Source organism: Malus domestica, chromosome 15, assembly GCF_042453785.1.
Source record: "Malus domestica chromosome 15, GDT2T_hap1".
NCBI classification, from domain to species: Eukaryota; Viridiplantae; Streptophyta; class Magnoliopsida; order Rosales; family Rosaceae; genus Malus; species Malus domestica.
In genome coordinates, this window is record NC_091675.1 from 732,432 (window position 1) to 799,083 (window position 66,652).

General features: G+C 38.2%; 12 protein-coding genes and 1 non-coding gene across 15 annotated transcripts; 7 read left to right on the top strand and 6 right to left on the bottom strand.

Moving 5' to 3' along the window:
- Positions 1 to 2,600: 2,600 nt before the first annotated feature.
- LOC103450389 (uncharacterized) lies at positions 2,601 to 8,311 on the top strand. The gene is made up of 12 exons (XM_008389725.4): positions 2,601 to 4,095; positions 4,316 to 4,494; positions 4,578 to 4,635; positions 5,148 to 5,429; positions 5,527 to 5,821; positions 5,943 to 6,009; positions 6,091 to 6,151; positions 6,291 to 6,366; positions 6,458 to 6,545; positions 6,675 to 7,025; positions 7,103 to 7,315; positions 7,557 to 8,311. The coding sequence occupies exons 1-12, from the start codon at positions 3,990 to 3,992 to the stop codon at positions 8,013 to 8,015; spliced, it is 2,235 nt and encodes a 744-aa protein (XP_008387947.2). The 5' UTR covers positions 2,601 to 3,989; the 3' UTR covers positions 8,016 to 8,311.
- A 635-nt stretch (positions 8,312 to 8,946) lies between these two features.
- Positions 8,947 to 10,872, bottom strand: LOC103450388 (AP-2 complex subunit sigma). Its single transcript, XM_008389724.2, has 6 exons — positions 10,642 to 10,872; positions 10,470 to 10,568; positions 10,320 to 10,370; positions 10,057 to 10,230; positions 9,665 to 9,724; positions 8,947 to 9,243 (listed from the first exon to the last, which is right to left on the bottom strand). Exons 1-6 carry the CDS (start codon positions 10,855 to 10,857, stop codon positions 9,202 to 9,204), a joined length of 642 nt encoding a protein of 213 aa, XP_008387946.2. The 5' UTR covers positions 10,858 to 10,872; the 3' UTR covers positions 8,947 to 9,201.
- Positions 10,873 to 11,316: 444 nt separating this feature from the next.
- LOC103450387 (hexokinase-2, chloroplastic) lies at positions 11,317 to 14,048 on the bottom strand. Its single transcript, XM_008389723.4, has 9 exons — positions 13,686 to 14,048; positions 13,387 to 13,537; positions 13,119 to 13,301; positions 12,795 to 12,869; positions 12,558 to 12,713; positions 12,375 to 12,470; positions 12,157 to 12,287; positions 11,972 to 12,053; positions 11,317 to 11,868 (listed from the first exon to the last, which is right to left on the bottom strand). The coding sequence occupies exons 1-9, from the start codon at positions 13,958 to 13,960 to the stop codon at positions 11,539 to 11,541; spliced, it is 1,479 nt and encodes a 492-aa protein (XP_008387945.1). The 5' UTR covers positions 13,961 to 14,048; the 3' UTR covers positions 11,317 to 11,538.
- A 1,036-nt stretch (positions 14,049 to 15,084) lies between these two features.
- On the top strand, positions 15,085 to 17,210 carry LOC103450385 (WEB family protein At1g75720). 2 transcript variants are annotated; one of them, XM_008389721.4, is made up of 2 exons: positions 15,085 to 15,495; positions 16,489 to 17,210. In XM_008389721.4, exons 1-2 carry the CDS (start codon positions 15,331 to 15,333, stop codon positions 16,990 to 16,992), a joined length of 669 nt encoding a protein of 222 aa, XP_008387943.1. In that variant the 5' UTR covers positions 15,085 to 15,330; the 3' UTR covers positions 16,993 to 17,210. The 2 variants fall into 2 exon arrangements, with proteins under 2 accessions (XP_008387943.1, XP_008387944.1); XM_008389722.4 differs by having other exon boundaries at positions 15,185 to 15,495; positions 16,495 to 17,210.
- Positions 17,211 to 17,908: 698 nt separating this feature from the next.
- LOC103450384 (uncharacterized) lies at positions 17,909 to 18,413 on the bottom strand. The gene has a single exon (XM_008389720.4). It carries the CDS (start codon positions 18,400 to 18,402, stop codon positions 18,007 to 18,009), a length of 396 nt encoding a protein of 131 aa, XP_008387942.4. The 5' UTR covers positions 18,403 to 18,413; the 3' UTR covers positions 17,909 to 18,006.
- Positions 18,414 to 22,136: 3,723 nt separating this feature from the next.
- LOC103450383 (uncharacterized) lies at positions 22,137 to 24,998 on the bottom strand. The gene is made up of 3 exons (XM_008389719.4): positions 24,197 to 24,998; positions 24,006 to 24,106; positions 22,137 to 22,941 (listed from the first exon to the last, which is right to left on the bottom strand). Exons 1-3 carry the CDS (start codon positions 24,718 to 24,720, stop codon positions 22,274 to 22,276), a joined length of 1,293 nt encoding a protein of 430 aa, XP_008387941.1. The 5' UTR covers positions 24,721 to 24,998; the 3' UTR covers positions 22,137 to 22,273.
- Positions 24,999 to 29,282: 4,284 nt separating this feature from the next.
- Positions 29,283 to 32,782, top strand: LOC103450382 (uncharacterized). 2 transcript variants are annotated; one of them, XR_531548.4, is made up of 14 exons: positions 29,283 to 29,553; positions 29,643 to 29,770; positions 29,892 to 30,012; positions 30,094 to 30,175; positions 30,256 to 30,326; positions 30,499 to 30,540; positions 30,638 to 30,762; positions 30,970 to 31,063; positions 31,157 to 31,259; positions 31,344 to 31,522; positions 31,599 to 31,704; positions 31,814 to 31,900; positions 32,259 to 32,419; positions 32,489 to 32,782. XR_531548.4 is itself a non-coding variant. In XM_029094949.2 (14 exons), the coding sequence occupies exons 1-13, from the start codon at positions 29,423 to 29,425 to the stop codon at positions 32,343 to 32,345; spliced, it is 1,356 nt and encodes a 451-aa protein (XP_028950782.1). In that variant the 5' UTR covers positions 29,283 to 29,422; the 3' UTR covers positions 32,346 to 32,389; positions 32,489 to 32,782. The 2 variants fall into 2 exon arrangements, 1 of the variants encoding a protein (XP_028950782.1); XM_029094949.2 differs by having other exon boundaries at positions 32,259 to 32,389.
- A 3,595-nt stretch (positions 32,783 to 36,377) lies between these two features.
- LOC103450381 (putative HVA22-like protein g) lies at positions 36,378 to 39,794 on the top strand. Its single transcript, XM_008389717.4, has 7 exons — positions 36,378 to 36,985; positions 37,762 to 37,804; positions 37,903 to 38,001; positions 38,089 to 38,145; positions 38,234 to 38,297; positions 38,413 to 38,622; positions 39,085 to 39,794. The coding sequence occupies exons 2-7, from the start codon at positions 37,773 to 37,775 to the stop codon at positions 39,508 to 39,510; spliced, it is 888 nt and encodes a 295-aa protein (XP_008387939.1). The 5' UTR covers positions 36,378 to 36,985; positions 37,762 to 37,772; the 3' UTR covers positions 39,511 to 39,794.
- Positions 39,795 to 40,950: 1,156 nt separating this feature from the next.
- LOC103450380 (protein SPA, chloroplastic) lies at positions 40,951 to 42,712 on the top strand. The gene is made up of 5 exons (XM_008389716.4): positions 40,951 to 41,351; positions 41,447 to 41,530; positions 41,862 to 41,913; positions 42,171 to 42,327; positions 42,414 to 42,712. The coding sequence occupies exons 1-5, from the start codon at positions 41,184 to 41,186 to the stop codon at positions 42,433 to 42,435; spliced, it is 483 nt and encodes a 160-aa protein (XP_008387938.1). The 5' UTR covers positions 40,951 to 41,183; the 3' UTR covers positions 42,436 to 42,712.
- A 46-nt stretch (positions 42,713 to 42,758) lies between these two features.
- LOC103450379 (probable diphthine methyl ester synthase) lies at positions 42,759 to 45,321 on the top strand. Its single transcript, XM_008389714.4, has 6 exons — positions 42,759 to 43,627; positions 43,714 to 43,838; positions 44,085 to 44,314; positions 44,397 to 44,436; positions 44,570 to 44,661; positions 44,774 to 45,321. Exons 1-6 carry the CDS (start codon positions 43,478 to 43,480, stop codon positions 44,980 to 44,982), a joined length of 846 nt encoding a protein of 281 aa, XP_008387936.1. The 5' UTR covers positions 42,759 to 43,477; the 3' UTR covers positions 44,983 to 45,321.
- Positions 45,322 to 45,824: 503 nt separating this feature from the next.
- On the top strand, positions 45,825 to 49,119 carry LOC103450378 (endoglucanase 2). The gene is made up of 6 exons (XM_008389713.4): positions 45,825 to 46,239; positions 46,494 to 46,777; positions 46,874 to 47,311; positions 47,540 to 47,681; positions 48,222 to 48,388; positions 48,502 to 49,119. Exons 1-6 carry the CDS (start codon positions 46,023 to 46,025, stop codon positions 48,832 to 48,834), a joined length of 1,581 nt encoding a protein of 526 aa, XP_008387935.1. The 5' UTR covers positions 45,825 to 46,022; the 3' UTR covers positions 48,835 to 49,119.
- A 2,970-nt stretch (positions 49,120 to 52,089) lies between these two features.
- LOC103413856 (cytokinin riboside 5'-monophosphate phosphoribohydrolase LOG3-like) lies at positions 52,090 to 54,639 on the bottom strand. Its single transcript, XM_017326390.3, has 7 exons — positions 54,310 to 54,639; positions 53,614 to 53,711; positions 53,485 to 53,515; positions 53,293 to 53,392; positions 53,032 to 53,102; positions 52,777 to 52,920; positions 52,090 to 52,512 (listed from the first exon to the last, which is right to left on the bottom strand). Exons 1-7 carry the CDS (start codon positions 54,430 to 54,432, stop codon positions 52,429 to 52,431), a joined length of 651 nt encoding a protein of 216 aa, XP_017181879.2. The 5' UTR covers positions 54,433 to 54,639; the 3' UTR covers positions 52,090 to 52,428.
- A 2,450-nt stretch (positions 54,640 to 57,089) lies between these two features.
- TRNAV-CAC (transfer RNA valine (anticodon CAC)) lies at positions 57,090 to 57,161 on the bottom strand. Its single transcript has one exon. It is a non-coding gene; the product is annotated as a tRNA-Val (tRNA).
- Between the last annotated feature and the right edge of the window lie 9,491 nt (positions 57,162 to 66,652).

The following is a 66,652-nucleotide window of genomic DNA, read 5'->3' on the forward strand; positions in this document are numbered from 1 at the left end:
ATAGTGCTTTGTTACTTAATTAGGATTTTACCAAATTATGTCCTGGTTTAAGTTAACTAGGCAGTCTACCAACTCATAAACTGTCTCCTTTTATCGGTTTTTTTCTATACTTACGTTTATTCATGCATGTGTACTTGAACAATTTATCTACACGTACATTGAACTTATTAAATGCAACAGTTGAATTTTTCATATTTATAGGTTTATAGGTCTGAAAATTGAACACATATGGTCAATTTCGCTTGCAGTAGATGCCAAAAACATTAAATATATCCATTCACTAATTAAAGTTAATTTAATATAATTTAGAAGTGATAACTCAAATTTATAAAAATAAAATTGTAATTTTCACCAAAAGTATGTAACTTTCTAAACTTTATTTACACGGTGCAGCACTTTCTGTCATCGATGTATCACTGAATTAAATGACCTCCATGTCCCAAGAACCTCATGAAACTTTTCTATAAAAACCACAACAGTTTTTCACTTTCCAAACCACACCAGTTCTCAGTTCTAATCATATACAAATACCCCATGGCAAAAATGATGTTGAAGATTCTAATCACTCACGTGCTTGTTTTTCTTCTCGGTCTCCAGCTTGCCGCTAATTCCAATGAAAGGGTATGTAATTAAACTACTTAATCCTTTTTTTTTTGGGTAGTATTATGTTCAAAGCTTTTGACTAACTCAGGGTGACGCAATTCAGATGACCACAACCTTTGCTGCAAACCCTCCTCCCCAGCCAAAAATAGGTATTTAATTATTAATTAATTGCTATATATATTACAATAACCAAACCACTTAATTATATGCTTATATAATTAAACAATATGGTGATATTTCCAGACTGTGACAGAGCTTGTGTTGTGAGGTGCTCAAAATTGTCAAGGCCTAATCTGTGCCACAGGGCATGCGGGACGTGTTGTAGGAGATGCTTCTGTGTTCCATCTGGTACTTTCGGCAACTATGACGTATGCCCTTGTTACAGAGACATGACTACCCGTGGAGGCATACACAAATGCCCTTAAACGTCAATGTATCAAGTTTATATTTATCGATCATTTGGACTATACATCATATATCTATTATGTTAGATGAACCCAATAAATCATAATTATCTACAGCTTCATCTATTTTATTCTCTCTTCCTTATGTTGTGTTTGGTGATACAAAGTTTGGAAATCGCTTTAATTTCTTTTTAAATTTAAGCTTACAGAAATTATAAACTGATCATGCAACTTTAAATCACAAAAAGGTTTTTATTAAGATGTTTTCTGAAATTGAAAATTGATTAATATAATTATATAAATGAGTGTCGCAGATCAATGTAGTTCTTTTGTTATAACTATGTCAAAAATTTAATGTATTTGCTGATGTGACAGATATTTAGGTCTTACAAGTTTAATAAAATATTACCACGTAGATATTATTATTTATTTATTTTCATAAAGTAGCTCATTGAAAATACTAAAGTCCATTAACTGGTACACTACAGATTCGTCGGCGTTTTATTGTTAGGAGCATAAGCCCAATTAGTTGAAACTATTGGATCTGATGTTTATAGAGATTTGAAGGCCCAATGGGCCAGAACATGTACACATTTCTCTCCAATTTTGGGGACCAATTAATCAGGTCCAAACAACACGTGCAAATGTTTATTCGACTTTGGTAAATTTGGACGCCCAATATATGGGAAATAACAAACACCATATTTTAAGCATGAATGGTAAGATCCAACATGTCTCTGGGTTTTGACGCTGTTCACGTTACCCGATATCGAATAAACACCACTTTTCGCGGTTTCTTAACAATCTGGAATCCTATGGAATCCTGGATTGCATTGCACCAATTACATTTGCCTCAAATTATTTCAACTAGAGACGTTAAAGTGACGGTAACTTAAAACAGTTAAACAATGTCAGGTGAAAAATCGATAATCTTATTTGTCCGGAGTCTCTTTATTATGTGAAATTTTTTAGCTAAGGGCCTTCTTTAGTAATTTCCCGGTAAAGAACGAGTCACGTAACAAACGTGACTCTCTCCCTCCGCCGCTTCAAGTTCCAGAGAAAGAAAACTACCGTATAAGCATAACCCCAAACCCCCCACTTCCCAACAAATAAAAAATCGCCGGGAACCAACCAATTAATCGCCTCCCTCCCCTTCCTCGCGACTCCCGAAACAACTTCTCTCTTCTCTCTTCTCTCTCTCTCTCTCTCTCTCTCTCTCTCTCTACAATTGGACATATTGTTATCTTTCCCTGCAGCTGCATGCACATCCGCAGATTTTAGTGTCACTCAGTCAGACGCTCACAGAGAGATGCACACGTTTTGTACTAAAATTCCCACCCTTCGCCCACGCGCCCATAAGGAGCGTGCACACAAGTCGCCCTGCATTCTGCAATCTAGAATCTACTATTCCACTCTTCCTTCCTGACTTCCGTCCTCCTCATTGCGTTGCGTTTTACACGCACACTATACGCGTACGTATTTGTAGAGCGTACCGTAGAGAATACGTATACGTACGTTGGGTGAGAAAAAAGAAATGGTGGGTGTGGGAAGAGGGAGATACAGAATAAAACCAATGGATGTGCTGCAAACAAAGAAAGAGAAGCACAATCGTTTCGTACGGAGAACTTTCTGATGCTGCCACGAGGAAGAGTAACACCCGTCGGATTGAGGAAATTTGGGTTCCGCACTGACTGCAGGAGAAGGCGAGCGCGGCGGAGGTGAAGTGGTAGGGCAGGTGGTGGAGGTGGGAGGTTTGTCTGATGTAGGATGCCACGCGGGATATAAAGTTGTCCTATCCATCAGATGGTGTTGGATCTATCGGCTGCGAGGGGACCACAGACTGATTGAGAGAGTGTTTTAGCCGTGGATGATGGAATGACGTGAGGTGGGAGGGAGAAGAAGGAAAAAAGCTTCGGTCATTCCGTCTTTTCGGAAGCATTTTTGTGCTTTCTGGCTTTTGCGTTTGGCTTTCTGCTTTTCTTCTCTCTGCTTTCTCTCTGGTTTTCCAAAATTCAAGCTTCAATTTCTAAAGCTGGCTGGGCTCCTTCGGTGTCAACTTTTCCCATAAGTGCTTTTGGGAAGCTGATGAATTCAATGAATGGGTTCGGATCATAAATAAAGAGAGAAATTGTTGGATTTAATTTGGTGGGTTGGGTGGAAGAAAATTGGGTTTCCAATTGAATCGACAGCATTAATTGTTTTCCCATTTAATTTTCAATAAATTAATGCGATCTAACTCTCCTCTCTCCCCAATCCACATTATTTTCACGGGTCTCTCAGTCGTAGAGAAGACCCTTTTTCTTCCTTTTCTCTTCACCCTTACGTCTCTCTCTCTCACGAAGAAGAACCTGATTCTCTGGGCACGAGTGCGAGAGCGGAAGTGCTTTAAATTTCAGTGGCTTTTTTACAAATCGCTTTGCCCTTGATCACTTTTGCTTTTTGTCTTATCTTCTTCTCCTCCTCCTCCTCCTCTCTGAATCTCCTCTGTTTCTGCTTATTTTCTTAGCTCTTTTCACTCCCTCAGAAAAAACGGAGAGAGAGATATCTGCCAAGCGATCGAAGCAACTAATAAATCGACGATTTTCACTTTCTTTGAAAAAAAATATATATATTAAAAAAAAAAAAACCCAAACCCCACTCGGTTCTCTTTCCGGCGACCTTTTCGTTTCGCTAAATAGCTATCAATACTCACAAAAATAAATAAATACACAGCTTTCTCTATCCTCTCTCTCTCTCTCTCTCTCTCTCTACACGTTGTTCTCGCTCACTTTCTTCTTCAACACCTTTGCCTCCTCCTCATTACCCCAATCCAGCATCTGGGTTCCGTTGTCTTTTCGTTTTCCTCACCTGAGTTTCTTCCATTTCATCGTATATGCGATCCAAGTTTGAAGATTTCAGAGAGCTGAGCTCAAAATTTGCAGAGAGACGAAGGATCTGTTTCTCGAGCTCGATCAGACGGTCCAGAATCCTTCAGAATTCCAGATGTTAGTACCACCTGCCTCCAAGCATCGAGACGTGAGACGTGGAGGAGGAGCCACTCGCTTCAAGCAATCTTCTGGACCCAACAGCGACACCAAGCTCTTCCCTTGTAAAATTTTAAAATCCCAAAAAATATTTCACCGTTTTCGAATTTTGGTATTTTCTCAGCTGAGAAAATTCCAAAAACGCTTCATGGGTACTTGTCGTTATCTGTGTAGCTTTTTGACAAAAGCCTTGCAGATAATGCGTGCCTCCTTCCTTTATATTTATCACCACTATTTTTCTCTGAGTAGTTGGTTCGTTTATTTTGTTCTTCTGAAATTTTGAAGGTTTGGATGGTGGTGGGGACTTTGTGCTCTCTGGAAAATCAACGAAGAAAGAGAGGCTCAGAAAATTAAGTGCTCTTGGTACTGCAAAAACGACGAGCTTTCGAGACTGCGAAATGGGTTGCAACGTGTCTGACAGAGACGATGAGCTCCCCAGTAAGAGATTTAAGCTTCCCAGAAAGGTTTGCGTACTTCTGTCGATTACCCAAATCTTTGATTCGTGTTTTATCCTTCTGTTTTTAATTCTTCTTATTTTTTTCCCCAGTTTTTTTATGATTGCAATGGCGTTGATCATGCCTCTGTTCCACGGAAGCTGCGATCAGGTATGTGGGTTTGAATTAACAGTGGGAAATTTTGCTCGTTTATCTTTGTTTTTAATTTCAATGCTAAATTTTCCTTTGAGGTAATTATATTTTTATTTAATTATTTGGGATTTGATTTGTTTGGTGGGTCTTCTGGGGAGTTTTTCGAGTTTGTTTTTCTTTGGTTTAGATTTAATTCTGGATTAGAAGTGCAGCAAAACTGAAGCTTTTGGCTTTTTTCTTGCTTTTTCGGGAAGCAAGGTTTCGTCAGTTTTCTTCCCAACTTTAATTCAATTTAATATGATGCTTCCACTTTTATTAAATTATTTATTATATTTGGGTCTGAGATTTAGCCCTCCTTTTGTTTCTGTAGTTTTACTTTTCCAAAAGAGATACTTTAATGGCTTTCAATGATTCGGGTCCCCTTCGGATTATAGGGAATTAAAAATAAAAAAAATGAAACAGTTCCTGTCATATTCTGTTGATGAAGTATGGATGTCTTCTGGTTTTTGAAATTGTTTATACACTTGCAGCAATGAAGAAGCGCAACCGTGAATCTGCATCTCCGTCCCCGTCTTTACCAGATGCAAAGAAGGTGAACCATACAATGAGTGGGATCGAATTACTTATGAAGAAAGACGGCGGCTCAGAAATCACAAAAGATGAGGAAGAAGTTGTGGAGACCTTGTATGCTTTGGCTGGACTGTTCCCCAGGAACGACGTAAATGATAATAGTAAAGTAGACATTGAATCATTAGATGCAAATCCTTCAGGTTTGCCAGGGTCAAAGGAGAGTTTGACATCTGCATTTGAAGGTTTGATTCGTTATTCGCTTCTTACAAATCTTCTTTTTCTTAAATATATGCTATCGTGCCCGACTGTTAATTTATGTGGTAGTATTGGTTTCTGCAGATGGAAAAGAAAAATGGGGTTCATATTGCCCCTTGAGAGCTACCGAGGCCGCCAGTCCATCAAATGTAGAAAGATTAGGAAAAGAAACTGATCAAGTTGATTGTTTGAACGAACCCATTACTCAACATGAGCCTGAATTGCTTAACAGCAGGAATTCATGTATAAGTTCAGATAATTCCGTTCCTCAAAATCTGAATGTTTCGTCATTGTCAGTGAATGTTGAGGGGTGCAATGAAAAACCTGCCACAGGCAATGCTGACAACTTTTGCAAATATGATGTAAGCCTGGATAGTCGGTGGGTACTTCTTCTACTTAATTCTGGCTTCCGTCCCTTTCTATTCTATTTCATTGTGTGTATGTGTGTCCGTGTATCTGTTTTGTTTTTAAACATCATCATCTTTCTAATCTCCCGGCAGGTTAAAGCAGCCTGTGCAAGAGTTGTCCTCAGTTCCTGAGAGAAAACCAGTAACTGCACTGGAGTTGGTAAGCATTAACTCATCAAATCCAAGTCAAATATCCATTTGGTGAGATCGGTCTGATTTTAAGATTTGGATTACTCTTCAGGGCACAACTATTACAGGTCAAGTTGAACTGCACAATACGGATCAGGAAGCCAAGAAAAGTGGTAGTTCTTGTTTACTGAAAAGTCTTCTTCACTATTGGCTGTAATTTCACTTTCACTTGTGAAAAGCGTGTTTTAATATAGCATTGCATATCAATTTCTTAAAGATTGCATAATCTTTGTTTTTTTTTCTTTTTCTAAGGTCCAGTATTGTGGCCTGGCTTGTCTTCAAGTGTCTCTCTTGGTGCTAGCAATGATAGTCCATCATCATTGTCACAGTAATTATCTTCATTCCTTGTTAAATTTTCTAGATAAGTTTTATTTCTCTGTATTTTTCACGTTCCTCATGCTTTTTAGCTATTATTCAAGGTCTCCTGCTGCTAAAATTCCGCACTGGCTAGATGCTGCCTTGTCTACCTCGAGAGCTTCTGTCCAAAATAGTTCGTCTTTTGGAAAGGTGAAGGGAGGGCTTTCAGTTTTCAAATCAGCTATTTTATCATCTCAATATGCGCCACTCTTTTCTTCTCAAATTTCTATACCATGTGAAGCTTCTGATTTAGGGTATGGTGGACTGTCAACTATACAGGTTACTAATGTTCTCCATGGTAGAAGGTCGTGTAAGAAATGCGCAGCTCATGTTTACATAAGTCACTTGATTCAGGCTTTACAAAACTCCGAGTGTAAGAATAAGTTACAGCTACAGCCTAATCAAATGACACCACATGAAGGATTAAAACAAGTGGCTCTTCTGGGAGTTAATGTCTATGCTAATGCAAACAATGGTTCAAATGGGATTGTTGCTACTAGTAGCATCGGTATTTCTAGTTCTGAAAAAAATTCAGCCGAAGCTAAGAACGGTACACTGCAGCAGATGAAGCTCCATCAAGATCAGCCACAGTTCGCTATGGGATCTCGAGCATACGCTTCACCAAAGCAGGTAAAGCTTAGTGATGTAATTGCTATTGGTTCATTGCAGAGTTTTGATGATATTCTCACTGGCCTCGTTTCTTGCAGAGTTTTGATTTCCTGTCACTGTCAGCTGGAGGTGGTGGCTCAGAAACTAATAATAGTTTTAGCAGAGCTGGAAGGGGGATGGAGCCATCATCACAATCCCAAGCCCCGTATATTCATCCTCTCATGCAACGTCACACACTCATTCCTTTCTCTTTGCCCCAGTCTCAGTACAGCTCTTCTGCTCACCCTAACAATCCTTCAGTGTCTCAGCAGGTTTTTCTGATCTCCTTTAATTTTTTTCATTTTATTCCATTTCTTCTGTGAAGCTTAGATTCATTTAATAGAACCAGGATTTGGTCTAATATACGTAACGGAAAGTTGAGAGGGACCTGATCAACTTTGACTCTAACTAGTAAACAAGCAGACCTTTTACTATTATAGACCTGTAGTAATAATGCTGAATATAAACACTGAATGCAAAGTACTAAAATTAGGAAATAATACTTAACTGTAGGCCCAGATGCAGCTACCTCCATATCATGGCAACCCATTTGGTCCTCAAGCAAGTCCCACAGCATCGACGAAGCAGCATCCTCAACAGCAACATCTACAGCTCCAACAGCATCAGCAGAGGCTTTGGGCCGCTCACTTAGCTGCTCAGTACAGGCCGGTGGGAACTTCGGCACCCGCAGTTCATTTTCCCAGTTGGCAAAATGGAAGGCAGGATTCGATGTTGATTCCATGCAGCCAAGGCCTTATGTCTCCATCCCCGTCAACGCTTGAACTTGTTGGTCCCAAATACGCACCACTGTCTCAACAACAGCAGCAGCTAATGGCTGTAAATTCATCTTTTCCTCCCGGCAGGGTAAAACGACAAGAACACCATCTACCTTCTGTGTATGAGGAGTCTGGAGGTGGATTTTGTTCTGGAAGTGCATTGCCACTGCAGTTGCTCTGCAGCGAGCACCTCTAATAATTTCTATTGGGAAGTAGCCGGTTCGTAAATTATTTCATTCTTTCTTCTGTTCAGAAGCGGGGGACTTGCTGCTTAACTTTATCGCGACTCAATAAGAGATGAACATAATGTATAAATGATCACCCGGCATTTCGGCCATGTCTTGATTAGCTGAGGGATTCGGTTGGTAGGAAAAATGCCCTAGACTATTAGGCTGCAAAGGTTTTGTAGTAATCTTTTCACGAACATATTTGAGGCATATTGTTCATCTTTTACAAAGAAGATAATAGTACATTAGTAATGTTTCTGCTCTACAGAGTACTCACTCTGTATGCCCTTGTGAAACTCACTCTCAAATTTGGCTCGCGCTCAGAAAATGGCTTCTGCTGTACTAAATCGTAACAGAGCCAACAATTTGAATGATTTGAAGGTACGCCCACTAGGCAAGTTTGGGCTCTTTGCGTAGAGCACTGATTTGCAGGGCACTCGGTTTTGGTATTTTTAGTGTTATTTGGTATCTTTGCGTGGAGCACTTGGTTTGTACAATGTCGTCTTGCATGACAAGGACTTGATTTGATTTCAGTGCTATCCAAAGCATATTTCATTGCCGATCTGCAGTATCGCATTGTCAATCACACAACATGAGGATATCTCAAATCAGTAACGCATTGTCGAACATGCTTTCTCCATTTTTGCTAGCAAAGCCTTAAAAATTTCAAATGGATTTCACCCGAATACGTCCAGCTTATACTTCCACGGGCTTAAGCATCGCTTTGTTACATTACCATTGGTCCGCGCAACAGGATAGGAGCTCTCACTTTAGCAAGCAAAGCCTACATAACATGACCCCTGTTCCAAGCAATGTCAAAGAACAATATGGTTTGTCTGCTAACTTGCATATACCCATTGCTCCATGTAAACTACAAAAGTGCTTATCTGGAAACAGAAGTATTGAAAAACAGACACGGTGGTCGTGTATATGCCTTCAATTATATGAACATGTATTTCAAACACAAATGCCAAAATGGGGGGAAAGCCGGGTACAACGGATATATGAAAAAGGGAAACCTTCTAGTTCAATTAAGGTTTATTACACGAGAGGAATTCACACAGGGAATGGCGATACAAAAATTGACTGAAACGATCCGCAGAAACAAAGAACCAATACTGCAATCCTAAAAACTTGTCATCCACATGATAATTTTCACTCTAGTTTTTCGAGTTCCCCCATTCTCTCTATTATTGCCTGCAAGCACAACACAAAATTCATGAAACCAGATAGCTTCGATGTCTTATATTTGCAATGCAGATAACATTTACCAAATTCAGACCACCAATGATTACATAACATCAGAATAAGCACGAAGAGGTACAAAAGCAAGGTAATTTGGTTTCTTGGTGTCCTATACAAAACAACACAAGAGCAAGTGGGGAAAGAACAAGAAGATCCATGAGGGGCAATGAAAGGCACACACTTTCTTTCAAATATCCAGATACATGATGATTAAAGATAAATCAGATCAAAGGGTCCCCGGACCAAAATGGCTAACAAAAAACCAAGGTTTCTGTTGCCTGTCCCCATTCTAACAGCATACAAACACAAAACGCAGCAGAAACAGGACAAAATTACACAAGAAAATAATTCATAGACATTCTCACGGTCTTACCTTCTTGCTTGTTTCTTGGAGCTCTCCAGCAAGAATGAACTCATCCAGTATCAGATAGACCTTTGATAAACGAAAATGAAAAACATTAAACAGTAAGTTAACAAACAACCACACCCGTACATAGTCACAAGCGGAGAAGAAACCAATACGACTGCAACACAAGGTGTTAACAACTCTAGGTACTGGCGTCTACCATGCATCCTGGATTGGTTAAAACCTAAATGTTGAAGGAGAAAACAATGGCTAGTACCATGGCTTATTCATTCTTCATATAGATAGACTACTCTTACCGCTATCCAAGGTAAGTTTCGAATACAATTAGCGTGACTCATTCACTAAACACAAAAGCAAATAATCACATCAAGCAAAAGCGAGAACACGCAACAACGGACCTTATGAAAGTTAAAGACCAAATCGAGCTCACAAACATTGCTGAAAAAATGATCCAAAATTTCGACGAACAGATGAATGCATTCCAAGTATGCCAGCTCATTGTCAGTTATATCAACACACAGTGAGAAAAACAATCCTGCATATCTCCTGTATATAACCTTGTGTGTACGGAACTGCAAATTAATTCAGAAAATTAAATCTTTGGTTTAACCAAATTATTTAAGAAAAAATTCCAAAAACAAAAGCAAATTAAATTACAAACCTCGACGAAATTTGTGAACTTGGGATCTCTGTTGACCACCAAACGATGAACCTATTATTAACATCGAATTAAAAAACCCTAGAAATATCAAAACTTGTCGCACAAATTACAATTAAAAATTAAAACTTAATTGAAATATGAGGATCATACCTCGTATTCGACCTTGTGCTTCTCGGAATCCTCGAGAGGAACGTAGTACTTGGCTAACCGGGTCTTTCCCTGCCGGTTCTGTAACAGTATGAATCGGATCTGCCATACGAATTGGATCGGGTCAGATTTTGAAATCGAATCAAATAACACTGAAATGGTTAGAGAGGAGTACCATTGTCGAAGCAAAACTGGAGAAATTAACAACAGCGGAACACCGAAACTTCGGGACGAAAGCTACCAACTTCCCTTTTCTTTTATGGTTTCGTTGTGCGATGTCGTCTCGGAGTTCCAGTGGGTCGCGGGGCGGTAAGAGAAAGAGGAAGATAAAAAACGGTGTGCTTAACTTGGGTAGAGGAGACTTGTCTCCGTTGATGGTCTTGGTCAACATAAGTATCCAACGGTTAATTTGTATTCTTGTGTAATATTGAAATACCGTCACGTCACGTAATTTAACTAATTTACTCATAGAATTCTTGAGTTTTGTTATCGTTTCATTTTAGAATTAGACAATAATTGATTAACAACTCATAAAATGAATGACAAAAAATCATATAGAATTCTTGAGTTTTGTTGTCGGTCCATTTTAAAATCAAACAATAATTGATTAACAAGTCATTAAATGAATGACAAAATAGAGATTTTGAGCCAACCGTTAATTCGACGCTCGATAAATATTCTATATCTGGAGGCTCAAAACAGTTACTTTAGACAAAAATTCTTGCTAGTTATTCCAAAATGACAAATTTCGTTGCAAATGCTATTACTGAAATTTGATTGTGTGAGTCTAAATTATGAAAGGAATTAGGATTACCTTGTAATCCTTCTGTTTTATTTTGTCATGCAAAAGTTAACGACAAAATTGAACCATACATATCATGGTACATTATGATCCAGAAATTGTACAAGCTACTGCTCAAATTACAACTTTGAGGTGAATCCTAAATTCTCAATCTCTCATTCACTCCCTATCTTATTCTCCAAAACAATAACAAGTGCAACCAAATTACTCAAATTACTTACAACCCCTTCTCATCGGGGGCTAATTACCTTCTACTATTACAAGTCTCAATCATATGTACTGGGAATTTGCAGCAGCCAAGAGAGCGGCCCCTATACCAGACCCGTCTTTCGAATGCTCGATCACCACGTTCTTCGAAATCTCTGTCCCTAGAAGCTCTGCCACCGCCTCTTGTAAATACCTCCGGTATTGTGGATAGTTTTCGTACAGCCCTCCATCCATGGCCACAACAGTCCTCTTGCCAAAAATGAGATCTTTTGAATCCTCCTCCATCTTTTGCAGTATCCCTACTATTCCTGCACCTGCTAAGCGTCCGCCTCGCTTCACTATGGTGTCACATACATCCACCACAATCTTTCTTGCACTTAAACTGGACTCAACCTAACGAATTAGAGTAAGAAGGATTTATTAATGAGGGAAAGATATCGAAAAATGAAACTAGCTTTGGATCATACTGTCATACAATACAACATTAGAAGTTTACCCCTGCTACATTGTATAGGATTGACCCAACAGCTTGAAGGTCATCAGATGCATCTTGCTGCATAGCGCAAAGATATGGAGTCCTATAAAACTCAGTTCATAACTTACTTCAGCATACGAAGAAATAAGGAACTCGATGTCAAGCTTATTTGGGGAAGCTTATTTGGGGAAGCTTATATATGTTACCTGAGTAGAAAAGGTGTTGATAGTTTTTCTAGGACAGATTCACCAAACAAAGCATCTGCTTCAGCCATCTTTACTAGTACTCTTCTTACAATTTCCCCGAGGTACATTCCCGAGATTGTTTTCTCAAAGATCTTCATATGAAATATGAACAACAAGTATAAGGTTACTATCAAGAATAAGAAAACTAAAAATACAACCAATAGAAGTGTAAAGCTTACCTGCTCACCGGGATTGATGCTAGCAGCATCCATATCTCTATCGAATTCCGTCAAAGGAAGACCATTTGAGAATGCTCCCCACTCAGTGTTGATAATCTGATCCAAATTTTGGGAAGATTGAGAAATAAATTTAAGCTAAGACCATAAAGAAAGGACAGGAGACAACTTTGGAGTCTTACACACCGTTCTGCCGGAAGAAGAAACCTGGCCCTGTAGTTTGGGAATAGCATCTACACGTTCAACATAGCAAGCGTTGGTACCAGTACCCAAAATGACAGCAACCATGACATCATCGTCCCAATATCTTGCTCCAGCTAAAGTTCCTACCGTATCGTTAACCTAATACGCATTGAACTCTATCAGATTGGCAGTTGTTCATCAAACGTTTTGCACGAGGATGCTAGCATAAAATGAGCATACCAGAGCAGACACGCGCATATCGAGTCCCTTCCTTTCCATAGCCTCATTCAGACAAGCAACCACATCTCTTCCTGCCTGTAAATATTTTCACAAGTTTTTAACTATGATCACAGGAAGTTAACAAGTTTCTAATGAGATTCACTAAATCTCTTGATTATTAAGTACTTTATTCAGACCTAAATCTCTTGTATAAATAGGCGACTAAAGTACGCTACAAAATTCACTGAATGAGAATACAATGTTCATGTTTTTACGCGATTATCCAACGAAGAGCTCTAGGAAAACGAAGCAATGAAACAAAAAAGTAGAAATGGAAGTACTAACCGTTCCAGATACGGAAAAACCTTTTGTCCACTTAATTAGTATGCCGGAATCAATGGAGGTCTGCTTCACAGGGAACGAAAATGTGAATCCAATTTCTCTTTTCGTACCAGTTGGAAGGTGGAATTTATTACCCTCCTTTTGTGCAAACTTTGCCAAACCAGAAGCAATAAAATCAAACAGTTCCTGCAGTGTGAACAACCAAGATTGCTTTAACTAATGTACGTAACAAAATGTGACAAACTAACATTTAATTCTCGAGTAAAATTACCTCTGAGGTGCCACACATGAGCTCCGGGGGGATGGAAACTTGGTCGAATTCGGTTGCAATCACGCGCTCATCTTTGCCGCCTAATTGTACTCTCAGCACCCTGAAGTTTGTGCCTCCAAGATCCAGTGCATAAAACAACCCCTCCTCATTCCTTAAAAAACATCAGAAAATTAACATAAGATTTCTATGTATTGCGACACTACACTAGTGGTCCCTGAGAAAGGACACCGGCACACCGCTTGTCTTCTTCTGCAAATAACACTTTGACACATATACCGTAACAATTTCTTAAAAAGTACCCGCTTGGGAGGGAATCAACGTAGCTGAGTATCATCTTGAGGTCGCTGCCGCCGTCCCGGGCGAGCCCGGCACGCATGTCGGAGGCCATGGAGTCTGCCACGTGGCGCAGGAGGGGCAGGGGAGTGGCACTGTCGTTGTGTAGCTTGGTCAACAGCGGAGATAGGGAAACGGCAGCGGATCGGACGGCCATCCTGCAGCGAGGCATGGCCACCGTAGGTGATCGGCGCCGGAGGTAGAAAGATCGAACGGCTGGGGACGTGGTAGCAGCTGACATTGTGTAGTACGGTGAGATCTATGAAAAGGAAAGATGTGAGAATATAGCGTTGTACTGGTGTTGTATAAATTGGTCTTTATATCTGTGGATGACAACTGGCAAATGGTCCTCAGCATTTAACTAACCTAACAGCAACTGGTCTAAGTCGTTAAAAGCGATAATACGACTCTAAACTAGATTACAAATTTAACGTGATATACTATTTAAATTTTAAGCTACGTTGAATAAGGTCTGAACTTAAAACGTAATGTGTTGAAGAGAACAAATTTAATCACCCAAACAATCCACCATCTTTTAAACTCAAATTAGACCAGTTGATCAAATGACGTGATGGTTGATACCCCTTTAAACTTGAAATTAATATAATCCTCCTCTCATTAATTAAAATAATTTAGAAATAATTTAGATGGACGGATAAAACAATGTGGATTTGTGGATGCACGCAAACAACGGTCTGTAGTTTGGTGGCGTTAGGTCGAAATCTAATTGCTTGCAACATGTATTTTCACATTATTTTTTAGTATATCATGTCCTAATATGCTTTAGCGTGACTTGGACCGCCAGCATTTATTTTTTATATGCTCTCCCGTTCCATTAAATATTAATTTTTGTAAAACACAAGGCAAAGGAAGAGGAAGCTGGCCGAGATTAAGATATTATTAATTTGTTGTTATTGATTGATGATTCTTATCGTAATCCTTTTAATGATTCACCTTTTGAAATTATGAAATTTGTATTAACCTTCAGTATTTATACTTTTGAACATGATTGTGACAAATAACTGTTCATGTGTGCCCTCTCATCTCTTCGTTGGTTGCTACAAGGGAGAAGGGATGCGATATCATGTGTTTTTTTAATTTTTACGTGATGTGGCGTCATTAGTTTGGAATATCACGGTAAAGTACTGAGATATGTAAAGCCTATTATTGCTCGTGGATTGTGGATCTTGTGGGAAAGGCCAATACTATTAGGGTTGGGTCGGACTGGGCTGGGCCACGTTCACGAGAGTGAAAAGGGTAACTTAGGAATTGGCGGAGTTAGTCTGTTGGTGTGTGTGTTGGGGGTATTTGGCGAGGAGTCCCTCTCTCTTGCTAAAAGTCCACGAAGCCACCCATCCATCCACCGCCTTTCGCATTCACAGATACTAACAGAAATCTAGTGAAGTGGACGCGAAGAAACGAATTCAACCTCCCCCCTCCTATATCCCTCTCTCTCTCTCCCTCAATCACTTGTAAGTTGTCAGTCTAACCAGCCATCCCATCTCTCTCTCTTTATCTCTCTAACTAGGAGTTGTCCAAATAAAAAGCACATTCTTGTTGCCATCTTTCATTCATCCAATCCTACCGAGTGCAACGTTTTCCAAAGTGAACATGGAGAAAGAAGTAGGAGGAGGAGGAGGAGGAGGAATGCAAGTGACGAGGACAAGGAGGGCGGAGATCGATACAAGGCAACCGTTCCGCTCCGTCAAAGAGGCAGTTGCGTTGTTCGGAGAAAAAGTTCTTGCCGGAGAGCTCTATGCCTCCCAGCTCAAACAGGTGCATCCTTCATCCATCCGTTATATAACTTATGTTCCCCTTAATTTTCGTACCACTTTGATAATTGCATTAGGGTTGTTAGTTAGGTTAAATGTTACTACTTGTACAGTTGTACTAGCTAGCTGAGCTATCATGTAAGTCCTATTGCTGAGATTTTTCGTAACTTGTATACATTTTAATCAATAAAATTATATTTCTTAAGTATCTTGTATCGTGTCAACATGTCGTATTGTAATTTGTATCTAATTTTGTGCATCTAATTTTTCAACGTAGTAGTCTTTTTCTCTACAAAATGTAACATCTTTGTTGGTCCTGCTAGAAACTAGTCAATCATACATAGTACAACTTGTCCTTAATTATCAGAGAATATATAAAGTTAAATAAACAAATAATTCTAGCACCATCGATCCTATAAAATGTATAGTTTGATATATTCTATATTTTAAGTGAACACTGAAGCATCACTAGGGGCTAATTCCTTATTGATCATCTTTATTAAGGAATCTAATCTTCTTTGGCTTTCATATCAAGAGATGCCAATTATATGCTATGCACTTGCACTATCCCTTTTTTTATTTTAAATAAAAATTAACTAATGTTTATTTAGACTTTAGGAGGGCTCACAAGCAAGCAAAGCAAGCATCCATGGCCCCTTTACTATTTGTTGCATTATCAAACTGTCAGTCCGAATTTCTTACATTAGAGACATTCTTGAGTACAAACTTTCGTGTTATGTCACTCATACACACAAAACACATATACCGAGAATTTTTGCATATTTGATTTCACATGAGTCCATTTTGATGAACCTAAATGCAAGATGATCACCTTATGTGTACTTAACATACAAATGACATGACGTCAAAGTCTTTACCCTAAAAATTTCTCCCCAAGCTGTTTTACATTGTTCGATTTATAAAAAATTCTCAACTAAGGGAACCATTTGATTTCTATGCTAATGGAATGGGTTCTTTTTGTACGTGATCCATATAGATGCAGAACGAAGCAAATGAAAATGGGCATGGCCCCGCATTATCCAGAATTGGAACTGTGAGAGCAGAACTAGAGGACACAAAACAAAGCCTCCAAAAAGCCAGACAAGAAAGTGAGCTCATGGAAAACTGCCTCTCTTCTCTAAAACAGGAGCTCGAACGCACAAAGCGAGAGCTCCAGCAACTGAAGGAACGGGAGTACGAAAAACACTTCATCGAAACGGAGATTGAAGACGTTAGGATTGTCGACGAAGACTCGACCAAGTTTACAACCAAAACACAAGCATCTGGTGAGGAAGATGAAAGTTTTGAGTTCCAAAAGAAAAGATATGTGACATTTGGAAATCCACCTTCTCGGTCTCAAGTGATGATTGCACAAGGTGGTGTTGATCAAACATTGGAAAGACACCATTCTCTCACGAAAAAGAAAAAGAAGCCCATGATTCCTCTGATCGCAGGGATCTTTTCTAAGAAGAAAGGAAGCTCACAGGTTGCTTATGCTTGATGCAACATACATGCCCACACATACTTCTTGGCTCCAAGAGGATTGTATTTCAACCCTTTTTTGTACAAGTGTATTTTGTATGTTTCAGTTCTTTTAACCTATTATGTAAATTTGGCTTGAGATAAGATGAAATTGTAATGTTGTACGTGGATTGATTATACCACGTGACTGTGTTTCAGTACCGCACAATAATTTCTCAATAAAAATCACTTAATAAATCAGCGTCCTTCAATGGAGTACCTAATGAATTAGTGTGCTTGATACCCTTAAGGTGTTATTCCTTTTCTTTATCATTCTTCAACTGAGGACCATTTTTCATTTTATATTTTATATTAATTTAGGGTAATTTATCCTTTAGGCAATTGAATAGGTGCCCTAATGAAATGGGCTTAAAGCAATAATGGGTCATATAGATATAGGGCTGGAGCTGCTGGACCAACCTAGTTATAGATGGACAGCCCGGAACAATATATTGCTTCGAGTCTTCGACATCGGACGAAGAAAGGAAAATTTGTTCAGATAGAGTTGTCTAATTAGAGTAGTTCAGATAGAGTCATCATAGAGTTCTCTTCTCAAATTGGCTAGAAACAGCAGTCATTTTGCTTTTTAGGAAAATTTGTTCGAAATTAAACCCAGCTACAGGGAAAATAATACGATGAGAAATAATTTAAACAAAACCAATGCATGCATTAAGAAAATATGAATATGTTTAGTAAAGGTTGTTTTAAGTTTCATGAATGTATTGGGGGATATATAGCGCAAGCAAACTGAAACAGTACGTTGTAGGTTCAAATTCCACAATCTAAGAGACACGAATAGCAAACAAATCAAATACTTTAACATGCAACTGGATAAGAACATTTACCCTTACACCAAAGTTTCATTACTTGCTATTTCGATGGGCTTGGGACGAAAACAAAGATCACAAATTAATTATACGAAAAAATGAGGCAAATATTAAACACCAGTAGAAACAATGTGATATTGTGATCGATGCAGGCGAAATGATATCTATCAGACCATAACGTTGAATTCTCCATCATCCAAACTGCCCTCTTGGCCAGAAGAAGACTTATTAAAGAACTCGATGCAGTCGGCGATGGCCTCGTTATAATGCAAGTGCGACGAGTAGTACGAACTGCATGAAGTCTTCGGAGGCTCAAATCTGTCACAGCTGCTGTTCCTTTGCCTGGGAGTGCTCGTAGCTCCCGACGGAGATGTGCCGCGGGCCGATCGAGACGGGACAGTAAAAATAAGTTTCATTATTATCTTCCTGAAGCGATTGAAGATTTTCATCGCAGACAAGTTCAGCTTGGGAGGTTGATGATGGGGGTCTAAGTTTTGGCTACGGAGGGTTTCTTGACCTACTTGTACAATGAAGCTGTGGTTTCTTTGAATATTATGCAGCATTGTATTCTCTGTGTTTTTATCCTCCGGGAAATGAAATGCTATCATGGGAGGGTGTCTGTCTTATAAATTTTAAAAAGGGGGGAGAGAGATGAGGGTGTGAATTTCCATGGGGGTTGGTGTTATTCTATATATTTGTGAAATTTAAACTCTCTTAAGTCTCAAAGATGATGATGATGAGCATGAGCATGCACATTCGGAGTATGCAATGGCGTTCTCATGTGCTCAAATCATTTGCATGGGCTTCACTTGTCCTCGTGAGATGAGATAGCCTTGATTTATTAATCAAAACAAAGGCCCTTAATTATATATGATTAACCTTCAACTTAACTAAAACGCTGTTCAAGCTAAGTGTCCACTTCTTGCTCATTCTTTCAAAGTGAATAATTGGTTTAATACATATATAGTTTTAGGAGGTGTGCATCCGTTTGAAACTCGTTGGTCCTTCTTCCTAAAACACTTTTATGACCTGAAAATCACTTTTGAGATTTTACGCTAAAGTAGTAAAGTTGTAAAATTGAAGTATTCTTAGACTTAGTACTAAGTAGATGCTTGATTGCATTTATCCAAAGCCTAAGTAATCTTCAAATTAATGAGAAACAGCTAAATGATTATTTGACTCACGTTCATTAGTGAGAGCGAGAGATGCCAAAAATTTACCATTCATTTTCTAGCTATATATATTTGGTACCTGCTTGCCTGAGGAAAGCTAACCCTAATCATTGCCTTTCGATTAGTCAATTCAACACAAATAAAATCAAAAGATGCGAATCAGTTTCTAGCTCAAGTTCATATCCAGGTGGTCCAGACTCCAGACCCTATCAGTTTCTAGCATCGCAAATATATTCGATAGTGGAAATTAACACCAAATGGTCCTGCAGAAATGAAAGAAACGAAGATAATCAATAATTGTTTATGGTTAAACAAAAAATGGATTATATTATTAGGAAAAATGACAAGCTTGTGAAGAGAGATGATTCAGAGAATGTTATGAAAAGTGAGGGCCAGGGTCTGTTCTAATGATTTTTATACAGCATGATTGTGTCTAATTGGTACTTCTTCCTTAAGGTAAAGAAAATGTTTTAATCATGAACTAAGCACCTGTCCAAAGAACTTAATAACCAGACTAAGTGAAGTCATTCCAAATTAAGCAAAAATTTAGTTCCAAATACAACATCATAATTGTGTCTAATTGGTACTTTCTTCTGCTTTTTTTTTTTGACAAAAATATGTTTGTTTGGGCTCTAGGAGTCCGTTAGCAACTGAAACCCATAATATATAGGTGTTTATGGGCTCGGGATGAAACGTATTTTTAGCCTGATAGCTGGGCATGAGAAAATTTTTTAAAATACACATTGGATGTCTAGTGCACTTGACAGGTTTCGGCCTCAGGCAATGCGAGGAGATTTAACCTCAATGAAAATCCGAGTTGTAAGCACCTGATATATGTTTTTTTTTTTTTTTTTTTTGTAAGAAACACTTCATGTGCTTTTATGATCAATAACTATTTTCTTCAAAAACATTTTCTGTAATTTTAAAAGTGCTTTCACACGATCCATATATTCCTGAAATATGAGAATCAAACTATGTATAATCACAGTGGAAGGCCTTATGAGTATTTTGGTTACAAATACTAATCAAACATCTACTGCCTTGCTATAGGAGGGAGTTTAGACCATCTCCAACTGAAGGGTCCAGAGGGCCAGAGGGCCAAAAATAGTCTGAAAATCGTCTCCAACCAAGGGCTAAGTCAAATGGCTCGTGGGCCCTACAAGACAAAAAAATGGTCAGGGGCCAACCAGCTAGCCATCTTCAGCCAGTTAGCTAACCCCCTTTTTTTTGGACTTTTTTTTTTTTTAATTTCTAATTGTTTCCTACACCATTTCTCACATATTTTTCACCATTTCATACTATCTTACCTTATATTATTTTAATTCTTCGCATTCCATACTATAACCCTTTGACCCTCGGTTGCACTGGCGGAGCTACACCCACGGCTACAGTGGGCTGTAGCCTAGGGAGGATTTTAACAAACTGCTGGTATAATAGTTTATATATGAGTTTGTTGTTGCTTATTGTATGTATAATAGCCCACCTAAATCCTGCCAAAATTATTAGTTAATGTATCTCTTAATTTATAAATAATACTTTTATTACCTTATATATTATTTTATTATTTTTAGGCTAAAAGTAAAAATGGTAAATTAATACATAATTAGGTTTCTCCTATTCCCCATGTTTTTTACCCTATTCGTTCAAAACAAAAAAATTAAACCCTCTACCCTAAGAAAAGAAAAACTATGAATCACCATCAAATTATTTTCTAATGAAATTCAACACTAGGTATGCTCTTCATTTCTTCATTTAACTCATTTCTTGATTCAATTGTTAGGTTAATTTTTTTTAGTCCTTGAATTTGTCTATTAGGGTTAAAGATTATGGGAATAGTCCATGTTTCATGGTTCTTGTATTTGTAACTAATAAAAAGGGCTCAACAACAATATCGATTCTAATAATAACAAAAGATTTCAATTTTATTCCATATATCTATGGCACGACTTGAATTGGTATCCCCTAACCTTTTTTTCTTTTGGGTACTTGTTATCAACAAAAGTGATAATATTTGTTCTCTTTCTATTGCTTTTTTGTATGCATGTTTTATTTGTGTAAAAATTAGTTGGAAAGTAATTAATAAACTTGTTTGGATTAGTACTTCATGTTCTTACTTTTATGTAGGCAAAAAAAAAAATTCATAAGATTACATGCTAATAATTTTAGTTAGCCCACCCAAGAAAAATTTTCTGGCTCCGCTATTGCTCGGTTGGAGATGATATTTTGTCATAGGGCTATGTTTGGCCTATGACCCTCTGGCCCATCGGTTGGAGATGGTAAGAAATATGAATCTGCACTGTTCATTAAAATATTAATTTCTTAGAAGGCTAAAGAGCTAAAATGAGCCCTCTGACTCTCATTCAGTTGGAGATGGTCTTACAGTTTCAATATGGAAACCTAATATTAACATGTTTTTACGTGCAAGATTTGTCAGTAATCTCAACGGGGATTATATTAAACATGATTTTTGGGAGCCCCTAGCTACTTGTTTCCAATTATATATACTATTCGCCATAACTATCTTATCTTATTTTAACATGAGCGATCACTGCGTTGATGTCATAAATTAATCGGCTTTTGCACAGTTCAATATAAACACTCCAAACAATGAGAGTTAATAGTGGTTGTGCACACCTCACGCATGACGCGTGTGTATGCAATTATCATCTGTCAACTATATGCTTCATTCATGAAACGAGTTTATCATTACTGCATGACGTTTCTCCACATTATATTATTGTACAATGTTTCTCCACATAACATTGTATAATTCGATTGAAATGGTATGATAACAATGAATTTGTTTCTAGCTACATAAGTTTCTAGATACGCTAGTTTTGAATTGTCTAGCTTGCCTATTTGATAAAACAGTTTAACAAATACACTTGCAGTTGAGCAGTTGAACTAAAGCTGCTAAACCCATTAAGCAAATCTATAATCTAAAGAAAAACAAAAATATAAGTTGGTCTCACCTCACTAGCACCACCATGTGAAGAAAAGAAAAAAAGAAAGAAAGAAGTAGAAGTTAGCAAGGTTGACCTAATTAGGCGATACAGCATGCTCGAAAAGAACTTTCTTTAACGGACAGGAAACCATTTTAAAAGTATTTTAAGTCAAATCACTCATTATATTGGAAAGCGTTCAAATTTATCATCATATATGATTGACTTAGTAACATCCAAACACAGGTAAGTTTCTTTACATATACTCACAATGTAATGAAGATAACCAAGTCATGAGGGAACTTAAACGAAGACCTTAATCACGACTCCATAGCCTTGTAAATGACTACGAAACATGGGCGGATGGCCCTCGGATTATAAACAACAAGTTCCTCGAGATTGGAATACATTCCGGCGAATCCGGCTACAGAATCGTAGGAGCCAGCAGCTGCCGACAGTTGGGACAAGCCATCCTCCTCCGGCGGCTCACCGTCTGCAATGCGCCGCACCCTGCCAGCAATGACACGGCACACCAGCATTGCCCTGCGGCCGTCCGTACAATTCAACGAATCATGGGCCCTACCGCTGCTGGCAGTGGTCCGCACTCCCTTGCTCCCACCTTGATCACCTCCCGCCCCGGCTTTGCCTTGAAAACCGTGACGGATGACCGTGCACACTCCGCAGCCCGGTACGGAGCCACAAAGGCTGGACGAGCCACGTGCGCCGAGCGTGCAAGAGATGCTGGCGCAGTGGAACCGCAGCAGCTCGTTCCCGTCTGCCGCGCACCTGGGGTCCTTTCGCGTGCTGCTCAGCGCACGGTTCTTCACTGCGTCCCTGCAGTCTTCGAACCGTTGGATCGTGCGCTGCGTGTTTTGAACCTTTAGTATCCGTTCGATCTTGCAGAACGGGATGTCTTTCTTGAGCCAGCTGGATTTGAAGATTATTTCCACGATGTTTCGGCCGGAATCTTCTACCCCCAGCTCCGATACTATACCGTTAACAAATTAAAAAATTATTATTTTTGCATCCCATTTTTATATTAAGCAATCCTTTTCAAATATAGTAAAACGGTTAACTGCATTTTACAGTCATAACGTTTTAATGTTTGCATTTTACCCTACATGATATTTCAATTGTTCCAATTTAACTTCTTGGTCAATTTCTTTGTCTAATTAGACATTAAATGATGATGTGCATATACTCACATTTTTAGCATACGTTGATCGTCAATTTCATAAAAAAATTAAAAAGTAAAAGTACTAAACATTAAAATTGAGTGCTTAAAATATGAACCAAATATATGTCACATTTAATTAAACAGTAAAATTAACGGAGGTTAAATTGTTTTTAACACGTTGAAAAATCTATCTTGTCAGTGGGATCGTGAACTCTTGATGATTGAGTTTTGACATGGCAAGTGGGTTATATAATGTTAAGAAAAGCTACATGGAACGAACGAGTTACTATTCACATGACGTTTAATCTAATAATAATACAACGTTATATACTGTTTAGAACATTGTCTTGTTGAGAGAGAAACTACAGTAACGGGGAAACAAATAAGATCGTGTCCCTATTATTTAAGACAGGCCACCTTACGAATCAGGATCATTTAATTGGTAGTGCATGGACAGCTGTAGCTTTGTACTCTTGGAAGTTGACTGCCTTTATAATTAGTTATATGCTAGATGCAAGAGTTACTGTGCACAATTTTTTACTCATGCACGAAGAAAAATATTATCTTTTGATTTTTTTTTTCTCAACTTTTATCAACAAGATTATATTCTAAATCAATATTAAAAAAGGGGGCTACCAATAAAATATGAAAAACTATATATAGAGACAAAGTTGCGTGCACTTTATCACATATATAAGGTAATATAAACTCACTATTTCTACATAAGAAAATAGTTAACATATGATGGATAATTGAAAGGATAAATCATGGAGAAAAATAATTTTGCCTATAAAATAAATAAAGCATGAAATAATTAAAGGAAATTAACTCAGCATGAAAATGATTAATTTCGTGAAAAATAGATTATGTAGTACCAGCATGGCGAATTGCTTGGTGATGCTCCAAACTCTCAATCTTTGGGAAGATCTCTCCACACTGAGAGCAAGCACAAATAGTAGACCTAGGAACTGGGCACCTGTAAAAATATAAAATTATATCATTTTTTTTCCTTCTCTAAGTGGTATTTTAGACTATATTTATAAACAAAAAATGTATTTATATCTACCTGCTAGGGTCAACGATCATGTGGCACTCGTAACACCCAGAGAGCTTCCGGAATTGCATTCCTCTGGACGATGATGGCGTATGATAAGCAGCAGAGGAACCAGAACCGTTGGATCTAGCTGACCGAGTCGCAGGTTTCCTAGACAGCAACCCGGTTTCCTGACCCAGCGTGCTACTCTCGGGCGACGAGTTGTCACCTCTGTGAACGACCCTAGTGTTGCCATGAACGACATCTCTGAAGCTGCATATGGAGCTGCAGGACAACCCCAGCTTCGAGTAGCCTCCACTTTGGCCGGCTGCAGCGCCACCGACAATATTATTTTTTGATGGGTCGTGTACTCTCGACCCTTCGATCTGTTTGCAGGTCAGGAGGTTCTTGATGTGGTCCCATGAGGAGGAGGACGGTGGTGGTGGTTTTTGTTGCTTTTTGTTGTTGGAAGACGGCTGCTTTTGCCTGGGGTTTGGTGGTGGCGTTGCCTTCTTCTTGGGCTCTGTGGCCTCTGGTGCAAAAGTGAAGAGAGCCATAGAAAAAAGGCAGATCGCTGAGAAATTAAAGAAGTGATATTGATATTTTCATATTTATGTTTTTTTGGTATGAGAGAGAAGAAAGAGAGAGTGGGTAAAGGAGATTTGTGTAGTGGAAGATGGTTCCTAGATTGGTAATTAACTAAAGGCAAAAGCGCACATGAGGGAAACTTCTATATATGGTAATATTAGTGAGATTAAATTTGTAAATTAAATAACATGAAAGTCGATAATTGGATTATTGACTTAAGTGTTGATAAATGTGCTCATTCCTATTGATGATGCAATATTTAGTTTGCAAATTTTGTTTACAAATTTAATCTTCATAACATTACTATGTGTAATAACATTGTCACATAGTTTTATTAGTTTTTGTGCTATATAATGTGAGTAGATGATAGAATAAACATATCTTATTTTTAAGATATATATTAATTAAAAAGATATACATGTATATTATAATTTAAGTAAAATAATAACATCGTATAATAATTTGAATGAAATAATAACACCACGTAACGATTCATATAAAAGAACTCATGATTTAGCAAAATTTATCATAACGTTTGCATCCGGTTCTGAATTACCTTCTATGCTTAAGTACAAATAAAGAAGTAGAACCTTTGATGAGAAGAAGGTTGACCTTGTCATCGAGTCGGTTCAATCAACGGTTGATTGAGGGCTACTTGAGTGCGATGGGCCAGAAGATGCAAGGGAAGGATAAAATAACATGTTAATGTGCGATGTAGTTAGACGGCTTGTCGCGGATGTGCTTTGTATGCTGTCTTATTGGAGCCTTTCTCTTGTGCTTTATTGGTCCTTTTGTTATTCTCTTCAACTCACGTTCTTTAAATTGTTTTTGCACTCAAAGTTGAAAGTTTTGTTTGGATCGGCCAGTTTTGGGAATGAAAAAGTTGAAACTATCAAACGAGGAGAGAAACTTGTACATGGAGCTTATCTCATTTATAAGAGATGAATATAGGATACAGAAGATAAATTAAGAGATGAATATAGGATACAGAAGATAAATATAGTTCTGATTATATGAAAAAATCTCTTGGACCGACGATACTTTTTGTTTATTTAAGCATGCACTCATGGACCTCATTGTAACTGAGCAAAATAGAGGTATGTAGTTTGTTACCAAACTTTAATTTATTGTGGCCAAAGTTTTTCTTCTCACTCGACGAGGAATCAACAACAGAAAACGGTGAATGAAAAAAATTGACAAAATTTTTCTGATACAAGATTTGTGAAGCATGAAACATGTACAATTCATTTGTACAATATCAACAAGTCTTACGAATGAAGATGAATTCATTTACAAGTGAGGATGTGTATCTATGTATGACTATTTTACTAATAATTTTTCCTTCATTAAGTCACTATGGCCATCTCCAGCCATAAACCATATTTAGCTCTAAATGAAACAAAATTAGTCTCCAACCAAAGGTCTAAAGGGAATCAGGCTAAAAGAATCAAGTTAAATTTAGTCCTAGGGCAGGAAACATGTAGCCCAAGGCAAACTAAGTTTGGCCTAAAAAAGCAATAAAAGACGAAGGGGAATAAAATATGGATCACGAGTTTCTACATTTAAGTTTTGTGCATTATAATAGTCTAAAGATCTAAAGTATGACACGTAGTCTACAATTAAGTTTACTTTTTCTTAAAAGAAAATAATTTTCAAACCATGTTAACTAGTTTTGCCATTAGGTATTTCCATGCAGCGAAATGCAAGCATATACGTAAAGCCTAAATGTAGAGACTCATGATCCATAAAATATAGTGCTGCATGTAGTTGGAAATAGGAAAATTTTAGATCTAAAGTAATCCTTAAAATATTAATTTTTAAAGAATTAAAATATAGCCAAGAGCTATGTTTAGCTTTCCATGACTGAATATGACCTAACAATATTTTAGAGCCAGTTTCAAATACGTGCATTTTCATTTTATGGATGAGGGAGTGTGGAGACACTGTCCCTAAAGCTGCGGACATTTCCGTTAATTTGTGTGCATATCATGATAAAATAGGGGTTTAGAATCGAAAAGGAAGAAAAAGGTGAAGTGCAGAGAGCCAAAGAGACATCCTCCACCATATAAAACACGGAGAAAGAGCAGGAAACAACTACTACTTGGACTGTACCAGATTCACTCAGATTCTGTATATAATTCTATTCCTCCTTCCGATGTCTCCCACTCTCACATATGATTCATCAATTTCAGGGACCCCCTCCCTGCAATTAACAAGCCATCTATTTCAGCACACTCATCTGCAGAACCTGCCACATCCAAATAAACCTTCAAACTCTGTGCTTTCACATGCTGTCAGATCGAAGGAGGAAGAACCACCCACTACATTGACTGATTCACTCCATACCAATACACGATCAATATGTCGCATGTAGCTCGTCCTCTACGTTACTTTTTTTTAGATTCCTAGCCAGGGACGGATACACTTAAATGCTCAATTATGTGTGAAAATCGTATACATTTCGTATGTCATCCGTCAAACACGACGGCATTTAAACAAGGCGACACATGAAGAGGAGAAACCAAGCAGATCGCAAAAGAGAAACCCTAAACAAGTAACCGGAGAACTTATTAAATTTGTACATTGTTTAGGAAAGACGGAAGGACAACCATATGCATAGAGCAGAATCAGAGTCCAGTTAAGTTAGCTGCCCTAGCTCCCCACGCGTGTGGTAATTAATACATGGATTATGCGTCTCTGTATTTGCTTGTTGAGTTGTTATGCATTATTCGCATTTCGCTATATCTTAACCATTATAATAATCCAACAACTTAAATCATATAATGGTCAAGATAGAACGAAATGCGGGTGAAAGCACAACAAGTAAATGTAGAGGCTCGAGATTCGTACATATATTATAATAATTAATTAGAAAAATAAAGCATAAAAAGGGGGTATTATTTTGGGAGCAGTTAGAGATGAGATTGGTTTTGGCCAACCACTGCCTTAAGATAAGCAGTGTTTAAAAGTGGTGTCCATATGTCGGTCAGCCAACTCGGAACCAAACCTTTTTTGCATTTCATCCGTACTCGACAAACATTAAGCAATTTTCACCCATATACATATAATGAAGAGGATTAATTAAGAATATAATTAATCAGATTCAAAGTACTAAAGCTGGAGTTAGCTAGCTAGCTATTACGTACGTTGTTATTAATTTTGAACCTAAATAATTACGATTCTTCATTTTATTATCAAATATGTTTGCTTAATATTTATATTATCTTTACAAACCGCATGCATTGTCAACGTCGCTCCTCATTGATAATGTTAAATATAAACAGAAGTTCATCACAGTTTAATTGCCAGCAATATCTCCACGAGTGAAGGCATGCATGTGCCTCGTATTTTCTAATTGTGCCTTATATATAGATATATAGTTCTCCATTCTATATATATATATATATAGGAAACGTTTAAGGGAATGGATCCTTTTTTTTATATATAAAAATTAGGATTAGTTGTGGGGTCTACACCACATCGAACTTAACGATTCGAACTGTCTATTTTTCAAGTTGCACCTCATAGATCATCCTTGCAAAATATTAGCCAAATAAGAAATGTCTAAGACATCTAATTGAGTTCAAATAAATTAACGAATGCTTTGTTATATAAGAAACAATGAAATTTTATTTTGATATTTAAATAGGCAAATGATTTCGGATTGAATTGAATTTTTGTAAGAATGATCTATGAATCGAGACTTACAAAATAAACGATTTGGATCATTAAAATTCGATATGAAATGGACCCCACACCTAATCTCCATTTTTAAAAAAATAATGAAGATCATTTTGCATAAAAGGCCTGTATATATATTTGACCAATGCTACATGTCAACTACTTCGATATGGCTGTCTTGTAAAGCCATGTGGCTCTCTCATATTTTTCACTAGTATATTACTTCTATTAGTTGTCTACCTATAAGTAAAATCTTAAATGTAATTGGGGATGTATGATCACATGAAAAATGGAGAAATGTATCTCCAATCGTATGGCAAAATTTCGGAGCATGATTCTCTTTCTTTCAAACCTCCTTCCCCTTATCTTCCCTTATATTTGAATAGTTACGATTACGTCAAATCTTGTATTGACTTCTTTATAGAGAAAGGAAGACAAAAAGAAAAGTGTAAGACTCTTTATGACTCTCTGTCACCTCACAGTTCAACGTTAATTCTAGTGCCACTATTACAAAATATTGTAACAAAAATATAAGGTGGCAGAGAATCCATAAAGAGTTCTATTTTTTAAAAAGTCCCCTTAACATTTCTCATTCATAACATCCCTTAATTTTAAGTAGACAAGTACAAGTTCATCGAGAATGTAAATTCACCTATAATTTACCCCATTTTTCATACTTTATTTTGCAACAAATGGGTTAAGATGAGAGTTCGATCAATATCGGGCTTGACTCTAGACCCAGTAAAACTATTCCTCTCCGTTCCAGATTTATAGGGCCCAAACTACCCGACGCTACACCCGCGAATCGTTCGAATCTCTTATTCTCGCGGGCCTCGCGTAAGTTTAAAAAACAGGAAACGTCGTCGTGAATCGTGATCGCCGAACCCTGAACGAAAACCCTAGATAAGCGAAACGTCGGGGACTGTTGGGGTTTTAGCTTGTAGTTGTACTTGCTGCTTCAGTTCAAAATTCAGTAAAAGATAAAAAAGAATGGAGATTTCTGAAAGTGAGCCCCAAATCGAATTATCTGAAAACCCTAGAGCCACCTGGGATGGTTGCTCCGTCTTGCTCGACATCAACGACGGCGACCGTCTGGTTTTCGCCCGCCTCTCCGCCGGAGCGTAAGTAGTCTTTTGCTATCAGTTCAGTTCTGTTTTTGTTTTTCGAGTTGTTGAGAATTCTTACAGCTGAATGCGGAATGGGTGCGCAGGAAAGTGAAAATTGGGAATACAAATTGCTCTCTGCAGCCCTTGATTGGCTGTCCCTTTGGCTCTTTCTTTCGGGTCGAAAACGGAGCTGAAGGCCCGTATTTGGCCCGCTACACTCCGTCCACGGAAGGTTTGATTTTTAATTTTAATTTGTTTAAATTATTTATTTGATTGTGTTATTGTAAAACTTGGGATAAATGACTTTGTATTTTGCTTGATATTTGGCTCTTTTCTTGAATTTATATGTATAGGTAATAATGTTCTGGAAAAAGGTGAAATTCAATCAGTAGATGAGTTTAGAGATAATCGAGCATTAGTCGATAACAATAAAGCGCAGAGCCTAACCGGTGAAGAAATTAACGCAATGCGACAGTGAGAGCAAACTTTAATTTGTATTTTGGCTTCTTTTGTACATTTTGGTGGACTTATACAAGGATAAATGGATAAATGCAGACAGGGTGCAACGGGCGATGAAATAGTTGAAGCTCTCATTGCAAACAGTGCGACGTTTGAGAAGAAAACTGTTTTCTCACAGGTAATTGAGATCATTTGAGTACCACATTGTATTCATGTGAGGTAAGCTGATCTGATTTCTTGTCTGTCTGTTGTCTGCAGGAGAAGTATAGGCTTAGGAAGCAAAAGAAGTATGCTCCCATTGTACTTATGAGGCGCCCATACACTAGAAGGTTACCTCTTATTTCTGAAGCACGAGCTTTATTTTGAAGTCATATTGCCATTCTATCAGCAATAACTATCTCTGCACTTGGCATTTTTTTTGGCTGCCGTTCTGAATCTGCATCTATATTTGGAATTTCAGATTCTTTTTACTGACTTGTCATTGTTTGCTGTTTCTCTCAGTATATGTGAGGCGTACTTGAAGAAATATCCGAATAAAATTGGGTAAGGGGCCACTTATGAGTTTCCTCTGCTTTTGGTAAACTACTTTCCCATATTATTTGCTGAGAATTTACGTATCATATGATTGCCTTTGGTTCAGATTCTTGCGGATGGATACATTGTCTCTTCTGCTTTCCATGGCTAATGTTTCTGCAAATTCTGATGTCCTCGTAGTGGATATGGTTGGAGGACTTCTAACAGGTGCTGTGGCGGAGCGTTTAGGAGGTCTGCTATATTTTTTTTACCCCCAATTGCCCTTTACTATTTGCAGCTTTGAATGTTTTTTCAATTTACACGTATTATGGGTGTTGAAGTAGTGAAACTGAAGTAAATTATATCCACAGGAAAAGGAAATCTGTTTGTTATGGCTACTTTGTGTGATTGCAACAATTTTCTTATGACACCTCGGATGTTGAATGCTATGTTTGACAGGTATGGGCTATGTCTGCAATACATATCTTGGTGGCTCACCTTATTCTATGGATATAGCGAGGATATTCAACTTTGGAGATGAAATTTGCAAGAGGTACATCTGCCTTTGAGTTACATAAAATAGGAAGGGTACACTCTTTATGTAACCAACTTTTGATATATCTTTCTGTGCGTGTTTTTGTCCCAGGATTGTGAGGTCTTCTCTCACTGACCTCTTATCTTTCCAAAACGGACTGCCCAAACCAGTCAGTCAGGACACGGACTCTTGTAACATGGAATTTCAGCCAAATGTAAGTGACACTTCATTTTAGTCTGCACAATTTTTTTCCTTGCAGTTTCTTAATTGTTTCAGGTACTCTTATATATTTTCTCAGGGCCAAATTTCTTCAGCAGTCAGTACAGAAGAAGTATCTCTTACATCTGAAAATGTGAAATCAGAACCTGTTCCCGAGTCTACCAGTTCTCCAGTAGTCAAAATATCCAAACCCGCAAAATTGGGAGAAAAAGCACCACAGGAAATCATTAGCTCGTGGAAAGAGAATGGTTTCCCTAGGTAAATATTGTTGTCACGTGTTTAGTTTACTAGTTGAAAGTAGCATCTAGTTGATAGTTCTGCATTCTTTTTGCAGTTTAATAATAGCAGCACCGGAGCTGGATGCATGGAGCTTAGTTAAAGAGATCTTGCCACTTATGTCAAATTCTGCTCCTTTTGCTATTTTTCATCAGTACCTTCAGGTTGTTAGCTTCAAATACTTGATAATACCAAATTAATAATTTGCCTATACGGATTCTTCACCCGTTTGTAGACGAATAAACTAAAACTGTTATACTCTTGAATATGCAGCCTCTTGCAACATGCATGCACAATTTACAGCAGGGGAAAATAGCGATTGGCATGCAAATTTCAGAACCTTGGTTACGCGAATATCAGGTTTGTTCGGTATATTCTTTATGTATCTGTTCTGGTCTGCGAGTTCTAAATCTATAGATTTTAATGTCATTTGCTATCAGAACTCCTGTTTTTGCTTAAGATGTACGATGGAAATGTTGAGAAAGTTTCCTAGCTCAACTTCTGTCGTAATCTATTTATACCATCCCGTTGATTTTGTGAGGACCATCACCGGCCACACTGAGATGCTAATTCTTCTTGTGCCGTTGTGCCAAATCCACTGTTAATTCCTGGTTTAATGTTTCTGTAACTTTATACACCGTTATTCGATGCATTCTTTAGTGTTTCTAGGATGATTCCTGTGCTGAAACGAGACTGATTGTAAATAATTTCTTTTCAGGTGCTTCCATCAAGAACTCATCCATGCATGCAGATGAATGGATTCGGTGGGTATATTCTCAGCGGGACCAAAATTTCACCGAACTGATTTGAAAGAACAAAATCAGTCCGCTGAGTTGCGACTATATGGATGTTCGTAGGCAAAACCACTGCGTGCAAAATGTACACTACTAGTTATTCGTCTTCTGTTTATCTGTAAACCTGCAATTACTGCAAATTTTTGTCTTGCAGGATTAGCAATCTATGGGTCGTGGCTTATGTGTATCTGGGCCCCAATGTGGAAGGTTTAGGATTCGAAGGCCCATATTTGGCAGAAGTTTATATTCTGCGAGCCAGTAAACCCAAAAATTTGAAGATTCGATAACATAAATAGTATAGTTTCTAACGTGTCCATATTGTGTGGCATGACATATAGTTTCTAACGCAGTGGTGGATGTACACTGGGACTAAGGTGGTCCCATGACAACCAAGAGTATGAGAAATATACATGTGAAGGTCTTTCGAAGACCCTTCGATTGTTTAGTATGGGTACCTTTTGTGACCAACAAGTGTTCGATGTAATATCTGCTAGAAATATCTCGACAACACTCGGCAAGTTGCGTCGAGAATACTCGACAAATTCTCTCAATAGCACAAATTAGATTGTTTAGGCATATGTCGATATCTATTGATATATGCAATATGGTTCGGCTGACGACAAGAAGTTCATCAAGTGTTTGACTAAATGTCTTAATGAATAAAATGAATATTTTTTTTACGTTTCGTCTTTTATTTCTATCTATTTCTGTTAAAAAACTTATCTTTAACCTTGAGAAGTGAGAACCTCTAATATTCGAATCTTAAATCCACTACTAATTAGACGGTTTGACTTAAGATTATACGCTTTAAAACTTAGTAGTTGGTGACATGACGGTTTGATTTAAGATTATACGCTTTAAAAATTAGTAGTTGGTGATGTAGTAGCACTAGTAGGTAGTAGCTAGAGTAGGATATGCTGTCACTGCAGCTCGTTTATTTAAACACAAATGACAAAAGCAGTGCTAATAATAATTCTATTTGATGCCACCACAATTTCACCTAACTTCTTATCTACGACGGATTTTAATACTAACAACTATCACTCAAAGTAGGATTTCAATGGCCTACGTACTCGCAAATCACAATTTAAAGATTTGGTGCAACTTAGGTTACACGTGTTTAGAGCTCGATGGTAAGTCAAATTATATATTGAAAGACCAACAGATAGAATTCGTTATATGGAATTTTTTACTATGATTCGGTTTATAGTACATGTTGGTATTTTTATTTTGTGTTGGATACATACTAGTGTTATTTGTCGTTAACTTTTTAGTTGTATTATTGATTGCACATCTAACTCTTTGTTCATTTCTATATGTCATGAACTAGAGAGATACTTTAACTAAGGACCTCACATGCCAAACGTTTATTGAATGGTTGTGGTAATTATTAAATACATGGCAACTATTCAATAAACCAATAACGCTACTGAGACTATGCATTGATTTGAAATTAAAAAAAAAACACAGAGAGGATTTGAAGGTTCATGAAAAGGACAAGAAAATAAACAAAAGGTGAAGAGAGTAAAAATGGACGAAGGTTCATGAAAAGGACAAGAAAATAAACAAAAAGGTGAAGAGAGTGAAAATGGGTGTGGGGGTTTAGGGTAATGAGCATGAGAAGGACAGGCCAACAAACAAAAATAATAAGCAGCACATGAGGGGAAAGAGAAGGCAGGGGAAGGGAGGGGACGCTTGTCCCCTGAAATGGAATGCTGCTGGATTATTTGGACCACTACTCGATCCAACTGCTACTAGCCTACTACTATCTATAATTTCATTTGACATAAACGTAAAGAATCCAAGGTTTAGGGCTGGTTTGGTATTGCTGTGCTTTGAAAAAAAAATTGCTGTGAGAATAAACGGCTGTGCTGTGAGAATAAGCGACTGTGAAATAAATCAGCAGAGTGTTTGGTAAACTTTTTTGTAAAAGTGCTATTGGAAAAAAAAGCAGTCTAATAGTGGGCATTTTCATTAAAGAAGCATTGTAGCTCCGTGTGCTTTGAAAAAAGCTAGTTTTCCAAAGCTGCAAATAGCAGCTTCAGCTTTTTCCTTTGATTTCAGCTTATTCTCACAGCAGCTTCCAAAATAAGCCATTTTTTTTTTCAGTTTACCAAACACCTAAAACCCTCATAGCTTTTTTTCATGGGTGCTTTTTTTTTAAGCACCTCACTCCCAAACTAGGTCTTAGAAAACCTCCCCTGCTTTCTATATGCCTCCCCCTTTATGCCTTTAATCTCATGAAAATTCTGCATATCATATGAAATATGAATAGTTTTCGTGACACGACTACACTGTAACATATGTCTCATATTAATAACATAATGTTATATGAAAAAAAATTAATATTTGTTTAACACAGGATGAAGTCCTTCCTCATATATCATTAAGCTTTTATATAGGAAATTATTATTGGCACTCAAAAAATTTCATTTTGTATTCTAAACTTTCTATAATTAGAAAGAAAAATACACTTGTGATAAATGTAAAATAAAATTTGTGGAGTGCTAATAACAATTCCCTTTATATATTGATATTTGTGTTCCAAATTGTTGGTTATAGCAAAACTTAATGATATGCTGTTCACTCGGCATGCACGAAACCATCGAGTCTCTCTTTTTTTCGTGTAAAATGAATGATGAAATCGGCGTGTAAATGGACACTCGATGGCAGCAGTAGAGTTTGGGAGAATCTTATTTTTCATTTGTACTTTTTAACTTTAAATTATTTGTCCAATTAAATGCTCTCTCTCTCTGCTTCTTCTTTGAGGGAGCGGACAAAGGACCGGCTTCTCTGCCCTCCCAATTTACATACACTCTCATTCCCTCCTGTTTTGTACGGTCATGGTTAAACCACGTCAACATTTTATATTGATTTTTTATAGAGATAATAGAACAAAAAATAATAGTGATATAAAATATTGACATAGCTTAACCGTAACCGTACAAATAGAAGGAAATGAGAATGTATGAGAACTGAAAGGGCAGAGAAGTCAGGTCCCGAACAAAAGGGGAAAAGGAGCACCACCTTTTCCTCCATCAGCCAGCCCTACCAAGCTGGCCTCTAGCTACCAACTCTAGCCCGATCTTGAGCCCACTTTACCTGGCCCAAAACCTCACCGTCTCGATCTCGTATGTCATCACAATTACGGTATATTGATAGTTATTTTCATTTGTAGGTGACACGTTTTAAAATTGACTTACATAAATAATGAATTTAATACTTACTTAATCTCATGGCGCACACTTTATTTATTCAAGTTTATTAGCAACGTGCTCCCGCGTTTACAACTAAGTTCGAATTTTACTCTTTATTAAATAAATCAAATTAGAAAATTGCTCGGGCAAAATAAAAAGTCCTAATCTCTTGGTATCTAATTAATAAAATTATTACCAGTGGGATCAAATCATATAGAACCTCATGCTTTTGTTAAGCATTGTTTATTAATAGAAGTGTGATATCCATACATCGTTTTTACTTCTCATACACTTTTTATTAATTTTTATCATTTGATATTTTTTAATTTAATCGATTCAACGACCGCAAATTAAAAAGATGTGTATAAAATAAAAATTAAAAAATATGTATAAAGTAAAAATAATATGAATAGCACACCTCTGTAATAACGAGATCGGATAATTCTAATCAATTAAGAGCGGCCAAATGTTATATTTGAAAAAGCCTTAGGGAGGTTACCGTTATTTCCGTAGACCCCACTCCATCCCATCCATAATCCCATTCCATCAAATACTATATACTCAATCATAATGTCTTAACCCCACTCTATTAGTTTACCAAAATGCCACTACATGCTCCACCAATAATAATGTTTTTTCCAAACCTATTGTGAATCTTGAAATAGCAAAAGGGCACAAACCGAACCAAGCCTTAAATGGAAAGTTGTTAGGGACGTGGGCGGTGGGCCCGAAAGGGTTTTCAACGACGAGAGTCACACTGTCACTTAATATGATTAATTTATTAATATTATAATACATAAATTTATTTTTGAAATTATAACCTAGATTTATAACATATCATTTTTGTTCGTCGCAAAAATTATAATAAGTGTGAGATGAGAGATAAAGAACAATGTATATGATATGAATATATTACTATCGTGTCTTTGCTTGCTAACAATGCAAGATAATTCAAAAAGATATCTACGCATTTCGTTATGATAGTGTTTTTGTGCCATATAAATCGTTGTTAAAGAGTTGAGTTGTCTAGTAAGGGGACAGGAAAAACGTGAGCCGCCTGTTCACCTTTAACGGTGATTCAAGCCCTAGTGCCGTAGAGCGTATCGCGTGGCCTTGTTCTACATATGCACAGGCACACAGCGAACCCGCTCTCCATGATGACGGAACCCAAAAGCAAAGACTCACCGCATCATATCAAATCCGACGCCTGAGGAGCAAAAGCAAAACCCAAAAACAAATGGCAATTTAAACGGCAAAAACACCTCTCTCTCTCTCTCTCACACCGCCGACAACGTAACGGTTCTTCGAGCCTTTCGGCGGCGCCATTGTCCCATTTTCCTACGGCGGCGATCTCTGAACTGTTCGGCGATTCGAGTTCTCTAGTAACTTTCACTTTCAGTGTTTTTCTTTTCAATCCGTTGATTCCGTTCAAATTTCAAATTAGTCTTCGAGAGGTACTCTCTCTCTCTCTCTCTCTCTCTAAAACTCTAATTGCTACTGTTTATTTTTTGAATATTTCTTGAAAACCGATTTTATTTCATGAAAAATGAGATTGGATAATATATCGACTCTTTTCAGCATCAGATTATTGGATTCTTAATTTTCCTTTTAGAAATGTAAATGAATTGTTGCCTATAATTTTCATAATTTTTTTTGCTTTTAGTTCTTGTAATTTCTATTTTGTCTGCAAAGTTTAAGAAATTTTAATTTCTGTGCGGTATAATCGTATGCTTCAGTGGCTGTTCTTACAAATCTGGTTGTGCACTGAGCTCAGTTGAATTTGGGATTTTGCTAATCCCAAATTCCAATTCAAATCCAACTGCGCTCAGATACATTTTCGTTTCGGTTTCCAGGGATTTGGAATAGATTATGTTCAAATACTTATAAATTCCTGGAAACCGAAACGAAGTTTTTTTATCTGAGGATCAACATTTCATGATTTATGAAAGCAACGAAAAGTGGGGCCATTATTTTTGTTAAGAATCTGAATATTGTATCAGCTTTACCTGTTGTGAACTTGTGATTTTGTTCTGCTCTTAATTTGTTTAATGATTTTGTTTATCTAAAACAAATTCAATTTGTACTGCTACTAAAGTTCAAGAAGTATATTTGTAATGTTGTTTGTCGAAAAATCGGCAGTTGCTTGGTATTGAAGTGAGCTATTTTATGTTTCTTTTGGTTCTCCAGACGATTTGTTTGACCAAGCGCTTATTTTCTTTTGTATGGGCAGGTATACAAAAGATGATAGGATCCTTTCTTACCAGAACACTTGTGTATGTCATCGATTGGCCTTCGCTTTATGTTGCGTTTCAAGGGACGTTTGATTATTTTCAAATCTAATTCCCAGGTTTTATGTCTTGGCATTTGACAGGATGGCTCTTGGGTATGCTTATCCAGCTTATGAATGCTACAAAACTGTTGAAAAGAACAAGCCAGAGATTGAACAGCTTCGCTTTTGGTGCCAGTATTGGTATAAACCGCATCTTGTGTCTAAGATAGTCTTCTATTTGCCCATATGATTCTTAGCGATGACCCGCTTTTCATCCTTGAATTTCAGGATTTTGGTGGCTGTTTTGACTGTTTGTGAGAGAGTTGGTGATGCTTTTGTTTCATGGTGGGGATTTGGATTGGAATGCTGAGAGAATTTAAATATGCTTTTGTGTGCCACTTCTTTGTCTCATTCAATTTTTTTTTTCTTGAAGGGTTCCAATGTATAGTGAAGCTAAGTTGCTCTTCATTATATATCTGTGGTTTCCTAAAACAAAGGTATAGGATTCCATAAGGGTTTATGGACTCAGATTATCAGCTTATTTAATTGTTTGTTTGCCCTTTTATTACTAGTATACCTTTCCTCATGCTCACAACTATCTCCGTGTTGCAGGGTACGAGCTATGTGTATGATTCCTTCTTTAGACCATATCTTGCGAAGCATGAAAATGAAATTGATAGGAACTTGTTGGAACTAAGAACTAGAGCTGGTGACATGGCAATTTTGTATTGGCAAAGAGCTGCAAGCTATAGTCAGACGAGAATATTTGACATTTTGCAGTATGTTGCTGCACAATCGACACCAAGGCCTCGCCCTGCGCAGGTATGATGATATGATTCGGACTTGGTGTTTTCAGTTTTACCATTATGTCCCATCACTATTGATTGCAACATCGCCAGCCTGGGCATCTAGTCGGTTGGAGCAAGTTATCAAAACGCTATTGTCTTTCTATCATTCAGATATTTATTTTTTGTGCGTGTTGAATTGTTATGTTGGTGTTTTACTATGCTTTGCCTTTTCACCATCTTTTCTTTAAATTAGTCTTTTCAACCTTTCAAGTACTTGGGGATATGTTTGAACTTGGGGATATTGTGTGTGTGTGTGTGTGTGTTTCTTCCGTTTAGGTATAGTTGATCGTTCATGCCTTGGTGATGTTGGTACTGGATTGGAAGTCATCCTACCTTAGATGAAATATTGTGTTGATCCACAAATTATTGATTGTATGTCACATCTCTTTAATACTCTGCGTTCTGGTATGCATGTGTGTTACTCTTGAAATTCCAGCCACAACAAGGTGTTAGGCGCCAACCGCCTGCTGCTCGCCAACCCCCTGCCGATCCAGCTCCAAATCGCCAACCAGCTGCAACAACGCAAGCACAACCCGAAGAACCACCATCTCCCACTTCCAGTACTTCTTCAAGCAAGGACCAAAAGGAGATAGCCGAGGCCTTAGCACCTTCACCAAACCCTAAACCTGCCCTGCAAGCAGCAGGTTCAGTTACTTTAAAAGCAACAGCAACAGCAGCTGCATCTGAATCATCGAGCCAAGCTACCCCAACTGAAGAGGTTGCACCAATGCAGATTGACGCAGTGCCATCCTCTTCAGCGACTGAAGAGACAAATCCTCCCCCGAAAGAGACAGTTATGGAGGAAACCATTCGGCGCACACGTGGAAGGTTGAGGAAAGCTCGTTCTGCAGGAAGCCGTTGAAATTTCATGTTTTTAGATTTGCGTAGGTGGACAAATGACGGTTATTTGAATTGTTGCTGTAAAACGTGATGTAAATTAGGCGTCCTCTAGTTTCTATTTCATTCGTTTTTTCATCTTTGAACGCAATTCAGCAGATAAAAGGGGCTGATTGAACAATTACCAGAACATAACGAACGTGATATTGGAATCGGAGTTGAGTCAGGAGAGAGATGAATCAGGTGTTGATGTATATAAATTTGGGTTTTGAGAAGTAATTTGAAATAATCTAAATTGAAAGCACCAAATCTTTATTTGTTGGTTATGGACGGGATATCATTTGTGGTTTGCTTTAGAATACTCGTACAATGGGATCATGATGTAGCAAAGTTGGAACTTTTTAACCCCACCTCATCAGGTCAAGATGTCGGAAAAACTTTAGTAAGGCAGCCCGATCAAGTGCATTGATATTGTATCTACATGGATGGGGTGAGATGATACATGAATATAGGGTTTTTATATATATATATATATTTTTTTTTGAGGGTGAATTCTAAGGTCTACCCGTCTAATCATATGACTAACCAACTACACACATAAGAGCCCCTTATATTGGATTAGGATTTTTTTCCCTTTCATCTGGATTCTCCAGATCCTTCAATCCTATCCGTTCAACCGAACATTGAATGGCAAGAAATTAACTAAACTTTTTCTTTTTTTTTCCGCTTTTTTCTGTTCATCTTCTCACTCTTTCTCTCTCTCTGACTCTCCTCTTTATTAATCTGGGAGGCATGGACGGAGGGAGGTTAGGCCTAGTGCGGGCACATGCCCCCTCTCATCCTTTTTGTTTCATTACAATTTATTCAATTAATCATGCTTAAAATAGTGAAAATGCTTCATTAGTTTTTAAATGCCTCTCCGTCTTGTATATTTTTCTCATGCACTAATGTCTAAATCTTGTTGAGTTGCATGTATTTGATTAATTAGTACAAATGAGCATTAGATTGTCAACAATTAAAGACAAAATTAGACAATAGTGTAATAAATTAGGCATTTTGTAATTAATTTTTTTTAGCATTTGTAAAAGAACTAGCTTTATTTGTCAAAAAAAAGAGCTCAAATTTTTTAATATGCCCCCTTTTAGTTAAATTTCTGACTTCGTTCTTGCTGAAAGGACTTGGTTCCAGTTTTGGGCAACCGAATTCTGGAAGACGACAGTGTAGGAGTGGTGGGTTGGTAGTTGGCGCCAACACCAATCGGAGAACGCATTGAATTGAAGGATTCGGAGAAAAGGGATCCAAAGAAGATTTCGACCCCTCCATACTGCCTTTTCTCCTGTCGTACCACCTCATTTTCTCTTCATGTGAAAAGTGATTTGACCAGCCACGTGGTGACTCTGCTCCACCGAAATTTTTCTCGTAAAATTAAGATGGGCTGGACCCATCTGAACGGGATATTGGGCTTCCATAATGCGAAATTCAAAAGATTTCATTTATCCATTTCAGTAGCCAAGGAAGGGAGCCACGTAGGAGGGCGGAACGTTGAGTTCAGTTTGTGATGGCAAAAGCTCTTGAGAGTCTGGTGGCTGAAATTAGAGGAACTGCCAACCCCACATATCCAAACTCCACCATCGCTTTGTAATTTCTTCTTCTCTTCCCGTCTTCTTCAAACTTCTGTTTCAGTAAATAGACGTGGAAATGTCACAAGCACCCTCACTCCCCCGTCTTCGCTCTCCCTTCCTCTCCTGCCCCCTCAAGCTTTCCACCTCCCCTTCTTCCTTCTGCGCGTCCCACAAGTTTTCAGGAAATCAACGGTCACCGAAGTCGTATCCATGCATCAGAGCCATTGATCTCGATCAAAACACGGTTCTCTTTTCTCTAATTGTTAACTTTTCTGTTAATTTTGAACTTTTTTTTTTCAATAATTTTGTGCAGAATCTGAAATAGGCATGAGTTTTCAGGTAGTTGCAATCTCAGTTGGGCTTGTGAGTGTTGCCGTCGGGATTGGCATTCCGGTTTTCTACGAATCACAAATCGACAGTGCTGTGAGTTCTTTCAACTTCCTGTAATCTAATCTTGATTAAATAAGTTGTATTAACTAAAGGAGGAAATCTCTATTAATTAATAAAAAAAATTTTGTCAACCAAAATACGAAGAAAAAACTACGTAATCTTTTATCACAAAAAGGGTAATAATGTAATTTTATAAATCTGAATTTTACGTTTTTTTATTGAAACCTCACTTCGTGTTAAAATACTTCTAATATTAAAAATATAATCCAAAAACAAAAACCTCCCACTCCCCTGTCTCTCCTTTTCATTTTCTAAAAAAAAAATGTTCATAGGCAAATGCTAGTATTAATAATGCTAATTGCAGGCAAAGCGAGACAACACTCAGCCATGCTTCCCTTGCAATGGAACCGGCGCACGTAAGTACAGTATTTTTCGTCAAACGATACAATATATACAAAAATACTTGTACAACTTGGTAGCGAACTCACTCACAAATGTATATCGTTCTTGCATCAGTGTGAGCGCCGGCAGTAATTAACATTAACAACTTGGTAGCTGTGTTTTTATCAAATATTAAACATCTTGTAAATTTGTGGTTTCGAATTTATTACATTGTTCTTGTTGTGGCATGCCGTTTACGTTTTGATGTCCTGATGAAAATTGTGTGTCGCAGAAAAATGCAGATTTTGCACGGGAAGTGGGACGGTGACAGTAGAGCTTGGCGGGGGTGAGAAAGAGGTGTCCAACTGCATCAACTGCGAAGGGGTCGGTTCGTTTACGTGCACAACATGTCAGGGGTCTGGGATTCAACCTCGGTACCTTGATCGCAGGTGCGATGATTCATGCATTTGGATCATATTCGGTCTATCAGTATGCATGAAACTAACTCATTTGTGTATATTTTGTTGTCCTACAGAGAATTCAAAGACGATGACTGATCGAGGTCTGCTATATATTGCTAAGAAGAGTAAATGATTGTCGAGAAGAAATCTTCACTTTTTTTGTTCTTGTTTTTTACACTTAATCAGTCCAAATTGCTTTCATGTGATCCTTCAGATATGAATTAGCAGTTTTCTAACCTGCCTTCCTCTTCTTCTCTTGTGCTTCTTGTGTTTCATCTTTTATTTTTCTCTTGAATCAATGTACTGAATGGGAAATATTGGCTTAAGGGTTTAAATCTTCTACCACAAATAATATAAATGTCTTTGTGCAAAACTCATCGATCCACTATTACTCAGCACCGATATTATCATCAGTTTATATTTAAACACTTGCTAGGAGCACACTAACACAACGAGTGTGGAGTTTAATTGCAAAAGACATCGATGTTATTAGTAGCAAAACCGTTCATGTATTGTAATTTGTTACACTTCTACATAATGTATTACACTACATGATTTCGGGAGAAAGATATTTGCATAAGTTGCATGACTAGAGTAGCTCTCACACATAGTTAAAAATTAAAATCACATGAGATCTAGTGAGAAGTCTTTGAAAAAAAAAAATACAGTAAAGTCATGGTTTTAGAAGAGATGCCCCCACATAAGTGACATGGTCCTAGCGCTACCACACAAAGTGTTTCTCCGAGTTAGTAAAAATAAAAAGGAAAACTAACGAAAATTTCAAAAAAACTTTAGTTTTAATGAAAAATGACAAATAAATAGTACCAGAAAAAGTTAAAAATATGATTTTTTGTTAAAAATGAATAGTACCGAGAATGTTTCGTTAAAACTCTCAAAATAAAAAACAAGGACCAATTTTAACATTGTTGGGCTTTTGTCAAAATCTTGTCGGTGAGGCCCGAACTTGAATAGAGCCCGGCCCGCGTGTATTGTTGAACCCCGTCCTCCTCTTAGGCTTAACTCTGGCCGCCACTGGGTTGGGAGAGGGAGTTTGGAACGACGTCGGATTGAGTTGGCGGCACCTGGATTCCAACTAGGGTTTTGCAGAGTTCCTAACTTTCAAACCAGAGGGAGAGAGATGCTGTACATAGTAGGACTGGGGTTGGGCGACGAGAAAGACATAACTCTGAGAGGATTAGAGGCTGTGAAGAAATGCGACAAAATTTTCATCGAAGCCTACACTTCCCTCCTCTCGTTTGGCATCTCCTCCGACGGCCTCTCCACCCTCGTACTCTCTCTCTCTCTACATCTCTATTTGTTTACAGAACTTGTTCAACTTTTTCAAAAAAAATTGAAATGGAAGTTTGGTTGCAGGAAAAGTTGTACGGAAAACCAGTGACACTTGCGGATAGAGAAACGGTGGAGGAGAGGGCCGATCAGATTCTAACTGCAGCTGCTGCTTCCGACGTCGCCTTCCTTGTCGTTGGCGATCCTTTTGGGTATGACCAATCTCTCTGCAGAACTAGAAAAATCTTGTTTGTGTGGAATTTATTTATTTTACTAGGAATTGGGGAAGTAATTAAAATTTAGTTTCCAAGAATGTTGGAATTATGATCGAAATAATGCTGGCTTATGATGATCAATTGAGCATTTTGGAATTATATAATTGTGTGTAATGGATCCAAAAGCTATGAGGAATGTCTAATTACTGCATTCTTTCTTGCGTAATTTGATCTAAAACGCAGAGCTACGACACACACTGATCTTGTCGTTCGAGCCAAGAAGTTGGGGATCGATGTCAAGGTGGTGCACAATGCGTCGGTGATGAATGCAGTTGGAGCCTGTGGATTACAACTCTACCACTACGGAGAGACAGTTTCAATACCATTCTTCACCGAGACATGGAGGCCTGATAGCTTTTATGAGAAGATTCAGAAAAATCGTGCGCTTGGACTGCATACGCTATGCTTGTTAGGTTGGGTTCTAGATGCTTAAAAAACTGACACCAGTTGATGCTTATCTTACTATACACTCATCACAAATTATTTTCGCTGTAGATATACGCGTGAAGGAACCGACTCTGGAATCGTTGTGCAGGTCTCTAGTCAAATAATCGACTGCCTTTTCTTTAGTTTCAGCTTCGAAATATTTACTGTGTGATTTAGGTTTTGTGTGTTTTTGTGCTTCCGCAATTGCATAGGCTTATTTTTGTTACTTGCCTCCCTTTCAGAGGAAAGAAGCAGTATGAACCGCCTAGATATATGTCGATAAACACTGCAATTGAGCAGCTTCTGGAGGTTGAACACAATCGAGGAGAATCTGGTAACCATGTCATTTTTTTCAGACCTTTACTTCAAACGTGATTGTTAACTATTGTCTGGCATCTGCACAATATAACCGTTGCTACATTTTTTATTCTTGCATTACCTCGCAGCATATAATGAAGACACGATGTGTGTTGGGCTTGCTCGGCTGGGAAGTGAGGATCAGAAGATCGTTTCTGGTACGATGAGGCAACTGCAGTCGGTTGATTTTGGAGCACCTCTCCATTGCCTTGTTATAGTAGGCAAAACTCATCCAGTGGAAGAAGAAATGCTGGATTTTTACAGACATTCGGAAGAGAATAATCATGGCACTGTATGATTATAACGCTGATAGGACGGCATTTGCCTGATCTACTTTTCTATGGTGAACTGTTGTACTATATGCAGCAGAGACAGAATAGGAGGCTACGGTTACTTGGCTTTCAAGAGAGATCGGAAGATAGGTTGTTGTATGACTCCAAACTGCTGTCATGCTGCGCAATCCGATTTTGTGAATCGAGTTTAGTCGAGTTGCTGTAATACATTATGTGCCGTATTAATTTCACCTGTCTTCAATTTTGAGCGAAATATATATGTCGTGATTATTCCACATTGTGTATGCTTATTCAGAGATGAATAAGATTGAGACTGCGCTAAAAGAAAAGCCATATTATGAACATGTGCCATGAGTTCATCCTAATCTCTAACCAGATATTAGAAGTGGTGCCTTTGGTGAAACGACATCTCTTCAAAACATGATTTTGGTGCCTTCAATTCTCCTCCCAGTTTGACGGAATACGATCAAAGTTTTACGAAGCCGCGTGATCGTATTCTGTCAAACATGGAGGAGAATCGAAGTCGCGTTCAGAATTTCTGAATTTCCTTTTAACCAAAGCTGAATCGTCGACTGCACATTCGTACCAGAAATCGGTTTACCCTCCTGTCTGTGGCCAGTTGGACGGTTAAAATCATCTGTTCCTCTCAAATATCCAACGGCAAACACAGGTCTTCGTCATCTCTGACTTAGTCTTACCGCAGATCCGTCCGTTCGTTTTCCCCGCCCGCACGAGGGCTATTTCGGTCATTTGACAACGATCATCCCGCCAAACCATCCAAACAAAGCACCAAACTGCAAAAATAAAAAAAAAATTAAAAAAAAAAACGGAAAAAGACCGCGAAATTAACCTCGTCTCGGTTGTCAACCGTGTCCAACAACAAACAAAATCTGAAGTCCGATCCGAGAGGGAACGCGAATCATCGCTTAATGAGACGTTAATCTCCTCCGAAACCTCGATTAATGTCTGTTTGTCTTGTCACAATGTGTTAAGACAGATCTCTTAATATTTGCCTACCTCTTGTGGTTTTAGTTGGTCCTGAAAAATGGGAGCTAAACCGAGGTGCAAGGGGTGGTGGGTGTGGGTGCTGGTGCTCGTGATTCTCGCTCTCGTCGCCGGCGGCGTCATTTTCGCGGTCGTCAAGAAAATAAAGAAAAACTCCGGCGATGACGACGGTGCGGTTCCTGGTCCTCCCGGCGCCATTACCCAGAAATACTCCGCCGCTCTCAAAGTCGCCGTCCAATTCTTCGACGTCCAGAAATGTACCTTTCTCTCTCTACATTTGCAACGTGTTCATTTTTTTACTAAATATTCAGTTAATTCACATTATTCGCATCACCCAATGCCTCAATTGGTATAAATGTTTGATCTTTGTTTTGTCCTTTGTCTTTTGTATTGCGAGTTTTCGATGTATATTAGTATTTCGATGTATTAATTTCCAGTTTACTAAATGTTGGTAGGTATAGTGCCTGACCTGTAATTTGTTTTTGATTTTGTGGGTGGTTGTCATATGTAGCTGGTAAGCTGGTGGATAACAAGATATCGTGGAGAGGGGATTCGGGTCTGAAAGATGGAAGCGATGCGAAGTTGGATTTGTCCAAGGGAATGTATGACGCTGGGGATCACATGAAGTTCGGATTTCCAATGGCGTATACCGCCACGGTCTTGTCGTGGGCGATTCTTGAGTATGGTGATCACATGGATGCGGTGAATCAGTTAAAAACTTCTCAAGCCTCTCTTAAGTGGATCACTGACTTCCTTGTCAATGCTCATCCCAAGGACAATGTGCTCTACATTCAGGTTCGTATAACGTTGAACCATTTTCATTACATGCAAATCGCAATGCTTATGAAGCGTTTCTTACTTGCCAAGTTGCCAATTCATATTCTGGGGCAGGTGGGTGACCCTAAAAAGGACCATGAATGTTGGTATAGGCCGGAAGATGTGACTGAGAAGAGGCCGGCAACACAGGTCAACACATCCGCTCCAGGAACGGAGGTTGCGGCTGAAACTGCAGCAGCTATGGCTTCAGCATCTCTGGTCTTTAAGAAAAGTGATGCCAAATATTCAGATACGCTTCTTTCGCATGCCAAAAAGTTGTTTACTTTTGCTGACAAAAACAGAGGCTCTTACAGTGAAAGCATCCCCGAGGTCCAGAAATTTTACAATTCAACGGGATATGGAGATGAGCTTTTGTGGGCAGCAGCCTGGCTTTACCATGCGACTGGGGATAAGGAATACCTTGATTACGTCACAGGGGAGAATGGAGAGGAATTTGCTCAATTTGGTAAACCGACGTGGTTCAGTTGGGATAACAAGCTTGCAGGAACCCAGGTATGTTGAGAACCATCCTTTCTTTGTTTTTCTGCTGTGTTTTAATCTGTCAAATGCCACAGTAAAATGCAACTCGCCCGAGAAACGAATTATTTGACAATGTCTTGCTCTTCCTGGATTACTATAGTAGCTATATTTGAAGGACTTTCATTTGCAAGATAAGTTACCATTATACTCGAGTAAAATTCGTCCTTCAGTCTTGTGAACAACTCTGCATTTTTACTGCAGGTTTTGCTCTCCAGGTTGACCTTCTTTGGTGGGAAGGACACCTCAGACAATTCTGGCCTTCAAAAGTACAGGAAGACAGCTGAAGCTGTTATATGTGGCTTCCTGCCAAACTCGCCAACGGCCACGAGCAGCAGAACAGAGAGTAATCTTCTTCGCTATTGTCATATTACATGGATTATCATGCATATCTTTTCTTCTTCTTGTTAAAGCAAAAGCATTGCTCTTGCTAGCCTGCCTCGAGATTAGTTCTCCAGAACTATATCACCGCCTCTTCTACATTGTAATGCACCAACTAATCTAAGATGTTACTGATAACTTTATAAACACTCACCAATCTAACAGCCTCCGTTGTAGATAAAATCCTCTACCGTTCATAATAACTGGTTTGCACTTCAAAACAATTAGGGAGGATAAACACAATTGCTTCCTATTATGTAGAAGAAAGTGATACTTATACTAGGCAAACATGAAGCTCTAAACAACAACAATGCACACGGTTTCCGATATTTCCAAGCAATCAAGTACGTGTCCACAGTTGGGAATGTTATTCTCTTTTGCATCCTTTTAGCTTTATGCACCACACTCAAATCTTCGAAGCTGGTTTGCATATGCTCGTAATTCAGTTCTTTTTTGCAGTATCTCTCATTCTCCTTGGCTTACCATCATGGTGTCCACATTGCAGATGGTCTGATCTGGGTCAGTGAATGGAATGCTCTGCAGCAGCCGGTAGCTGCTGCTTTCCTAGCTGCTCTTTACAGTGACTACATGCTTACATCTGGCTCCACAAAACTAGAATGCGATGGAGAAACCTATAAGCCATCGGATATTCGGAAATTTGTTAGATCTCAGGTATGCTTTCTGATTTGTCTCAAGTACATTTTGTATATGCGCAGATATTAGCAACAAACAGCCGTAACCTTCATAAACGTCTATTCCTTCCTAAAATGTTCCAAATTTTATAGGCGAATTATGTCTTGGGCGACAATCCTATGAAAATGAGCTATCTTGTCGGGTACGGGGATAAATATCCTGAATACGTACACCATAGAGGAGCTTCTATCCCCGCTAATAAGAAGACTAGCTGCAAAGAGGGATTCAAGTACCTTGACTCAACCAAACCCAACCCTAATGTAGCCGTTGGAGCACTTGTCGGCGGGCCGTTCCTAAACGAAACATACATTGATGCCCGGAACAACTCGAGGCAAGGGGAGCCGAGCACATACAACAGTGCCGTCGTTGTTGGCCTTCTGTCAAGTCTGGTGACCACCTCTTCGGCAGTTAAATCCTTCACCTAGAGAGTCCTAGACATCGACCAAAAAAAAAAACCAAGAGATTACAATTGTTTGTACTCTGTACCTGTTTGTATGCATGCCCTGTTTCTATACACAATTTACTGATCTAGTGTAATAGTACGTAGTTTACTTTCCAATGATTTGAGCGGTTACTTCAGGATCTGAGCCTTTCTTTGTTTTGGTAAAGTGATATTTTGATATACCCTAATTTAGGAGGAAGGGGATTTGAATTTGTGTGGCATAATGCTCTAGCCAATTAATCTCATGTTGCGTAAAGTTTACAGTTTTTGTGGTTGGACTTTTGGACTTGGAAATTCAAGTTTTTCTCATCTTTCACTCTGTTTTCAAACTTCAAGATTGAATGAATAAAAAAAGATTAGAAACAGAAACGTAAGTGTAAAGAAGAAAACAAAAATGTAAAAATTACTACTCGAAAAATGTCAAATAAGCAAATTAAACAATCATCTTGAATATGAATTAATACATCATTTACGTAATGTGGATTAAAAAAGCTTTGAATTAAAATCACGTGGGTATCGTTTGACATTAGTGCATATAGTTCTTCATGTTTATGATAACAGGGTTAAATATTAGGATTAAGGGAAAAGGTTAAAATTGGGAGTGGCAACTATAGGTTTGCAGAGTCATAAGACACCACCACTTGTTGTTTATCCATGTATAGAACCATGGAAACTCAAAGGAAGTTCCCTACTCCTCTCTTTTGGGTCTCAATCAACTGCTTTCTTACCTTCTACGCTACGTCATTGTGATACTGCTTACACAATATTGTACATTTTATTCTTTTTAGTTAACAATTGTTGACTCGTTTGAGATGTAATGCCCACGTGAACTATGTCACAAGTAGCATAATCATGGTTGGATGAAAGTTGTTCTCACTTTATAAGTAGTGTTCTCCCTTGTCAATATGCAGTACCCACATGGGTTTTCACGAGTGCATTGTCCTTAGGCTCTCATCTCATCTCATCTACGGCATCCATGGCCTCATGGCCATTAGCACCAAGAAAATGAGTGGGCCACTTGCTTTTCCACCGTAGCTTTTCGCTTTCCTTCTGTACACTAGGCAGTTTGTGAATGGTACGGTCAATGTCTCCACTACTTTGCATGATGAACAACCTTAGCCTAGATGCCAACCAAGCCACCACCCAAAAATAATCTCCAGAGTCCAGGTCCAAAACCACTCACTCAATGAATGGATAAAAAGTAGGAAAATATCAACAGCATTAGTTCAATTCAATGTATTGAGAACGAGGGAGTGAATTTACATAAACATTCAATATCCAATGCTAAAAGAACTCCAAGTTCACCCATTTGGTTCGAGAATATATTTCCTCCCATTTGGTTCGACAAGTATCACTACTTGGTATTACTAATCCAGTTACGTTGGAACACTTAAACTGATTTTCGTCTTGAGCTTTGATGGTTTTCTTGGTTCACTCGCGTTTCTAGCTCTGTCCTAATCTTCTTTCTTCTATTTACTAATACACTACGTTAAATCTATAACATGTCAATCGTATCATATTCATATATATTAAATTAAAGAGTAAACTGTCATTTAACCCCCTAAACTATCACGTCAGTGTCAATTTCCCCCCTGAACTATTTTTTTGGCCAATTGACCCCCTAAACTATGTTAAAGTGGCCAATTGACCCCCTACCGTTAAGTATCTTTAACTCCATCCAATTTTCTGTTAGAAAGTGTCATGTGCTTGGCACATGACCACCTTTTTACATTTTATGTCTAAATCTTTACAAAGAAAACATATAAAACAAATATTAAAAAAAAAAACATACAAACCCTAAACTTAATCATTCAAAATAATAGAAAAAGTAAGGCTTTTTATATTAACCCCACAAAATGTTGAATGCACCCCATATTAAAATTTAATATTAAATGACTTATTTACTCTACTATGCAATGTCAATTTTGACCTTATTAGGTTTTTTAAAAAATAAAATTTTATAAATACACCCCAAATCACTTTTAGTGTATTATTTATCTTCTCAACTATCAAAACACTCACATCCTCCATTGTTGAACAAAACCCTAACCAATGAAACTACAAACATGTTGACTGAGAAAAATTGTTTTTGACGAATGAAACGCGAAATCGATGTTTCTGAAGCTTCACATGAGGTAAGACTTCACATTTTTCATTGTTTTAGTGATTTCGATGACATCGATAATTATTTAATCTTGTGTTTGCTACATTATTTTTCAATATGAACCCTAAAAGATGAATATGAATATGAATATAGAAGTTTGAATAATGCAGCAAATGCAAGATTAAATCATTATCGATGTCATCGAAATCACTAAAACAATGAAAAATGTGAAGTCTTACCTTATGTGAAGCTTCAGAAACATCGATTTCGTGTTTCATTCGTCAAAAACAATTTTTCTCAATCAACATGTTTGTAGTTTCATTGGTTAGGGTTTTGTTCAACAATGGAGGATGAGAGGGTTTTAATAGTTGAGAAGATAAATAATACGCTAAAAGTGATTTGGGGTGTATTTATAAATTTTTTTTTAAACCTAATAAGGTCAAAATTGTCATTGCATAGTGGAGTTAATAAGTCATTTAATATTAAATTTTAATATGGGGTGCATTCAACATTTTGTGGGTTGTTAATATAAAAAGCCTTACTTTTTCTATTATTTTGAATGATTAAGTTTAGGGTTTGTATGTTTTTTTTTAATATTTGTTTTATATGTTTTCTTTGTAAAGATTTAGACATAAAATGTAAAAAGGTGGTCATGTGCCAAGCACATGACACTTTCTAACAGAAAATTGGATGGAGTTAAAGATACTTAACGGTAGGGGGTCAATTGGCCACTTTAACATAGTTTAGGGGGTCAATTGGCTGAAAAAATAGTTCAGGGGGGAAATTGACACTGACGTGATAGTTTAGGGGGTTAAATGACAGTTTACTCTAAATTAAATGAATTTGTAACACAATTACTAATCCGGTTATGTTGGAACACTTAAATTGATTTTCATCTTGAGCCTTGATAGTTTTCTTGGTTCCCTCGCGTTTATAGTTCTATTCTAATCTTCTTTCTTCTATTTACCAATACAATACATTAAATCTATAACATGTCAATCGTATCATATTCATATATATTAAATTAAATGAATTTGTAACACAAGCTAACCCCTCATTTTATTTCTCCTCTTTCTTGATAGTCTACTTAATGTTCCTCACCACATCACTATCAATCGAAAACAACTTCCAACAGCCAATCAATTTTTGAAACTATATTATGAATGGAATCAATAGAATATACAAACATCATGAATCACCGACTTGAAGGACTAGTAATCAAATCACAGGTATTGTGATCCAGGTCAGATTCTAATTAGCAAAAATAAAATAAAAAATCACAAGAAAAAAAAAAAGAAATACAAAAGCGTGATCCACAGCTAAATAAAACAACTGTGTTGTTGGCACTTTTCTGAAGGAGCTCACATCTACAAATGGTTGACTGCTCATGCTTAATTGTGTGTATTTTAAGAAAACAAATCTGCTGTATTAATCTAACGGTCACAAATCCTCCACGACGACATGATAGACTGGTCAACGTGCAATGTCTGACTTTGCCGTGTTTTCCAGTTGTTGCTCCATCTCCCAACTCAGTCCACAATGCTTTGGAGCATATTCCTGCAGGTTTGTTCAATCAACATCAAAAAACCCCATCTGCATCACGCCATCTAAATGGACGGCTCAGATCATGTCATTTAGCACTTTTTCTCAAGTACCTGTACCTACAGGTACTTAGTGGTAACCTATTTGACTTGATCAAAATTAAATCGTCCTGGGACAAACTTTTGAATTAAATTTAACAGTCAAATATGTGTTGACATTGAGTGCTCGTAAGTATTAAGAAAAATGGATCTTTTAACTTTGACAATTACAAAAATGTACCTCTAGTTTGCACATGAGTTCGTGGGGAGTTTCGGCAGAGACAATAATATGTCGAGCTGCAGGGTCAATGAAACCTTCATCCACAGCCTTGTCTATGAAGGATAGCAGTGAGTTGTAGTATCCATCCACATTTAACAACCCCACCTGCATCATGCAAAATATTAACTTCTTAATTAATTAACATCTAATTGTAACTAAACCTACTTAATTTACAAGGACCAAAGGTGAATTTCTAGTATGTTTATTACTAATTACCGGTTTGTCATGGATTCCCAACTGTGCCCAAGTGATCACTTCCAACAGTTCCTCCAAGGTACCATAGCCACCTACAATCAAACGTATGAATGATTCATTTGGGAAGTGTTTGTTTTTTTTTATTATTTTTTTAATTAATAACGTCAAACACATAATAGTGCGTGATTAGTTTGAGGCAGAGTCACATTGACATTCTGAGTATAAGTAAATTTCTTTCATCTTGTTACAGAGCGTGATTAGTTTAAGACGCTGCTACTGTACCTGGCAAGGCAATAAAGGCATCAGCTTGGCGAGCCATTTCTGCTTTGCGTTGGTGCATGCTTGATACAGCTCTTACTTCTCCCACTGGCTCTCCTGTGATCTGAGATTATAAAACAATTATTTATTTTAGTATCTTCACTTAACACTAATAAAAGGATAAACAAATACATAATAATTAAGAAATTAAAATACCTCTCTTGGCATGAGAGTTGTGGGAATTACTCTGCAAATTAATCAAAACAAAATACAAATCAAGATCGGAGATGAATAAAAAATTCAGAAAAGGCAGGGCAGATAGAGAGGGAGGGATAAGAATTTTACCCCAACACGTGGCGGCCACCATCATAGACAACTTGGGAGACCTGACCCATCAATCCAATGCTTCCTCCTCCGTAAACCAAGTCGATGCTCCTTTCAACCTGCAAAAATAAATCCTCTTTTTATATTAACAACAGACGTACCTCCTTCAAACATCTCATCTAATTACTATAATTTGTGGTCAAACACCCATCATTTACGCTATCGTAATTAAATTAAACCCTATCATTACACTTTTGTATCCTTAATTAATCATCTTTTTCTCAATTATTCATAGTTCACACATCATTCTTATTTTAACTTTAATCGTGTCACTATGACGGTATTGTCATACAACTAAAATGAATAACAAGAATTGGTTAGCTTAGGAAACCGATGCTAGAAATGGCTCCAAATCTCAAATATCCATGATCCAAAAGTTATCATCTTTTTATGAATTGGTATTAGAAAGATTGAAATTCAAAGACCAATGGCTCTAGTGTCTCTCATCATATGCTTCAACAACATCCGACCCAAGTGAAAAATGCTTTTGGGTCTCTCTAAATAGTTAAATTCTCAAGGTAACAAGCAAATGGGTACCTCAATCTTCGATTAATTTCGAAGAATGACACATAAATTTCGATTTTCATAACATGTAAGGGTAAAAAAATGGTATGAACTTTACAAAGAGTGAAGAGAGCAGTGAGAAATAAGGGTTACCAATTCTTTGCCGAGTTTAATGGCAGAGAGCTGGTAGCTCGGGTTCTTGCCAGCACTGCTGCCACAGAAAACGCAGATACGGCTGAATCTCGATTTCATTGCAGTCTGCTGCTGATGTTCCATTGCAGAAAGTCCTGAATCCAACTGGGTTTTTTGCTTCGATCGAGAAATGTCGAGAATGAGAGACAGAGAGAGAGGGAGAGAGAGAATGAACGAACTGGAGAGAGAAAAGAGATTAACGTGAAGGTGTTTGTTGTGTTCAACAGTCAAGCAATCGCTATGAAAGCCATTGACAAAAGTTGAAGGAATGAAATTAATGGTATTGGTTCTTTAATTTATACAGGCAAAATATTAATAATTTAAAGGAATGCCTCGCTCATCACCATCTCATTTTCTCGTTTCGTGATATTGTTTCGATAATGAATTTTACGTTGAAATTGACGTTTAGGGTTATTGATTGCTCCTAAATTTTTGGAAGAGAATGCCGGTGCATATGGACAGAATAAGGGGTGTGATATCCACACCTCATTTTACTCCTCATACACCCTTTGATAATTTATGTCCGTTGATCTTCTTCAATTCATCTGATCCGATATCCGAAAATTAAAAAAGTGTGTGAGAAGTAAAATAGGGTGTGTAAATATCACACTCCCAGAATAATTGTGGAGGGTCACAAAGCATGGCAGGATTCTTTTCTCTTTAAATTTCTCTCGCATTTTTCTTTTCTATTTAAACGATTACGATTAAGCAACGACATATTTTGTGCTAACTTCATAGAGAGAGAAAGACATAGAGGAAAGTGTGAGAGAAAGGAAATGAATTTGAAAGGGAAGAGAATCCTAGTTCCACCATATCACAACTTGATGTGTTGTTTCTTTTTCAAATTTGAGTAATGATACTCACCACATTATTATTTATATCATCTTTCTAATAGAAGTATAGTCTACCAACACATGTGGGTCTCATTTCTATTAGAGAAATAATACAAATGTGATACGAGAAATGTGGTACGAGTAACATTTTTGTTCAAATTTCGGTTTTAGTAGCTGGTTTGTTGAAAGGAATTAGGAAATCAGTACTATATAAGGAAATTGCAAACCAAATCAGAAATGAGTTTAATGGGGTGTATTCAATAGAGATTTGAACTTAAAAAAAATAGAGTTATTCAATTAAGATTTTAAATGAAATTGTAAAGATTTAATTAGAAATATTCAAAATCTTTTTTTTTTTGGTCAAACGAAAGATTAGCCACCGACGGGATTTTAACCTACATCATCATGTAAGAGCTCAACTCTTTTCCACCACTGTGGTAAATGGCCACTTGCATTCAAAATCTGAATTGAATATTTCTAGTTTTGTTTTTCAACAAAAAAAATAACTAAAAATATTCAATTTAGATTTTGAAAGATTTTATAAAAGTTAATAAAAATATATATATATTCAATATGAAACTATAAAATCTAGAGATATTTAACTAAAATTTGAAATAATTTTTAAAATTAATAAAGATCCATATATTCATATATTCAATATGAGATTGTGGTTCGACTCATAATTGAGGTAGTTTTATGTAATTTACCTAATTAATATGACAAGTGGCAAGCTATAATAGAATGGTAATAACAAAAAAAAAATATTAAGAAAGGGCTTGAAGACTAAAGAAGAGAAGTTCCAACCCTTTTAAGTTTTAACTTGATCAAATTTTAGGATTAGGATACTATTTGGATCAGTTTTGTAAGGATCTAGAGGATCAATAAATCATGTCCGTTAATCTTACATCGTGCGGCCATAAATCATTTTAATTTTTTTTATTTAAAATTGAACACAAACTGTACTTAACGAAAATAGACCGCACAATATACGATGAACGAACACGATTGATTGATCCTCCAAATCTTCACAAAGAGGATCATGCGAGGATCCTCATCCCAAATTTTACTCTTCCCTGTTATAAAAACAGCAATTTTATAAGAAACAAATCTTTGTTGGTATCTGGTGATGACATCCCCAGTTAGCGCGTGTGTGTGTATGTATATCAGACTTTATTTATACTAGAATATAATGATCTTGGATATAACTACGTTAATTATCATAATTAATTGATATAAATTGTATTGTTTAACAGCTTCATCCCAGTTAATTGGGATGATGAGGTGGGCACTTACGTACTCGTCATTGACTGATAATTGTTTCTTAGTTTTCTTGATTTAAGCTTCGTCTACAACTGAAAATAATAATGCTTGTCGAAGTAGTTTTATATATAATGCTGGTTAATCTTAAATAAATCAATAATTAATTCCACTTGTCAATAGTTGAACTGTAAATATGAGATTAGTAATGGGACACATCGGCAATGCATCAACTAGCTTGTAGTCTATAGTCACGAGGACATGCATGCAATATGATATATCCATTTGTTAATTATCATCAAATTTAAAACTAATACAAATAGTATAGTTATTAGTAGCCTGGCCAGATGCTTTATCGTGCAATGTTGTTCTCTCTTATCATTCAACTTGTAAATGAAATGAGGTTGTAGAATACGCATAAGCTTTGCTACACTATTTACAACAACAACAACAACAACAAAGCCTTTTCCCACTAAGTGGGGTCGGCTATATGAATCCTAGAACGCCATTGCGCTCGGTTTTGTGTCATGTCCTCCGTTAGATCCAAGTAATCAAGTCTTTTCTTAGGGTCTCTTCCAAAGTTTTCCTAGGTCTTCCTCTACCCCTTCGGCCCTGAACTTCTGTCCCGTAGTCACAAATAAATAATATAAATGTCTGAGCCCGGGTTCGAACCGGGGACCTCTAGTGTGTGAGACTAGCGTGATAACCGACTACACTATTTACAATTATATATATTAATTCATATTCATAGATAGATATATATATTATTAAACTATACTTCAATTACATGAAGAGTAATGATCTTCTATAATTTTGCACGTGAAGGGTTATTTCTTGGTTTCGTCCAGTCATTAATAACTTGATTATTTTTAGTTAATAGTTGGCAGAAACAACACTCGTAAGGAGTCCTATTGAAACCAAGAAATATAGGCATGCCCACCATCCAGATGAGAATAAATGAAGTTTTCCGCAAAAACCTGCTAGTGGAGAAAGACCTCCTAAGGATAAGAGACATAGGGCTAAAGAGAGAGCCAAAAAAGGATCCTTTGTGTATAATCATGCATAATCTCGAATGTTATCAGTTACGGTACGTAGACCAAATGATACAATGCAAGCAAAAGTTCCTAGATTCATGAAGATATAGAACAGCATGAACCACATTTTCATACGACCTTAGGTGACATTTAATGTGGACAACCACATTATTTGAATTAATCAGATTTTTAAATTTAGTTCATTATTTAATAAATTAATAATTAAGAAAAACTAGTTAATTAAATGATGATTGTGGTAAACGATGAGTCATTCTTCTTCCTTTCCTTGGGTTTTACAAATTTTTCAAATGATGTGGCTATTCACATCAGATGCCACCTAAGTTAATATAGAAATGTGGTATAAAAATATGGTATGAATAACTTACTCTTACATGCATGAAAGATAGCCTATTCAAATTGAGTACAGCTTCGAAGATCCTTCCTACGACTACACATATATAGTATTCTGTTTGAATATTTAACTGTAGTAAGTTTTTTTTTTTTTTTGTCGAAATAACTGCACGAGTATAATATAAAGATTTCTGCTCGACCTATTATTAATTCCAGGAAGGTTAATATTTTCATAATCTAATCACATGGCACACGGGTTAAATTAGCATCTGTAAATTGAGAATTTTCTTACTTACTGTACTTCCATTGATGGTTTCTTTGTCTGGTATGAACATGAAATCGCTTTTCCCTTTTCTGGAAATCTATTGAAACACAATTTTCCAAGAAAAAAATGTTCTACGGAAAGCTGGTTAAAATAAAACGTACGTAAAAGGAGTTGTTGAAGAATTATTGATAGTGAAAGTAGCCGACCTTACCCTAAACTCGTTGGAATTTTTCCATGCAATATTCAGACGAACAATGTGAACCATGGAATTTGGCCAGTTAAACTTAATTCGAAGGATTTGGATAAGAGAATATTCTCTAATTACAATCAAAGTCCAAAGGTGCCCTGAAGAATGACGTTCGTTCATCTCTTTTTCTTTCTTTTCTTCTTTTTAGAATGTTCCAAAGTAACTTCTTTTTTTTAATTTGCTTTTTCGGTGCGGATGTTGAAGTCTTTAGAGCAAAAGGGCGAGAACTGTCCTGAACTTTTGGGCCGTGAATGGCTCCTTTGTTTCTTCGCTTTTAATATTAACCGACACTGGCCACGTACTTTATAATTTTTGTCAAATTCCATTCCTTTTTCCTTCCTTCTTCCTCAAGAGATTACTCCTTAACCTTGTTTCTCGTTAGTTAATCATTATGGTCAACAAATTAATTACTGATTGAGACTGTATTCAACTTAATTAAGCATAATAATAACCATTTGTGTGTGTTCTAATTGAAATTCTAATTTGATGTAACACAAATTATTAGCATATTTGGATTTAGCTAGCAAAGTTAGCTAGAACAAGTTTATCTTCTTTAGACACCCAAGTTTAAATATCTCTCTACCTATAGTTTAAATGAATAAGTGTAGAAATATCATTTAAATGAAAACAATGTAGCGCGTAGCAAACTGGATGAATATTTTGATAATTTTTTCTTAAAAATACGTCATGAATGAAACCAACCCGAAAAATCCGTTTCTAAACACTAACTCTCAACTCAAATCGCTCGTGAAAGCATGATTTTAATATATAAAAGTAAGTCCTGGCAACTCAGATCGTGAAAGCATGAGTTCAAAGTTATTGACCAAATATAATTTGAGTTGAAAGTTAATACTTTTTAATCTCGAGATACAACTCAGAGCAAGAAAGCATTGTAAATTACAACTCAGGGCAAGAAAGCATTATACCACTGTAGCCATTACAACCAAAACGCTAATCTTCTATTTATAGAATCCATGTGGATCATGATATCGTTAGTGCCAACTCTTTTCATAGCTTATTGGATGGATATATACACACGTATGACCCCCACACAAAAACCCTTTGATTTTATATTTGACCACAGAAAAATAAAAACCAAAAAACGCTTTGGCTTTCCGAAATATGAATAATACTGTTTTATTAAGAAAAAAGGAAGAAAGACATACAAATATGAAAATATCTTCCGCATAAATACTCAAGGTGTTTGGATCAAAACTTGAACTTTGGGCTCAAGAAAGGAGCTGGCCCAAAGGGATGCCTAGGGAAGAGCCCGGCCTAAGCCCAGCTGAAGCCCAGAAAGCAGGAAATGGCCTTTTCTGACTTGGTGCAGCTCATGAGGACCACTTGCTTACCTACCCAAAGGCCAAGTGGTATAGACTGACCAGCTACACAGCCCATAAAGTACTTTATGGTGGCAGTACATGTAAAATAGCTGATGAGTCATCACCCTTCAAATCGCATTCGGGCAAGGTTGCTGCTACAGGAGACCAAGCCAAGTTGTCTATATAAGAAGAAAGAGAAACCAGGAATAAGGACACTCAATCAAACAAACAAATGCAAACACAAACTCTGCTCAAAGCCAGATTTGCCTTCAAAACGAAGCTGTAGTCAGCCCAAGCCTTCATCCCTCTCGGGACAAGCCTTCATCCCTCGCGGGATAAACCTTCACTCAAACCCTTGTAATAGCTCTGCTACCTTGTTCAACCTTGCTGTAGTATCGATTCATCTTTTGTAAATCTCCCTCTCTAAAGCTTTCAGACCCTTGATAAACTACAAAGATATGAACCTACAAGACGACCAGGCTTGCCCGACAAGGTTAAACCTCGCCCAACCTTCTTTGTTTTTGTCTTTTCATTCATTAGCCTAGCAATATGTTGTATACTTCCAGTTATATTCAAGTTATTTCTAGCAAGATGACTATTAAAAGGCTTTCTCAGTACTTGGATCCGATTTGAATATATCTTCAGTGTTCAAACCAGATCCAAGTCCTAAGCCCTCAGGCATGTAAATCTAATTAGTTAAAAGTCATTGGCCTCAAGGCATAAAAAAGAACCTTATGTGGACTTAACCCATCCACGACAATCCTTGATAAACGAGAAGTCCGAAGTTACTTGGGGCGCAAGTAAATCGACCTACCTATTAGTCTTATTTCTATTACATTATGATTATCATAGAACGCTTAAGCATGGGAAGGATTCTGATATGAAGCCTCAAGGCCTACACCTAAGGCCCCACGAAGGCACCTATTTGGATTCATTCCGTTCTGCGGTCTAGAACGTTTGAGTATAAGAATGAACTCTAATGGGAAGCCTCAAAGCCTACATCTAAGGCCCTACAAAGACACCTATTTGGGTTCATTCTACCTCTCGGACTCGGGTAATCAGAAGTATAATAGTTATAAGACTCATGCATTCACGAGAACAAATATGATGTGTTCGAGCACTGGTTTAGTTATTGATAGGAAGCCTCAAGGCCTAAACCTAAGGCCCCACAAAGGCACATGTTATAACTAACACGGTTTCTCAGGTATATACATATATACAACCAAAACTCGACATCCATTTCACATCTGCCATGCTGAAGATGGCAGTGGCACACCTGAGCACTTAAAAGTTAACCTTGATTGTGAGTCTCAAGGCCTACACCTAAGGCCCCACAAATGCACCTCTCAAAGTTAACTCTGTCCTTCTCTTTCAGCCTTGCCCGACGAGACTTGCCCGACAAAGCCCGACAGTGAAGCAGAAGCCCGACAACAGCCCTCAACCGGCGCCAACCTCCCGGGGAGTTGTGTGCTCGTCGGCCAGGAAACATCCCCGACGGAAATTCCTGACGCGAACATAGTTTTGGCACGCTCGGTGGGATTCCATTTGATCAGAAGATATATGTCAAAATGCCAGAAGATTTGCAAACCACGTTGCTACAAATGTTGCAAAGATTGGAGAAAGCTTCCATAGGCTCCAGAAAAGAAACAGACCTGGTTCCTCCCGAGGGAAAGAGACTTAAAACCAGCCCGCCAGAAGAGTTGGTGGTAGACAAACCTGCAGTTCCCTTCTCAGAAGCCCCTGTAAATATGATCAATATGACATGGGTTGAGAAGGGAAAAGAAAGAATCACAAGGGAACCAGAGGAAGAAAGATTGGCTGAAAAACCTACTGAAGGGGTGATTAAATCGCCCGAATATCCAAAAGCAGCCATAATCAAGGGGATGGTTATGTGTAGTAAGTGCCAATGCGAGTGTGAGCTCGAAATTCCCCCGGCTGGAATCCTCATTGATCATGAAGTGATCAGGAGGAAGGAAGAAAATGAAAGGAGAAGAGCCCACGAAAAGATCAAGCAGGCTACGAAAAAGGACACTTCCCGAAGCGTTTTTCAACGATTAGGAGGTGATTCCCAACCCAAAGCTTTGTCAGAAGTATTTCGAAACCATGAAGCTTCTGAAGAGGCAAAAGATATGGAGGCCAAAATACGGAGGGGTACAGATCATCCTCAATATGGCCAGATGGGAAGGGAAATCAAGAGGATGGATGGGATAACAAATCCTGTCATAAAAGGAAATCCTGCCCACCTCGGGCGAAAATGATACGTAGTCGGAAAGAACGGACAGCCTACCAAACAAATGGGAGCCTCCATGGTTAGGAGGGTTCAAAGGCAGCACAAAGCCTACATGAATTCCCTGAAGACCCCCGCAACATCTGAAGCCTCCAAAAATCAAAAATTGGAGAAAACATCATCTGGGGGAAATAGTCAACTCCGCTGGAGAAGTAAGAGAGATGCGGAAAAGGCCAATAGCAAGACGGAAGGCGAGGGGAATCACGTGCCGCATAGCCAACACCCTAGGAAGTATCGGATCTTGAGGAGAGCTCAAGAAGATCTGGTCATGGTGCCAACCCCCGGGTGGAAGCTAGAGCCCATTCGTGTTGGAGCTGTTTCATCTGAAAGGAGATCACCTTCTCTGCCATTGGTGGATCCTTTTGGTGAAGTTCCAAAGTAAACGCTGTATGCGGGCATGAATCAACAGGAAGGGGCACCAGAACCACTACTTCCAGCCGATGCAATGGCCTGGTTGGATGAATTCATGGACCAGATTGGGGGCAATAAAGAAGATCTGCCCGAGCCTAGTAATTTTCATATCAACATGGCGTATGTATTATCCGCCATGTTTGGTGCCAGACTTGACCAGCCCGCTACTATGGAGGATGATTACTTGACAACTGAGCCAATGATGGCACATGTCAATGTGGAGGTAGTCGAAGAAGGAGAATCGGGCAAGGCTGAATCCACTGAAGCGTCTAAAGATAGTCCTTTCAGGATTTACACAGACGAAATGGTGTTTAGCCGCCCGAACAGCTCGTTGGCCAATCGTCTGAAGCCCATATATGTTGTTGCTCATTTGGAAGGTGTGCCCTTCAAAAGAATTCTAATTGATGGGGGAGCAACTGCTAATGTGTTACCAGCCAAGCAAATGAGGAAAATGGGAAGAGGCACAGAGGATCTTATTCCCACAGACCTCACGGTCTCTAACTTCTCAGGCGCTATCACCAAAACTCATGGGATATTGCCTTTAGAAGTGGATTTGGGATCTAAACAGATCATGCTGGCATTCTTTGTGGTGGACTGCACTTCCACTTATGGGGCCTTACTCGGAAGAGATTGGATCCACCAAAGTCTGGCCATACCCTCAACTCTTCATCAACAAGTGGCTGTTTACCATGAAGCGGGCACAGAAGGACCAGGCTTTTGGGAGATGGTAGAGGCCGAATCACGGCCATTTCTCCCCACAGCCAATGTTGCGGAAGCAAGTTTCTACAACCCCAACGTAGGAATCTTGAAATGTTCAGGAGCTGACGAGAACGGCCGCCCTACCAAGGTGACGGCCCAAAAGCTTTTGGAACAAGGAATGCTTCTTACTAGAGAGGAGTGGGATAGAACTTGTATCCTCCCAAATCCCCTACACCATCAATGACTGAACAAAAGAAGAAAGATCAGGTAATGGCAGTCAGATCCCTGATTAAAAGACTGTTGGTATATGGGAAGGGAAGAAGGCAAGAAAGGGAGCTCTTGGACAAGGAAGAGCAGGAATGGCAGGTGGGAACTTCAACCAGCCAGCATGAAAGGAAGGAGGAATCTTGCAGAGAAGAATTGGAAAGGGCCATTCAAATGGCCGAGTGCATTTATGACCTAGATGGGCCAGATGACTTGCCCGAGAGCCCGGAGCTTGTCAAATTTTTGTGTGCAGAACCTGATAAGCCACCACCAGAAGTCCAGGATCCTCTGGAAATTATTAATCTAGGGACAGAGAAGGATCCAAGACCAATACAAATTAGTGGTTTATTGGGGGTTGATGATCGGGCAAATATTATCTGCCTTTTGCAAGAATTCAAAGACTGTTTTGCTTGGCATTATACTGAGATGCCAGGTTTAGATTCAGCCTTGGTGGAACATAGAATGCCCATCAAGGAGGGATATAAACCTGTTAAGCAAGCACCACGAAGGATGTCAAATGAGATAGAAGAAAATGTCAAAGAGGAGATTGAAAGGCTAGTAAAAGCTGGCTTTATCAGACCAGCCAAATATGTGGAATGGTTGGCCATCATTGTACCCATTTTAAAAGCTATAACAAAAGCAGTACGATGTTGTGTGGATTACAGAAATATTAATGGCGCTACACCAAAAGATGAGTATCCCATGCCCATGGCCGATTTATCCATAGATGCAGTAGCAAAACATAAAGTCCTATCTTTTATGGATGGGAATGCTGGGTATGATCAGATAAAGATGGCTCCAGAAGATATACACAAAACAGCTTTTAGGTGTCCCGATCATGTGGGGGCATATGAATATCTGGTCATGCCATTCGGGCTCAAGAACGCTGGTGCAACTTACTAAAGGGCAATGAATGCCATCTTTCACGATCTGATTGGCCAGAGCATGGAGGTATACATCGATGACATAGTGGTGAAGTCCAAGACAGAAGAACAGCATCTGGAAGATCTCAGACAAACATTAGCAAGGATGAAGATCCACAAATTAAAGATGAATCCAAAGAAGTGCGCGTTTGGAGTAAGAGCAGGCAACTTCTTGGATTCCTGGTGCATCAAAGAGGTGTAGAAGTGGACAAGAACAAATCTCGAGCAATAATGGAGTCACCTTCACCCACCAACAAGGTGCAACTCCAGAGGCTACTGGGCAAAATTAACTTCTTGAGGAGATTCATTGCTAATTTAGCAGGCAAGATCCAGCCGCTGACTCATTTACTAAGATTGAAAGATAAAGAGAACTTCGAATGGGGACCACCACACCAACAGGCCTTTGACAACATCAAGGCCTATTTGACTTCTCCACCAGTGTTGGTGCCACCTCAAAGGGGAAAACCCTTGAAGCTGTATATTTATGCCTCAAAAAAGTCAATCGGGAGTTTGCTAGCCCAAAATAATGAAGGCAGGAAGGAGCAGGTAGTGTACTACCTCAGTAGAATTCTGACCGAGGTAGAGACAAGGTATTCCCCAATAGAAAGATTATGCTTGGCTTTATATTTCACTGCCAGTAAATTAAGGCATTACATGTTACCTTGTCACGTGCACATCATCGCCAAAACAGATGTGATAAAGTACATGTTGACAAAGCCAATGCTCACAGGAAGGATTGGGAAATGGATTCTAGCATTATCAGAATTCAGTTTTCAGTACGTACCCCAAATGGCAGTCAAAGGCCAAGCAATTGCTGACTTCCTGGCCGAGCACCAAGAATCTCAAAGTGAGGTAATCAATATCCCAAGAAGCCTAGAGGTTACTAGCATTTGGATCCTGCCAAGAAAAGATATTTCGGGCAAAGAAGATTGGGTCCAGCAAGAGATAAGAAGAGTAGCTAGTCTCTGGATCACTCATTGGAAGTTGTATTTCGATGGATCTCACACTCAGAAGGATTCAGGAGCGGGGATTGTAAATGTAAACCCTCAGGGGGTTTATCATTATTATTCATTTCTCCTGGACTACCAAGGAAATACTAATAATCGGGCAGAGTATGATGCCTTAATAATTGGTCTGGAAATCTTGATGGATCTGGGGGCAGTAGAGGTAGAGGTCTTTGGGGATTCAGAGTTGGTAATAAACCAGTTAAATGGGGAGTTCAAGTGCAGACATATTACCATGGCGGGGTATTACTTGGCAGCTATGCAATTATTGAGTTTCTGGGATTCTGAGATATCGGTCAATCATGTTCCCAGGGGATCCAACTTAGCGGCCAACGAGATGGCACAACTAGCCTCAGGAGTGCCAATACAGGAGAGAAAATATGGGGTAGATGTCGAGATCCAAAGAAGAAACCTTTCTTCCATCTTAGAAAGGGGATTCAGTCTAGATATAATGGTGCTAGAAGCCGAGATAGAAGATTGGAGGTCACCTATCATTCATCATTTGAAGGATCCCTCTTCGCCTACAAGCAAGAAGGATAGACAGCAAACAACCAAGTATGTCTTATGGGCGAAGAACTTGCTAAGGAAAACTCCAGATGGGTTACTGTTGAAATGCTTGGGCCAAGAAGAATCCATGAGGGTAATGGCCGAAATACATGAAGGAGTATGTGGAGCACATCAGGCTGGAACGAAGATGAGATGGTTACTTAAAAGGTATGGTTATTTCTGGCCCGACATGGAAAGAGATTGCAAGTCTTATGCCCGAGGTTGTGAAGAATGTCAAAGGCACGGACCTCTCCAGCATGTGCCCTCGGTACCTTTAAATCTAGTGGTCAAGCCTTGGCCCTTCAGAGGATGGGCGATGGACTTCATCGGGCAAATCTATCCAGCTTCTAGTAAAGGGCATACCTTCATAATTGTAGCAACGGATTATTTCACCAAGTAGGTGGAAGCATCAGCAGTAAAATCCACAACTTCAGCCACAGTCAAGAATTTCATTGAGACCAAGATTCTGTACAGATATGGGGTGCCCGAAACTATAGTGACGGATCGTGGGCCATCTTTTATTTCAAAAGAAGTTGAGGAGTTTGCAAGTAAGTACAAAATAAAGATGATCCAGTCCAGTCCGTACTACCCTCAATCAAATGGCCAGGCAGAAGCCAGCAACAAGATCCTGGTCAACATTATCAAGAGAATGGTGATTGATAGTCCAGAAAAGTGGCATGAAAACCTAGGGAACACTTTGTGGGCATACAGAACTTCCAAGAGGGCAGGAACATGGACAACTCCTTATACTTTAACTTTCGGGCAAGATGCAGTCCTCCCCGTGGAAATCAATGTAAGTTCTGTAAGAATTCAAAATCAATTTGGGTTGCATAGTGAAGAGTACATCGAAGCCATGTGTCA

Bases quoted from the DNA above. Each gene is read 5' to 3' on its own strand.
- LOC103450389 (XM_008389725.4), top strand. From the start codon at position 3,990: ATGTTAGTACCACCTGCCTCCAAGCATCGAGACGTGAGACGTGGAGGA. The intron at 4,495-4,577 runs GTTTGCGTACTT...TTTTTTCCCCAG, and splicing joins GATTTAAGCTTCCCAGAAAG to TTTTTTTATGATTGCAATGG. The intron at 6,010-6,090 runs GTAAGCATTAAC...ATTACTCTTCAG, and splicing joins CAGTAACTGCACTGGAGTTG to GGCACAACTATTACAGGTCA.
- LOC103450388 (XM_008389724.2), bottom strand. From the start codon at position 10,857: ATGTTGACCAAGACCATCAACGGAGACAAGTCTCCTCTACCCAAGTTA. The intron at 10,569-10,641 runs GTACTCCTCTCT...TTCGTATGGCAG, and splicing joins CCAGTTTTGCTTCGACAATG to ATCCGATTCATACTGTTACA. The intron at 9,725-10,056 runs GTCCGTTGTTGC...CGTTTATCAAAG, and splicing joins TGGTCTTTAACTTTCATAAG to GTCTATCTGATACTGGATGA.
- LOC103450387 (XM_008389723.4), bottom strand. From the start codon at position 13,960: ATGTCAGCTGCTACCACGTCCCCAGCCGTTCGATCTTTCTACCTCCGG. The intron at 12,471-12,557 runs GTGTGTAAGACT...AATTTGGATCAG, and splicing joins TTTCTTCTTCCGGCAGAACG to ATTATCAACACTGAGTGGGG. The intron at 12,054-12,156 runs GTAACATATATA...TGAGTTTTATAG, and splicing joins TCAACACCTTTTCTACTCAG to GACTCCATATCTTTGCGCTA.
- LOC103450385 (XM_008389721.4), top strand. From the start codon at position 15,331: ATGGAGAAAGAAGTAGGAGGAGGAGGAGGAGGAGGAATGCAAGTGACG. The intron at 15,496-16,488 runs GTGCATCCTTCA...TGATCCATATAG, and splicing joins ATGCCTCCCAGCTCAAACAG to ATGCAGAACGAAGCAAATGA.
- LOC103450384 (XM_008389720.4), bottom strand. From the start codon at position 18,402: ATGCTGCATAATATTCAAAGAAACCACAGCTTCATTGTACAAGTAGGT.
- LOC103450383 (XM_008389719.4), bottom strand. From the start codon at position 24,720: ATGGCTCTCTTCACTTTTGCACCAGAGGCCACAGAGCCCAAGAAGAAG. The intron at 24,107-24,196 runs GTAGATATAAAT...ATATTTTTACAG, and splicing joins ATGATCGTTGACCCTAGCAG to GTGCCCAGTTCCTAGGTCTA. The intron at 22,942-24,005 runs GTACTACATAAT...TTAACGGTATAG, and splicing joins CCAAGCAATTCGCCATGCTG to TATCGGAGCTGGGGGTAGAA.
- LOC103450382 (XM_029094949.2), top strand. From the start codon at position 29,423: ATGGAGATTTCTGAAAGTGAGCCCCAAATCGAATTATCTGAAAACCCT. The intron at 30,013-30,093 runs GTGAGAGCAAAC...GGATAAATGCAG, and splicing joins GAAATTAACGCAATGCGACA to ACAGGGTGCAACGGGCGATG. The intron at 30,541-30,637 runs GTAAGGGGCCAC...CCTTTGGTTCAG, and splicing joins AAATATCCGAATAAAATTGG to ATTCTTGCGGATGGATACAT.
- LOC103450381 (XM_008389717.4), top strand. From the start codon at position 37,773: ATGATAGGATCCTTTCTTACCAGAACACTTGT. The intron at 38,002-38,088 runs GTATAAACCGCA...CTTGAATTTCAG, and splicing joins CGCTTTTGGTGCCAGTATTG to GATTTTGGTGGCTGTTTTGA. The intron at 38,623-39,084 runs GTATGATGATAT...TTGAAATTCCAG, and splicing joins CAAGGCCTCGCCCTGCGCAG to CCACAACAAGGTGTTAGGCG.
- LOC103450380 (XM_008389716.4), top strand. From the start codon at position 41,184: ATGTCACAAGCACCCTCACTCCCCCGTCTTCGCTCTCCCTTCCTCTCC. The intron at 41,531-41,861 runs GTGAGTTCTTTC...TGCTAATTGCAG, and splicing joins AATCACAAATCGACAGTGCT to GCAAAGCGAGACAACACTCA. The intron at 42,328-42,413 runs GTGCGATGATTC...GTTGTCCTACAG, and splicing joins CCTCGGTACCTTGATCGCAG to AGAATTCAAAGACGATGACT.
- LOC103450379 (XM_008389714.4), top strand. From the start codon at position 43,478: ATGCTGTACATAGTAGGACTGGGGTTGGGCGACGAGAAAGACATAACT. The intron at 43,628-43,713 runs GTACTCTCTCTC...GTTTGGTTGCAG, and splicing joins CCGACGGCCTCTCCACCCTC to GAAAAGTTGTACGGAAAACC. The intron at 43,839-44,084 runs GTATGACCAATC...TCTAAAACGCAG, and splicing joins GTCGTTGGCGATCCTTTTGG to AGCTACGACACACACTGATC.
- LOC103450378 (XM_008389713.4), top strand. From the start codon at position 46,023: ATGGGAGCTAAACCGAGGTGCAAGGGGTGGTGGGTGTGGGTGCTGGTG. The intron at 46,778-46,873 runs GTTCGTATAACG...ATTCTGGGGCAG, and splicing joins ACAATGTGCTCTACATTCAG to GTGGGTGACCCTAAAAAGGA. The intron at 47,312-47,539 runs GTATGTTGAGAA...TTTTTACTGCAG, and splicing joins ACAAGCTTGCAGGAACCCAG to GTTTTGCTCTCCAGGTTGAC.
- LOC103413856 (XM_017326390.3), bottom strand. From the start codon at position 54,432: ATGGAACATCAGCAGCAGACTGCAATGAAATCGAGATTCAGCCGTATC. The intron at 53,516-53,613 runs GTAAAATTCTTA...ATTAATTTGCAG, and splicing joins GGTGGCCGCCACGTGTTGGG to AGTAATTCCCACAACTCTCA. The intron at 52,513-52,776 runs GTACATTTTTGT...ACAAACCTGCAG, and splicing joins AACTCATGTGCAAACTAGAG to GAATATGCTCCAAAGCATTG.